Genomic DNA, 72,089 nt, shown 5'->3' on the forward strand with positions numbered 1-72,089 from the left:
TTTTTTTAATTATTTATTTATTTGACAGGCAGAGATTACAAGTAGGCAGAGAGGCAGGCAGAGAGAGAAGAGGAAACAGGCTCCCCGCTGAGCAGAGAGCCTGATGCGGGGCTCGATCCCAGGACTCTGGGACCATGACCTGAGCCGAAGGCAGAGGCCCCAACCAACTGAGCCACCCAGGCGCCCCATAGTCTGCCTGTTTTCTTAACTGATGGACTTTACCAGTTTAAAAGACAGGTTCAGGTTCTCAGCAAAACTGCGGGGAGACACCTTACTCATCCTAACAACCATCTCACCTTCCTATCTCTAGACCTACAAGCAGAATTGGACTCCAGCAGGTCCCAAGTACCCAATGACAAGGTCAAAATAGGAAGGTCCAACTCACCAAGTGAGCAGAAACATTTGCTGCTTTATATAGAAAAAAAAATCAGGGAAATGTGGGAACCGATCCTGGAAGTTTTTGGCCAGAAGGAGGGTTGCAATCTCAGATTGGCTTGCATGTGCAATCAAGGTTCAATGGGCTAGCTAGGGAACTACGACGGATTCAGTGATCTCTGCTGCCCAAACAAAACCTGGAGACCACTGAAATCTGCACTACAGTAAGTGGAGCTTTCATACATCCCCTGGAATAACAAAAATGTAAGAAATTCCAATGGAGAGGTAGACGTGGAGGTGAGCAGGACATGAGCAGGTGAGCCTTATTATGTCACCTGCTCACTCACCCAACAGACAGTCAGGGGAGGATCAGGAAGATACACCCCTTTGACACATGCAGAGCTCAGACACCTTGGAAAAGCAGCATGGCTATTCTCTGAAGTTGGGATGCTGGTATGAGACCATAACTGAGCTCCCAGGGCCAACACAGGTATCAGGACCCAACAGCAGAGTACATGCAGCAAAGTTTTATTTCCATAGATTATGTATACAAGGTTCCTAAGACTTTCTGCAAGACTAGTGCAGTGAACTGGATGAGATGACCCACCGGGGTCTGGAGATCCCTCTGCCCCCCACCCCCAGGTATGGGAACAGAAGCCTCACTTGGGCTAGCTGATTGGTCACAGCCTCTCACTAAATTTCTAAACATCCATTAGTTCAACTAATGGGGCCCTAAACAGGAGGTAAGGCTGTCTTCCTTCTTCTCAGTCTCACCCAAAGAGCCACTGCCAATGGGATACTACTGCTGACCTTAAAACCACCAGTACTTTGCCCAATAAATGAGTTTATTTGGGAATAGCGGAGAACTACAATTCGGGATGTGCTCACTATAAAAAATCCACTGTGAAGTCCAACAAAGAAAGGAGTGTTATTTTATGAGGAAGCTAGAAGGGGCTGTCCTGAACCAAATTCCCCAGGGCAGGAGCTGGACTCCAGGGTGAGGGCCGTTCCTCACTGGCTAAGTTGTTGGGATAGTGAATTTCTTGTTGGAGATGCAGTCTCCATCCTTCCCTGTTGGGTCTGTAGTCATGATTTCTTCTTGAGGATATTTCTCCTGGGATTTGTGATGATGGTTCTTCCTGTAACAGACTCTGGGCGGCACAGTGCACAAGAGCTCCTTTTTCTGACCTCCTGACTCCATCTTAGTGAGCTCTCCCCATACTACTTTTCATTCTACCACAACATTTGGGATGGCCGGAACCTCAGTTACCACACAGAAAGGGTTCTGAATAGGGCAATCTTCATCCACTTCCCTCTGCCCCAGGAGAGTGGGATACATTTGAAACTGCCACCATTTGGTTCTGGAAATGTTTCTGACATTTGGTCCTTGGATGATTTCTCCCACGATGCTATACTCAGGTCTGCCACCCCTGAATCACACAACACCTGGCATTGTCTCTCAGGCCTCGGAGAGTCACCCTGTGATTTTTCTCACCTATTCTTCCCTATTGTCCACATGCCATTGTCCACTAATGCCCCTGAATGAATTGCTCCTGTTGCCTCCTGGGCCAAAACACATCGCATGCTGCCCTGCCCTGCACACCAAAAGCCCAGAAGCTCTGGGCCAGGAAGCGGCGTAACTGGCCAGGCCTGGGGAGGTCAAGAAGGTGATGGGGGCATTTTCAGGGTTGACACTTGGTGTTAGGTTCCATGACCCACAGGCAATTCAGAAGTATGTTTTCAAACTTCTAAACATGAAACTTTGGCAATCACCTCTTGACTCTAACAGCTAAACCCCGCTGCAGCCAGACAACACACCTGGTAGGATGCCGATTCCTTGAGACGGAAACCTTGATTCGTGGACCAGGCAGTCAGTTCTCGTTGCTGTCCCACATTTGGGTGGAGCACCAGCCCCTTGTTTCCAGACAGCACTCTGAGTCCTTAGATCAAGCTCACCAGCTCTCATCTAGATCTTCTGTATCCACTGGAGTTTTGCCTGGTGTTTTTCTGCCTAAGAGAGGCACCAGATATCCTCTGCTTTTGTCTGTGGACAGATTTCTCCTGGGAGACTTGCAGACCCATCACTGGGGGCATCAGAACCTCTGATGGAGGCATCAGAGCCCCTCCAATCTTCCGTGACCTATCTTATTCTCTGCAGTGCTGTTTATCCTCAAGACCACTCTGGCCAGTATGGCCATGCCAGACTTTGCATTATAGTCAATTTAACTGGAGCTCAGCCAAAACAGTTATGATTGGCTTTACTGAAGTATTACTCATGAGCCATGAACCCCTAAGGTCTTGTGCGTCTTCAGTGGTTCTGCTTCCCCACAGGGGTGTGTGGAATTCCACCGCCTCTATGGGCAGCATGCATCATCTCTCTGAGTCCTAGTTTCTAGACTTCCTTTTCCTCAGCCTTCTACTGGATGGACACCCTCCAGCCTGCCCCTTCTCCCCCTTCCTCCCAGCATAGTGCATGCTATGTTCGTCTTCCAGCCATGTTTCTTTCCCCACTGAAGATTTATTTTAGAGAAACAGCATGAGCAGGAAGAACAAAGGGAGAGCACGAGATAATTTCAAGCAGACTCCAAGCTAGTGGGGAAGCCTGATGTGGGTGTTGATCTGAGAACCCTGATGTCAGGACCTGAGGAGCCAAGACCAAGAGTGAAGAGCACTTGACTGATTGAGCCACCTAGGCACCCCCAACGGGCATGACAGCCTTAACACTTTCCATGTGAGTGTTTACCTCAAGCTCTAACTTTTGCTCCTCTTACAAAGAAACTCAGGATACTGCCCTCCCAGTCACACCCCACGTCGGTTTCACCCTCTGCCAGTCACGAGGCCAATGTCACCCTAGACTTGGGCTACAGAAGTTCTGAGTTTCCACCCTTCCAGGGGAGTTTTGGATGGGCATGGACAGTCCCAAAGGCCAAACTTCCCCCAGCTCATTTCAACACGGGAGGAAGGAGCCAGGGAAGTGCCCCTCAGCCCTCGCACCCTCCACACCTCCCTCACCCTACATAACTCCAGGAAGCTTTGTGGCCTCCCAAGAGAACACTGGAACCCCGACTCGGTCAGCCCCTTCCAGGCTCTGAAGGATCTAGGTCTCCATTTCAATAACTCATCCTTTCTCACCCCAGGGGGCGCTGAGCCCTCCCAACCAGCTTGTGGGGTGAGGCCATGGAGCCCCTTTCTGCTGAGGAGTGCAGACTGAGTTCCTGCTGCCATCAAATGAGGTGGGAGGGCAGCCCCCAGGCTGCAAGCCATCACAACAGGCCAGCCGGCTCCAGGTCCTGGGTCAGGATTTGGCCCTTCCTGCATGCCTTGTCCAGGCACAGTTCGGCTTGGGCCACCCTCTTCTAGCACAGGTTCTGCTGCCACCTGTCCTGCTGCCGCTGCATTTTCTCCAGTATGTGGGCCGTGCGCTTCTCCCACCTGCGCCGCCGCTGGGCACACCAAGTCCCCTTGTGCTTCGGGGCCTCCTGCAGCAGGTGCTCCTCACTGTGCATACACACACCCTCTGCCTTGTACAGAAGCTTAGTCCACTGCATGTTGCTCTCCAGCTCCTGTGCTTTCACCTTGCCCTGGCCCTGCAGCTCCTCCTCTGCCAAGCTTGCCATGCCTGCAGGCACTCCAGCAGCTGCCAGTAGTTCCTGCCCATCTGAGGCGCCAGGTTCCCCTTCAGCTTCCGCCTCTTCTCCTTCTGGTGCTAGCAAGACCTTGCTGGCTCCATCAGCACCCCTAACCCCAAAGTGTTGGGAGATCAGTGTGAGCTGTAAATTCCCTGATTTCTGGGAAAAGAAGGTGACTGCCTCACCCTTCTCTCTGACAGCCCTTCTCAGGGCCAGTGATCCCCACTCCACATGTACAAAAGGGGCCAGGAAATTCCAGCTCATAAACAGAGCTTCTAGAAGTCCCAGACCTAGACCTCAGCCTGAAGAGTCCTGCAGGATCCAGAGAGTCTACTGACTGGACTGTCTTCACAGCTCTTAGTGCCCCCCTCCTCCTCATCCCTGATTGTCATTGGCACCATTTAGCCAATCAGCTCATCCTCCTCTTCAGCATCCACCTCATCCCTGACTGCACACGTACCTGCCAACACTCTCTCTTGGTGGTCTGCAACCACAGCCCTTTGTTGCAGGTCTACACCAGTGCAGAGGCCACACAGCACCATTCACATCACCTGTGTTTGGACGACTGTAACGTATACAGGTGCATCCTGGTGAGCCCTGTGGATGGGGAGTCCTCACCCCCCCAAGTACAGAACTCTTTTTAAAGGCTCCTTGTGAATGAGCCCAATCAGGACTTCCTGGCAGCATGGCCATCCCTGGGAAGAGGGACACCACAGCCCCACACTCTACATAGAAGGAAAGTGTGGCAGGACTCGTCCAGTGCTAGAACCAGTGGCAGCACTAACAGCAGAGTTAGAGACAATGCTAGGTTCAGAAGACAAGTTTGCTATAGCCCTGGCTATAGCATGAACTCCTATGTTACAGCCTATGCCAAAAGGAGCCTTGCACCAGCTCTGGAGGCCGGGTCTCTCTGGGACAAGCTCCCCATTGGGGGATAAAGCTCCAGAAGGAGCTCTTGTTCCAAAATTGGAGGCAGGAAACACTAGTCTCAGTTCAAACACAAATGCCAGAAAGGCTGTTCTACCACCAGCTCCTGGGACAACTCCAGAGATGCTTCTACAACCAGACACAGAGCTAGAATGAGGTCAAGTTGAAGACAGATCCAGAACTAGCCTTGGCACACCAGTTCTGAGCTGGAGCCTGGCCAGCTCCAGAGTCAACACTGGCTGCAACTGGGGCTCTAGTTCCTACACACGAGTGACCAGTAGCTCAAGCACCACCAGTGGCAGCTCTCCAGAGAGGCTGCTCTGTCACCAGCTCCAGGGATAGAGCCAGCACATGGCTCAGATCTACCCAGGCTCCACCCAGCTCCAGCATCACCCCCACCCCATGTAGAACCAGCGCTGGCTCCCGCCATAGGGCTGGAGCTGGTGGGCTATGCACAGTGAGACCAGACCCAGTCCCAGCTCCTCGGACAGAGCCCGTGCCAGCCGCACTGCCCACTCCTGCTGCTGAGCCACCCGAGCACCAGTTCCAGGACCAGAGTCTTCCTGTCCTCTCTGGGAAAGACACTCCTTTTATTTCAGGGTTTTTTGTTTGTTTGTTTGTTTGTTTTGTTTTGTTTTGTTCTGTTCTGTTTTGTTTTGTTTTGTTTTTCTCTTTTCATGATTCCAGGTATGTTCTGTTTCAAATTTAATATAAAACAAACTGTTTCTTTTTAAACATGTCCAAGTGTGCAATTCACTGACATTAACTACCTTTCCCAGGCTGTGCACCATCTCCACCATCTAGTCCCTGAACATTTAATGCCCTGGAGGAAAACCCCTAAGCCCAAGGAGCAGTCCTTCACTGGCCATCCCCAGGCCTGCTCTGTCCCTGGCAAACACAAATATGGCACCTGTCCCACTTATTTTCCTATGATGAATTTTTCATACACATGAGATCAGACCCTATATAGTATTTTGTGTCCAGTGTCTTCCACTGAGTATAATGTTTTCCAAATGACAGCAAGTACCAATACTTCATTCTTGCTCTGGCTGAATGAACCCCATTGTAGGAACACACCATGTTGCATTTATCCACTCAACTGTCGACATACATGGGGGTGATTTCACTCTTAAGGGTCTTGTCAGTAGGGCCTCTAGGAATATTTCTGTGCAGGCTTTTATTTGAATGCCTGTATTCAATTATTTTGTTTCCACAATGAGTGTAATGGGGTCAAATGTTAACAACATATTTACCATTTTGTGGACTTGCCACCCCTTGGCCACCATGGCTCCACCCTTTTACATCTTTCCAAGGAATGGATGAGGGTTCCTGATTCCCAGACTCCTCTGCAACACTGGTTATTCCTTCTTGGTCAGGATTACCCCTCCTGGGTGGGGAAATGTGTATCACTGTGATGTCCACTTGCATTTCCCCACCATCTAATGAGGGTCCCCTTCCCGTGTGCCTATAGGGCTGTCTGGCTGTCTTCTTTGGGGAAGTGTCTATTATTTTCAGTGCGGTTATTTATGTTCTTAAATTGTAGGAATTCTTCTTTTAAAAAATTATTTATTTATTTGACAGAGAGAGCTCACAAGTAGACAGAGAGGCAGGCAGAGAGAGAGGGAGGAAGCAGGCTCCCTGCTGAGCAGACAGCCCGATATGGGGCTTGATCCCAGAACCCTGGGATCATGACCTGAGCCAAAGGCAGAGGCTTCAACCCACTGACCACCCAGGCTCCCCTGTTTGATCTATTTTTAAAGTTTCATTTTAAAAGAGTATTAATCATGGGTATATCCCAGTCAGAAAAAGCATAATAACCCATCACCTGATATTGTCCTTTTTTTGGTTTTCTATTTACTCCTTTCCTTGACACACAAGCAACATTTCCACTGACTGTCAGACATTGCTTGAGAAAACTTGTTGGGTATAGATCATGCTATCTTATTCCAGAAAGAGGGCTGTTCCTTCCTATGATAGTGGGGAGAAGGCAGCCAAACTTCTTTATACATTCTAGACACAAAGCCCTTAGATTTATGGTTTGCCAATATTCCTATCACTCTTTGGGTTTCTTTACATTCCCATGAGAACATCCTTTCATTCACAAACATTTTTAACAATAATGAAGTACAATGTATCTGTTTTCTCTGTCTTTCATGCTTCGGATGCCATATTAGAGAAACCATCACCAAATCCAAAGGGATGAAGATTTGCCCCAAAGTGCTCATAGTTTACTTCTGAAGTGTTAAGAGTTTTTGCTCTTATATTTAGTTTTTTGATCCATTTGGAGTTAACATTTTTACATGTGTGAGGTAATGCTCTGACTTCACTCTTTTGTATGTGGACATCTGATTTCTTCACACTCATTGTTGCAAACACTGTTTTTGCCTCCTTGAATGATCTTGGTATCCATGTTCGAAAACAACTGGCTATAGATGTATGTATTCCTTGATTCTCAATGGTCTTCCATTGATCTATATGTGTTGGTCTTCTCTGTTCACACCTTTTTGGAAAATGTTATAATCTCACATAGAGGGTTTTTTGTTTTGTTTTGTTTTTTATTCTTAGGAGTTTTTGCATATAAGCTTATGTCATATATAAATAAACATTTTTTCTTCCTTTCCATTTTAATTATTCATCATGTATAATTTCTCAGACAAAATTTCAATGACCATATTGAAATGAAGTGGTGGAAATGGGCATAGTTGATTAATTTTGGATCTTAAGGAGAAAACTTTCAACCTTTCACCACTGAGAATAATATATGTATGATCTTTTTAAATAAATATCCTTTATCATAATTTAAAAGACTATTTATTTGAGAGATTGAGGAAGAGGGAGAAGAGAGAAGAGAGAAAGAGAGAGAGTGTGCTTGTGAAAGAAGAGAGGGGGAGAGCAAGAGAATCTCCAGTTGATTCCCTGCTAAGGGCAGAACTGCCATTGTCTGGATCTCATGACCTGAGCCCAAACCAAAAATCAGACACTCAACCCATGGAACCCCTTCTTTATCACAATGTAATCTTCTTTTTTTTTAAGATTTTATTTATTTATTTGACAGAGAGAAATCACAAGTAGTCGGAGAGGCAGGCAGAGAGAGAGAGAGAGAAGGAAGCAGGCTCCCTGCTGAGCAGAGAGCCCTATGCGGGACTCGATCCCAGGACCCTGAGATCATGACCTGAGCCGAAGGCAGTGGCTTAACCCACTGAGCCGCCCAGGCGCCCCACAATGTAATCTTCTAATTCTATTTTACTGTGAGCACTTACCATGAAAAGGTTTGGATTTTGTCAAAGCTTATCCTATATTAATCGAGATGATCGTGTTTCTTATTGATGTGATATAGGACAATAATTAGCTACATTGAACAGCCTTTGCACTCCAGGTGTGTATCACACTTGGTCATGATGTATCATCCTTAGGATGTGTTGCTAGATTCTGTGTGCTGGAATTCTACTGAGGATTTCTTTATCTCTCTTCATAATGGACTTTGCCCAGCAGTTGTCTCTGCTTGTAACTTCTTTGTCGGTCTTTTGAAAAAGGATGATTTTGGCATTCTAGGGTCACACGGGAAGTGTTCCCTTCTCTTGTAGGGTTTTTTTTTTTTTCAGTTTCAGAAATATTGGTATAATCTCTTCTTTAAATACATGGACAAATCACCTATGAAAGCCTCAGGTTCTGGATTTTTATTGTTGTAAAGTTTTCATTACTGCTGCAGGCAATTTACTTACTAGAGGTCTACTTGGGGTTTCCATTTCCTCTGGAGTCACTTTGGTAGTTTGTGTACCTCATAATTACCTGTTTTATCTCAGTGGCCCAATATGTTGGTATAAAATAGTTCCATTTTGGTCCCTTTTGTGAATTTGTAAATATCTAAAAGAGAACTATTTTTTCATTGATTTTCCTGAGTGCTCTTCTCTTCCTATTATCTCTGCTCTAATCTTCATTTTTTTTGGCTCTACTAACATTAGGTTTCCTTTCATCTTCTTCTTCTACTGACCCAGAGGAATCTTATAACTGTTATAAATATAAGCCAGCCACAGGGCCACTATCCAGGTTTGGGTTGTTGGGTAGAGAAGCAATTACAAACTGCAGTGGATCAGGGTACCTGGGCAATTTCTACCCCAACTGGCATTTAAGGCCACCCCCAGACTGTCATGTCAGCCTGAACTGCTCCTACTGTCAGGTATGATGCCCAGAAACAGACTGCCCTGCTTCCCATGAACCACACATGACCTTAGGCACCTTCTGTGCTCTGCAAATGAGAAGGTTGGCTGAATTTTTCCAAGCAGCACTGCCCATGGGCAGGAAGCCCTGCACAGCCCAGGGCACTGTCTTCTGTGCACTTCCCTCACACCTTCCCATCTGTGGGCCACTGCCACCTTTGCCCATGGACACTCAAGAGCACCCATTCACCCAGGGTGTCTGCTCAATGCAATGTCAGCCCTTCATCTCCACCACCAGATCCCCAACACAGCACCCAAAACTAAAAGGAGCCCACACTCCAAGTCCTGTGAGCAGCTCAGACACAGCCCCTACCAACACAGCAGGGACACTGCCTCCCTGCTTGCATTCACTCAGCCAGCTCTCCAGTCCAATGTGGATGTGGAGGAGATCAACATAGGCTCTTTCCCAGAGTCCCTGATGGCCAGGAAAAGAAGGTGACTCTCCCACTCTTTCTCCCTAGAAGATCCCTTCCTGGAGCCTGGGTCCCTACTGCACACTCACAAGGAGCCAAGAAGCCTCAGTCTCTAGAAGCCTCTGAGCTAGGTGCTGGCATGGAGTTCCATGCACAATCCAGTGTTTCTGACAATCTTTTAACCCCTCTCATTCTGGAGTTGACCTCCCAGTCGTCCCTGGAGACCTCAGGCACCATCGCAGCATCAGGCAGCACTTCACCCTCTTCAGCCTCCCCCAAATCTGTGGCAGCCTTGGGCTCACACGAGCTCTGTGGCTCAGGGTCTGCAACCACAGCTCCTCAGTGCCACTCTCCATCTAGCAAGTGGGTGAAGCTATTTCCCATCAGCCTGGACGGGAAGACTTGCACCACGTACAAGAGTATCCTGCTGAACTGGGCCAAAGGGGTGTCCCTTTGGTCCTCTCACTCAGACCTCTTTTGCTACTGGCCACACTGTAACAGCTACTGACCAGAAGCCATCTCTGGACCTTCCAGGCAGCACGCCCAGGACTGGAGGAGGCAGATGACCACCACTACCTCACTCTACACAAAAGGAAATGGAGGCAGCCTCCTCACCCTTGGCTGGTGCTTAGTCATCCACACTTGAGTGGGAGCAATAACGTGCCCACCAAGCTCCCTTCAAATCTTGGATGATTAACTATGATTAGACTGCCCATATTGTGTCCCTTGAATCCCACACCCTGCAGTGACCCCAACTCCTTGCCCAACATCCAGAGAGCCCAGCATGATTAGGTCCAGATTCCCTCCCCAGTGTGCACCCCTCACTCCACTCCAGCCTTTGTAGGGCATTCCCCCCAGGAAGAATATCAGGCATTTGCCACCCAGAGCCTCCTTCCACCCCTCCCCACCACCTCCATCCCACATGGCCTTACCTCCAAGCCTGGACTCAGAGGTTTCTTCTTCCGGCTCTTCTCTAAACTCAGGCTTTGGCTCAGATTGATCTGGGTTCAAACCCCCAGCAGAGTCATTCCACAGCTCTGCACCAGGCAAGCTCCTCCAGTAACATTTGGGACCTCAGTTTCTACTCTGAAAACGGGGTCAGGGATTCCCACCTCAGGAGGGTGTGTTGGAGATTAAGGCAGGGAGATGAAGGTTTTTGGAGTGATGGATCTTGGGGAGAAGGGGGTTCTGCCAGGAAGACAGGCAAAGGGGATGTAGATGAGGAAAAGTCGGCCTGACCTCCTCCCTGCCCAGACGGGTCCTCCTCCAGCTCTCCCTCACCTGACTCAGCACTGCACTGAGAAGAACACTGAAGAGGAACATGGGGTCAGGACGGCAGGGTGATAGGTATGTCTCATTTCTCTCTAGCCCCCCAGGTCTCCAGGTCCACTCAGTCATCGCCCCCCCCCCCCGCCCCCGCCTAAGAGACCGGGAGGGTCCAGGAGCAGGCAGTGGAGATGCGGACTCAGGGACCCAACTCCGTAGGAGCCCCTTGGCGTTGCGCATACCCTCAGCGAGCCCCGGTCTAGCGCATGCGCTGTCTGTAGGTCCCTGCGCGAGCCTGCAAAGTTCCACCTGCCACCACCAACAACCGTTGGCGGGTCACCTCGCCCACTCCAAGTGCTCCTGTGCTGCACCCCAAGGTGGGAGTATTCGTCCCCGCTGAGCCCCACTCATGATGTTACCCGTCCAACTCCTCCTAGGACAGTGGGTAGACTGAGGGAAAGGAGCGGCAGGGAATGGCCCGGACCAGTCAGGTAAGCAGAGGATCGAGGAACAGGGAGGCTTCCAGCTCCGAGGCCGGGGCTGCACCTTTCCGTGATGTTTCTTGGAAAGCATGCCCCTGAGATCCTGGTGGACCTTGCCCACCATTCCTATGTGAGGCTGGCTCCTTTGGGCATCCTCTTGTGGGCACAGGTACACACAAGGCTCTGCATGCACACGTGCACACGCACACACACAGACTAACACCCTAGGTGGGTTCAAAGGGAGAGTGGACCCCAGAGATAACAAGGGGGAAAGAAGGAAGAGGTTGGAGGAGGCTGGGCCATGGGGTTTGTCCTGAGCCCTGTAGGTGTATCTGCCAGATGCAGGGCCATGATCTGGGAGCAGCAGGGGGACCGGGTAAAGGACAGCAGGGACAGCCGGGCAGGGCTATGCTGTCTCCCGGCCGGCGACCCTTTTCAGAGCCCCATGGGAGCTGTATTATTTTCTGCTCCTGCACCTGGCTCCTCACAAAGGGTGAACACGGCCTTCGGAGGTGTCTCCCTCCTTCCAGAGCTGCTGCTGAACTTGGAGCTGGCCTTAGCTCCTCAGATGGAGCAGCTCTGATAGGAGGAAGCTCACCTGCATGCCTGCTGCTCTACATGCCTTCTCACTGACAGGACCCAGCCTGGGGCCTCCCAGAGAATCCACAGCCAGGAAGGAACCCTAGCGGGATGTCTCCCCGACCAGCCGCAGTCCATCTCCTCAGTGCTCTGACCCCAGTCTTTCTCCTGGCCGCACCCCAGCCTGTGGAGGCTCCTCCCTGTGGGGCCCAGCACCGACCCATCCCCACAAACCCACAGGCACCCAGCCCCGCCCTTCTACCCTTGGGCTCAGCCTCCACAGTCTCCAGTTTCTGGACTGCTGTCCAACATTCTACCAGCAGGGACAGTGGCCTGAGCAGTGTCACAGGTCTTCCAAGCAGTCCCCAGCACCTGCTTCTGAAAAGACCTGTGTGCTCACTCCTTGCATCCGGGAGAAGGATCTGGTGTCCACCAGCCTCCTCCCAATCTTATCCGAGGACTTCTGCAAAGGCAGGGGCCAGCACGGAGACATCACGCAGTGCCATCAGCTCCCCAAGGGGCACCGAACAAAGGAAGGGGGGGTTGCACACTCTGTGGACCACGCATAGGACCTCCATCGTGCACCCAGCCATCCTCAGGAACCCAGCTGAACACACTTGAGTCCTGGCAACACTTGCCTTGGAGTCACCCACGCAAAGCTCCCTGACTGAGAAGGACAAACTGAGGCTACCTAGCCTCTGGCCACCTGTACACTAGAGATCCTCCTAGTTTTCAATGCAAAGGGAGTGAAAACAGAACCCAAACCCCTCAACGTCCTGACCTGGCCTAGGGAGGCCTCAGCCCATCGGCCTCATGGCCATTTTGCAGACCCCCTAGCCATCAGCTTGGCAAGACTCCCCTTCTCATATTTGGGGTGCTGAGCATGTTGCCAGGTTCTGGGGGTCTCTGGTCCATGGCCTGGCTGCCTCCAACCTCTTTCTTCTGTCCCCCTTGTCACCAGCCCATTATGCACTCCCCTTCTACTCCGTAGCTGGTCAGAGAGAGGGAGAGAGGAGGAGTGTGTGTTTGTCTGTGTGTGGTTTTTGGGTTTTCCTGCTGGGGTTGCCATGCTGGTACTGACCACCAGGAGTCAGGCTGTGCCCACTGTGCTCAGGGAAGCCACCAGAGCAGGGAGGGGACACCCAGGGGTCATGCTGGGTGTCCCCTGCCTCTCCCCAAAATGGCTCCTCAGATTAGGAGCCTCCACATCCACTATGTGAGCTACTCAGAGGCAGGAGGGACTCTGAGACCCTCTCATGGACTCATTCAGCTACCTTGCCCCTCACACTCACCCTGAGCAGGGGCTGTGCTAGGCCAGGGGCTGGGGCTGGAAGGTCCCCAGGAAGGTTCCTGTCCTCCAGGAGGTCCCAGCCCAGACAGGGAGATGGACCAAAGCACCAGATCAAATCCAGGTGAAAGGGAGGAGCAGGGGCTGCAGAGACGTGAGGCGGGGGGGGGGGGGTGGCAAGAGTCCAAGAGTCTCTCAGTCCCCAGGGTGAGCCTGATGCCTGGAGCAGAGTGGGAGGAGCAGTCCTACACGTGTCTGCAAGCAGTGTGCTGAGGAGGAAGGCCAAGCTTTAGAGCCTCGGGGCAGAGACGATTTGGCCAAGAGGAGCTGAGAGAGAGATGGACAGAGCTCTGGACAGAGGGGCCAGGGCCAGACCCCAGCCTGGAAGGAAGGGCTCCTGGCTGCCTATGCCTTGGGCCACACAGGCCTCCCAGAGACCTGCTCACAATCCGAGAGCCAGAATCCCAACTCAGCTCGACGGGGAGCCCCTGAATTCTGGTCTCCGCAGGAGCCAGGGCTGCAGTCCTGGCTCAGGCCCAACTGGGGCGGATTCCATCTCCAGGACCATTCTCAGGGTGTTGGCGGGAACAGGTTCAGAGTGGGGGGGTCTCAGGATTTCCCTGCTGGTCATCCTGGTCCCTTGGTAGTTTCTCTGGACTGGGTTCTCCCAGGGCAGCTCAACAATCTGGACTTGCTTCTCCAAAGCCCTGGATCAGAGAGAGACACATGGACAGACAGAGAACAGAGATACAAAGCCACACACAGAGAAGGGATCTATGAGAGGGAACCAGGAGAAATCTCAGACTTCCCTCCATCAACTTGGAAATGACGTTCCATTGTTTTGCCCCATTCTCTTCCCGAGTGCACAATCACAGGGGCCATCCAGCCTCCGGGGAGGGATTCCACAGCAATGTGTGATTCAGGAATGCCAGGGAACCACTGTTGGGATGGCCTAGCACATGGGCGCAGATGTATCCCTGGCACCTGGGCCTAAACCTACTGGGAGCCCCCGGAAGTCTGTGTCACCAGGGGACAAGATCAGAAAGTAAATTGCTGAGTAAATTGCTACCAAGGAGGAGGCCCAGAGGCTGGTATGGAGGCAGCACGGGCAGACTGGCAGATATCTGGCCTGGGGACCAGCAGCCCTGGGGAGAACATGAGGACACAGAGGTCCAGTCAAGTCCCCCAGAAAGAAGGGTGATGGGCACCCCTCTCTGTGACAACAGTGAGCAGCACCCATTCCAGGCCACAGGGGCGCCCATCACCTAGCAGTGCTCCTCCTGGGACACACCTCAGAAACTCTGGTGAGGTTTTTCACAGATGTATTGTCAGGGGTGCTCAGCCCAATGGTGGTGGAGAGAGCATTGAGTGGAACAGTGCTAATGCCCAAGGAGATAGATGTGATCCACTGCAGCCTCTTGAACACAGCCGCCCCCCTCCACATTCTTTTTTTCTGGGAGCCACACCCTTAAGGACAGCCTCTGGCCAGAAGGTCCTCCATCTGTCCTGATGATAGGTGGAGGACACCTGTCCTCCCATATCCTCCTCCCAGCGCTGTGAGAACAGGTGTCACCGGACATGGGCTTGTGGAGATGGACTGTGTCTGCTGGTGCCCAAGACATCCTTCTATCCTTAGATCCCTGGAAAAAACCACTCCTTGTCAATGGGACTGTCTCCTTTTCTTCTGTCTCTTGGCTCATTTGGCCTTTGGGAGTCACTGTGCACGCAGCCCCTTCTAAGAAGAAGGCAGAGATGCCTCAGGGTCCGCAGGGGGCTTTGGGTCCCTCGCTGCTTCTGCAGCCACATCTGCCTGGGAGTGTTTACCAGCCCTGGGCCAGTGGATAGTTCTGCATCTTGAGATGGTGCCAAAGGAGAGAAGATCACCAGCCTGACCGCCTGTCCCTGTGCCTTCTCGAAGGGAACAGCTCACGGCCTTCCAGAATGGTATTGAGTCAGCTCGAGAACCATTTCCTGCTCTCAGGCTCTGAACTGGGTGCCAGTGCCGGACTGGCTGCAAAAATAGGTGTGCAGCTTGCTTTCCTCAAGAATTAATGCTGGTGCTCGTCTTCTCTCTGGGGTGTCTGCAGGAAGGATCCAGAGAGGCTGTAGTCTGTGGGGACCCCGGCTCAGCCTCTAGAGCTGCTTCCATGGCTGGCTCAAATTCTGCACTGGGGCAAATTCTAGGGCATTAGATGGTTTTAGAACTCAACTGCTGACAGACCCAGCTCTACTCCATGGCCTGGGTCTCGAGCATCTTGCTGAAGATGCTCGAGCTCTGTGTTCCCTATTTGCGGACCGCTGGCAGGTGGCTGCCCCACGGGGTAAGCTGGGAGCTTCGAGGGCCTAGAGGGTATCTGGGGTTCACTCTGCACCCCAACAAACGGACATGCTGCCAATCCCGTGCAAGTGGCTGATAACGTGAACATGACACTCTGTGGCCCCCACATCACGGGGCTCCTGAGGGAGCCCACAGATTTGTGAACACGTGATGTGTTTTAGGGGTTATGGATAGAGCATTTAGGAGGCATGGCCCCTGCTCACCTCAGGCTGGCTGGAGCAGAGGTCCAGTGAAGAGTTCAGGTCCCAGGCAAGGGTCTCCGCTCAGCTGGGAACAGCATCCAGGATCAGCGGGTCAGGCAAATACTCATGTCTAGTGGCTCAGGATCGACCCACGTGGGGCCTGTGGTGAAGGAGATGCAGGATCCTTGGTCTGAGTCGCCCCATAGCCATTTTCCCCACGTGGCCATTCCTATCACTGTCCCTGGTTTTGTCATCCATGAAATGAGTGTGGCAGGAGAGCCAGTTATGGGTTTAGGAGCCACATCAAAGCACAGAACCAGGTCAAGATCAGGTCTGGAGGGGCCTTCTGCTCTAGCACCTGCCCCAGAGCAAGAGCTGGGAATGGTGGTGATGCGGCCACTGCTCTGGAGATCAGGGAGTCACAGCTCCAGCTCTCACTCCAGCTCTGGGGTCAGAGCCCTGCTCTGAGCTAGAGCTGCCCCAGCACCAGCTATGGACCCTGCCCCCCAAGAGCAGCACCTTTACATCACAGACTCGCCATCATGCTTGTGGTCAAGAGTGGGGATGGGGCATCAGATGGCTCCTGCTGGGAAGGTTACCCCAGGTGTCTTCGTCACTCCACTCAGACATCCCCCTCCCGACTCCTCCCGGAGGTCACTGCCCCAGGAGTCCACACCCCTACTTTCCAAACAAGGCCCAAAGTGGACACAGAGGCCTGGGATGTTGGATGTTGAGCTTATACATTAAACACTGTGTAAATGTCAACCCAGATCCTCCAGTTTATGGATTCTGAAGCAAATAGAGACATGAGTGTACCTTGGTGTTCCTTTCAGCAAGATGGGAGTGAGCTGCCCGCTCTGGGTGAGGGGTGCCCCTGTGGCCTGGGTTGGGTGCTGCTCCCTGTTCTCCCAGATAGCAGTGCCTGTCACCCTTCTCTCCAGGGGACCTGCAAGGGACCCCCACGTCATCCAGCACCTGCCTGAGGGACACCTGGCCCAAGAATTCACTTTTTCCAGCAGAGGACAGATGGGACTTCTTTCTCTGGCCAGGAAAGGAAAAATCTCCTGGGACTCCTGCCCCAGCCAGGCAGCTGTGGCAACTGTGTATGTGACAGATCTAGAGCAGCTGGTCCTCAAAGGGAATGGGTGCCTTAAATCAGCCTTGTTTCTTGGGAAGCAGTGATGTATGAAAAACGAGGGAGGCTGGGTGTGGACTTTTTTAAGCCACACCACGGTCTCTCCCTTGGTCCTGAAATGAGCAGGAAGGGAGCTCTGAGGGAAGAGGCTCCAGAAGGATTCCCATCCAGGGAAAGGGGGCCTACTGGACGGCACTGAAGCTGCCATCCCTCCCTGCAACAGGATTTTTGCACAGGATCACCTCTGGCACTTCCTTAGCACATTGCCGTGTCCGTGTTTGGACAGTGATTGGCCCACTCAGAGCTGGTGCACTTCCAGAGACAGACTAGAAAACTCCCAGGGGCTGTTTGTGGGTCAGAGGACCCCATGCCCAGAAAAGCAAGGATGTCCCTCTTCCTCCAGCTCTAGGAAGGCAGCCACCATCCTGGGGCAGGACCTGGTTCAGGCGCATGTTCTTTCTGAAGCCCCATGTTCAGTTGGCATTGCTGTGCCTGAGAAAGGCCCCCTCAGCCCCAGAGTCAGGAACCGTGAGGGGCTGTCTGCCATCCTGGTCCAGGATCAGGAACCAAAACCATCCTGTCCTTGGGAGGCAGGTGTCCTTCAGGATCCACAGACAGGGCAGGCTCTCTCCCCTCCCCAGGTTCAGAGCACCTGGGATCCTGTGAGAGCTCTTCCTTCAGGGAGGACTTACGGAGAGCGTGTGTGTCTTGTCAGCCCAGCAAGTGAAAGAACCAAAGCCCAACACTCAGGTTCTAACAGAAGCAGCATTTCCATGCACTCTTCAGGTCCAGCCTCATTGTGGGCAGCAAGGACGTCTCCCACTGCTCCAGGGCTCTAAACCAGGGATCTGGAGGCTGCATGGAAGGGCTGGGGAGTGCTCATCGTTGACACTGTTCACCACCCCCTACTGCACTCTGCATTCAGGCTCTGTGCCCAGTTTAGGTCAATCACCCAACATGCTCCTGCCATGGGAGTGATCATTCAGCATCACCCACTGCATAAAGGCTGAGAGTGAGGCCCAGAGAAGGGAGTCAAATGGCTCCAGTCACAGGGCTGATCAATAGTCTGGAAGGCCAGCCCTCCCAAGCCCCTGTTCCCCCAGCCAGGGACTCCAGCCAGGTCTGCAGCCAGGGACAGGCTGGACCTCTGTCCCAGGGTCTTACCAGGAAGATGAGGCAGAAGGAGGAGAGGAGAAGGAGAATGGGGTGGATTGATATTCCCCCTATCCTGAGTCAGCCTCCACTGCTGCCTCCAGGTCCTCTGGCCCAGCCCTGCCCTTAGTGGGACCCTGGAAGGGAGTCTACATTCCCAGCCAGCTGGCTGGGGGAATATTCCATGACCTTGGTGTCCCTGGACATCCAAACCACCTGCCCTTGCACCCTGAGACTTGCTGCCCGGGCTGGATGTGGTTGTGAGACTCAGGGGACGTTGGGGTCACAGAGCAGTTGGCGGTTGTGAGGGAACATGGTAGACAGGTCAGTTGCAGAGGCATGGGCCTGGGACATGGTGCAGGTGCTGTTTGTGGGTCCCTTGTGCACACCTGGTCCTCTCAGGAGGGAGGCCTGTGTGCCTGGTGCACCTGTTCTCCACCTATCCCTGGAGGAACAGCCAAGTTCAAGCACTCCCATGCCCAACCCTCAGGGACATTTGGTAACCTGGGGTCTAGAGAGGCAGGGACTGGCCCAAGACAAATGAGGGGTACAGAGTCCACTCCTAGGCCAGCCCCAAACCTCCCATGAGGTCCGCTTTGGATGTGAGAGCCCCTCAGATCCTCAGGGGAAGATCCCCACCCTGTCCCATGTGGGGACATGACCTTGGGCATCTCAAGGCACGTAAAGGCATGTTCACCTATGCACAAATGCAAGTACGTGTGCACACGTGCACACACACACACACACACACACACACACATACCACTCTGACTGCCCAGCTGGGGGTCAGAAGTAGAGGACACCCTGGAGGGGGGTAGGTGACAAGGGGGAAAGAAGAAAGAGGTCAGAGACAGCTGGGCCATGGGGAAGGGACATCAGGACCCCTGGGAAGAACTCAGATCCATAGCATAGGGGAGCAGAGGCAGGCCAAGCTGATGGTCAGGGGCTCCCCAAGGGGCCTAAAGGAGTTTGCCAGAACTCTGGGAGAGGACAGGGTCTGGGGTCTGTGTGTCCATCCTGTGAACCTGGAAGTAGAAAGAGATACCCCTCAGTCTGAACGGGGCTAGAACACAAAAGGCCTCAGCTTTTTGTGTTCTAGGGGTGTCCCTAGGGTCCAACAGGCTTATGGAAGAGTCTGTTGGCCTTAGATCACCATCCCAGACCCACTGTGCTTCCAGGCCTGGGAAAATGCTTGGTACTCCCTTGTCCTTCTGAGCAGAAGGCAGCCTGGGGATTTGGGGGGCTGAGGACGTGGGCTTGTAGAACGTGACATGACACTGGATCATGGGTCTAGGACCAAGTTCAGGGCCACCTCCTCGCAGCTTCAGAGGCCCCATTTGGGAGGGGTTCCAGAGTCAGTACTCTGATCATGGTAAGGAGGCCTTGGGAGGGAACCAAGCACCAGGACAGGGGAGAGAAACTGGGGCAAAGGAGGCTTCTGAGGTTTCACATCACCCCCAGAGCCCCCATGTCCTGTTCCTGGGGAAGACACAGAGATACACAGAGAAAGAAACAAAAGACAGTGACTGAATACATGAGAGGGAACCAGGAGATGTCCCAGACTTTCCTCCATCAGCTTGGAAATGACATCACATCATTTCTCCCATTCTCTTCTTGAGAGAGCAGTCACAAGGGCATACAGCCTGGGGAGAGGGATTCCACAGGGATGTGGAACAGAATTCGGGAATACCCAGGAACCACTGTGGGGAAGACCCAGCACATGGGCACAGTTGAGGCCCTGGGACATGGGCCTACACCTAATGGGAGCCCCTAGAATTCTTTGTCACCAGGGACAATGTCAGAAAGTAAATTGCAGCCTTCCCCTGGGGGCTGGGACACGGGCAGCAGGGGAGTGGCTTTGCCTGAACCCCAGAGCAGTGTTCTGTACCCCGACCAGCTCCCCGTTTCACCTTGCATTGCCAAGTGTGTGCACCAGCCTCATGTGATAGCAGAGACTGAAAGAATGAAGAGGTGCTTCCCATGATGGCGTCCCTAGAAATAGAAACCAGATGACCTCACTTGACAGAGAGCCCAGGGAGGCCCTGAGAGTCACAGGGTCTGTCCGGGGTTACCACCCTGGACAGAAGCAGGAAACAGGACTGAACCCAACTATCTGTCCTCAAAGCAAGAAAAATGGTTGCACCCAGGCCTCATGGGGGTGTGGGTGGGCTGTGTTGGTGTCACTGTGTGGAGGGCGCATGGGGTGAGGGGTGAGTATTGAGAAGCTGGGGGAAGTGGCCCCCAAGGGCTCTGGTGTAAGGAGGAAGTCGGATAAGGAGTTACCAGTAAGTGGTGACCTCAGTTCCCTGACGATGGTGCCCAACAGAATTGGAACCCACGTAGCCAGGCACCCACATTCCAGGGACAGCCCCCTACCCATGTCATTTCTTTAGAGATCCTCAAATGTACAAAATGTCTGCGTGTTGCATCCCCAATTTGGGAAGCTGCAGGCAGAGGACATCATGCCTGGCAAACACATGCCCTTGCTCAGGACATTGTCTCAGGACAGTCTGAAGCATCTGGCTATTTGGTAGGAAGGAGTGAAACGTGACACTGGGAGGTCAGAGCCGGCCACCCAGCCCCACATGCTCTGATAAACCTGTGGAGCCCCAGGTCCCCTTCCCGTGTGTGTGTGTGTGTGTGTGTGTGCGCATGTGTGTGTGCATGCATATGTGCAGAAGGAGGGCTCATGTGGGGTGGGGCCTTCCTGAGCAGGAGCACATTGAGGAGAGGTCAGATGCCCAGTGGTCAGGTCACATTCAAGGTCAAGGCTGGCTGGGTGGGATGGCATGTGGGGGATGTGAGCTTCTGCCCAGTGTTGATCCTGAGAGCCCTGCAGGTGTGGGTCCCTTTGCTGGGTGCAGAGCTGTGCACACACAGGTCTGTGTCTGATTTGGAAGCAGCAGGGGGAATGGCCAGGAGGACAGTGGGATTGTCCAGGCAGGAGTGTGATGTTTGTGGGCCAGCTACCGGTCCCTGTCTTTGCAGAAGGCCACAGATGATGAGAGCAGGCTGGCAGAGTTGCTCTCCTCCTTGACACAGGAGTCCCCAGTCCCGGGAAAGCCTTCTACACTTCCCAGGCCACCAGTGGAAGCAGAGCCCGAGGGTGAGAAGCCTGGGCCTGGGTGCCTGTGGGTCTGTGAGGATGGTTGGGGCTGGGCCCCACAGGAAGGAGCCCCACGGGCTGGTGTGGGGCCAGGAGCAAGGACTGGGCTCAGAGCACCCAGTGGGTGGGCTGCACTCCTTCCTGGCTGCGGCTTCTCTGGGAGGCCCGGGCTGGGTCCTGTCTGCGCAAAGGCACACAGAGAGGCAAGCATGCATGTGACCTTTTCTCCTCTCACAGCTGCTCCATCCTAGGAGCTTGGGCTGGACCCAACATCAGCAGGAGCTGGGAAGTGAGGGAAGATGCCTGCGGAGACTTCAGCGGGAGATGAGCAATCAGCAGGTGGCCAGGAACCTGCCATGGAGAGCCACTGACCTCTGCTCTGTGGGGAGAGATCCCTGTACAATTGCCCTCAGTTCCATCCTCTGACCCCGCCTCCCTGTCAGACACAGACCTGTGTTCTTTTAATTGTGATAGTAGCTTTCCAAGTCCTGTATGCTGTCTACTATCTATTTTAAATAAAATTCGGGACGCCTGGGTGGCTCAGTTGGTTGGACGACTGCCTTTGGCTCAGGTCATGATCCCAGAGTCCCGGGATCGAGTCCCGCATCAGGCTCCCAGCTCCATGGGGAGTCTGCTTTGCTCTCTGACCTTCTCCTTGCTCATGCTCTCTCTCACTGTCTCTCTCTCAAATAAATAAAATCTTTAAAAAAAAAAAAAAATAAATAAATAAATAAATAAAATTCATTGTTTTCAGTTGAACTCATGCTGAGCACTAAGTCCATCCCTGGCGCCCTCCCCTCACAGCACAGAACATCACTGTGGATCATTTCCTTCCCCAGAGGAGACCCCAAGCCCAAGCCCTCCCTGTCCATTTCTCCCCCAGCCTTGCCCTTCCCAATACCTAAGCCACTTTCTCTTCTGTTCCTTCACCAGTTCTGGAGTTTTCTGTAAGTGGAATCATCCAGTGAGTGCCTTGATGTCTGCCCACCTATTTTCAAAAGGGACTGTTTTTTTTTTTTCCTGTATTTCTTTGACATGGAATTTCCTTTATGCCATACTGAAACCCCCTGATGGATTACAGTTGAGATGGAATCATAGAGGTCCCTGTAGTGGATATAGGCCCAATCTTGGGGCCGAGCCCCCTGTTCCTGCTGGAACACAACAGCCTGACCCCAGACAGGACACGGCTGCTTCCTCCTGTGGCCCGCACACACACCATGGGAATGCATAGAGCTGGAAGACACACCAAAGAGGGCAAACGCATCACTCTCAAATCAAGGCCAGAGACACTTTCTCCTGCCTCTGGTCCAAACCAGACTTCAAATCACAGGGGCCCACAAGGACATAGACTAAGAGCATGCAAGTCAAAGGAAGGGGGTTATGCAGGTGGGGAGTATGTGTCAGTGATGCAGAAGCTCCAGGGGAAGGACTCTGGCAAATGAAACCCTATGGAGGCAGAGTGGGTCATCCTCAGACCAGTAGGTGTCTGGCCTGGGGACCAGCATCCCTGGGGAGAACGTGAGGACACGGAGGTCCAGTGCTTGTTCCCTGGAGAGAAGGATGATGGGCACCCCAGTCTGGGACAACCGTGGCAACACCCATCCCAGGCCACAGGGGCACCCATCACCTAGCTGTGCTCATCCTGGGACACACCCTGGAAACTCTGGCGCGGTGTTTCACAAATGGATTGTCAGGAGTGCTCAGCACAGTGGTGGTGGGGAGAGTAGGGAATGGAACAGTACTAATGCCCAAGGAGTTGGATGCAATCCTTGGTCCCAATCCTCATGAGACAATATCCTGCATCTACTTTCCCAGTCTCATCTGGGGCACAGGATTCGGGAAGCTCCTCCTGAGACGCCCTCCTGCCACCGTGTTCCTGGGAACATTCAGAATTGTTTGAGGAAGAGGCGGAGAGGATCCAGGATGACAGAGGGCCCTAGAGAAGGAAAGTTGGTACAGGGAGGACAGAAGGATGTGTCCTGAGCCAACATCCAAGGGACGCCCTCGGACCTCCCTCCAACTAATCACTCCTGAAGGATAGGCCAGACTTCTCTAATTTCATACCCTCCCTCCCACATTCCTTCAGTCCCTCAGTCATTCACTGTCGCCCTCCCTTCCTCTGCATCTATACCTTCCTCTTCTTTTCCTCCAACCTTTCCTCCCTCTCCCACAACCTGACTCTCTCCTCTCCTCCCTCTTCCAGCAAAGGATCTGGGGTCCCAGCTGGGAACTGAGCACTGGGGCTTCATCCGTGAGCACCTGCAACCATGTGGTCCCTGTCCACATGGCACTCATGGCCACAGTGGGTGCTGATGGGGGGCAGTCCTCAGGATAAGCAGTGGGATGGGCACTGGGAATATGCTCCTGAAAATGGGGGCTGATTGCACAAAGAATGGAGAGACTCATGCTTAGCACTTCCTTGAGAAAAATCAAGTCCTCAAAAGGGAAGAAAATTCAGAATATCTGAATTTGACACAGTGTGACTTGACACAGTATGAGTTCTAATGGCCCACCAGCCCTGTTCCCTAGAAGCAACAAAGAGTAGATCATGCAGTGTTGACTGGGGGTTTGTGATACAACTGTTTGGATCCAGTGAATGTCTGTCCTGTTGTCCATTTACCAGCCCTAGGCCAAAGCCCAGTGTCAATTCTTCACCTGTTCATTGCTTCTTCATCTAAAAGGTAAACACCTCTCTTGGTCTCCATGGTCTTGGGAGTGAGGCTCCCACAAATAAATCAGGACACTTTGCCTGCTTTTTACCTGTTCACCTGTCTTTGTCCATTTCTAGACCCAGAGAGCGGTCTTAAAGAGGGTGGAGAAAACTTTCTCCTCTCCTGCAGCACTGGTGCAGAGCCAGGTGGGGGACTCAGGAAAACCCACCCCACCTTCCTGGCCTTGCTTAAAACTAACCTCTGCTGGGATGCAGCACAGGACAGTGCACAGCTGGGGGAGCCACAGAGAGGCAGGAAGAACACATAGGAGCGTTCTGACCCTCAGGCATGGGAGGTGACTCCAGTGACAAGTCCAGGGTACGATGATGAATATTATAATGGAAGCATCATGAAATCAGACCTTCCCCACACCAGGCTTCATGATTGCTGCTCCTTGTCATTGCCACTCTTGACTTAGTGGCTTTTCTGAACTAAATTTTTCATGTCTGTGTTCTCATGTGTGGCCCCTGAGGTCCCTGTGTCATTAACTTAGTGGTCAGCCAGTGGCCGGGCAGAGAGGCCACCCATGTTCCTGATCTATAGGCCACAGATTGGGGGTCCCCACAACCTCCCCCTCAGGTTCGAATGATCTGCAGGAGTGGCTCATGTTACTCACTAGATGACCAGTTCATTCAAAGGACAGAAGTTAGGACCAGGCAGCTGGAAGTGATGAGCAGGACAAGGCACGCATCAGAGGCTGAGAGGCCCCTCTGCTCTCGGAGTGAAAAAGGGCTTTACCCACCTTCACTCTGACCTTCATCTGTACTTCCTAACTGATGACATCCTCCCTTCAGGCTCAGCTGTTAACTCAAATCAATGATCTGACAGGCACCAAAATGACCCCTCAAGCAATAAACACTGACTGATGCCAGCAAGATCCCGTGAGATGGACCCCAAGACAATGATTGACTGGAAACTTACTGATCCCTGCATGACCTTTGTCCTAGATTTTCCTCATATAAAAGCCCAGGAGTGTTTTCAGCACCTTGAAGTCATGTCAGTCCTTGGGCTTCCAGTGTCTGCTGCACTGAAATAAATTCCTTTCCTGTGTCACCAGTACTCATCTCTCTGCCTTTGGATATGGGATGGTGTGAATAGTGCAGTGCAGCAAGTCAAACACCAATTCTTCTCCTCCCCGGGGTTCACTGTTGCTTCCCCTCTCACTACAGTTCTACTGGGGGCTTAGTGACTTTTCTCAACTAATTTTGTCAAATCTGTATTCCTTGTCCTGTATGGCCACAGAAGTGTCTGGTCTGTGAACACTGTAGTCTTCTGTCCTTCGGGCAAGATATCCTTGAACATCTGGTAACCACCCCCTGATGAAAGCAGCTTCCAGTTTGGCAGATGGGGAGTGGGGCACTGGATGTGTGTCAGGATCCACCTTCGGCAGCAGCCAGACCATGTAAGACTCTGCCTTGGCCTTCCCTCCTACTTGCAGAGCCTGACAATCACCTGAGGGGCGAACCTAGGGCCTTCCCATTGGGCCCTGTGCAGGCACCCAGCCCATACACTCAGCATTGTAGGGGTTCAGGATTAGGTGAGGACTTCCAGGTCCTTCTTCCCTAAAGCTCCTCATCACTCAGCCTTTCTTTCAGTGATTCTGCTTGTTTTCTATTTGCCCCAACTGTTATCTGTTGCTCTAGGAGCAGAGACTCCCATATGCCTTTAAATGGTTTAGACATCGAATGTCCTTCAGCAGCCACCTCACTACTGGGACAGTCTGTGCCAAGCAAGAAGTCACAGAGGATTCCAAAGGTCTGGTGTTTTCATCTTCTGAGATGGGGAGCAGGTGGCCAGCTGGTGGGAAGAGTAGGCACCTGACATGGACGCATGGGGTGGGTGAGGCCCGTGGCTGCCAGAGGGGTGTGTTGGCATTGGGATGGAACTGGTCTTTCAAGGTGAAGATTGCTAGGATCATTGAGCCTCTAGGGACAGTGCCTGGGGACACATTGGGCTGAGGAGAAAGATGAGGAGAGCAGCGGGTACTGAGGAAATTTGGCTTAGATAGGGGAGGGCAAGCTGAGCCACACTCTGGGGCACAAGTGGGTCAGGTCCAGGCTAATGGGGACAGGTCTTGAGGCCATTGTGCTCCACGGAAATAAGTCAGTCCCTAAAGGACCGATACCGCAGGACCCCACTTGCAGGACTGAGAGCCCTCAACTCTTAGAGGTAAAAGGAACTGGTGGGTCCCGGGGCCGAGGGATGGATTGGTGGGTTAGTGTCTCATGGGGAGAGGTTCAGTTTTGATGACAAAGTTGTAGTGATCGATGCAGCTGGCAGGTGCAGAATGGTAAACGTACCTGACACCACTGACTTAGACTTGTCATCAAGCTAAGTGCATCAGGGGTATGTGTATTTCCTTACTGCAATAAGGAAAACAGTGAGTCAGGAGGATGGGGCCATCCCGGGTTCCAGGAGGGCCTGGGGTAGGGATCCTTTATCTCAGTTCTCACCCTCATGCTCCGGCCCTTGTTGGAGACTGAGCTCACAGTAGGCACTCAGCGATTGCTTGCTAAGATGCAGTGTGTGCAGATGAGGGCACGAGTGCAGACCCACTTGTAGGCACCAAGGGATCCCAACGGGATGCACATCCAGACGTACCCAGTGCCCACATTTCACAAACACCGGCACAGAAATAGGCATTGAAAAACAAGGCAGGGAGCACCTGGGGGGCCCTGTTGTTGAAGTTTCTGCCTTCAGCTCAGGTCAGGATCCCAGGGTGTCAGGATCGAGTCCTGCATTGGGCTCCCTGAGGAGGGAGCCTGCTTCTCCCACTACTGCCAACCCCCTGCTTGTATTCTTTCTCTCTGTCAAATAAAGAAATAAATCTTTTTAAAAAATTAAAATATTTGCCCATCACTGACACAGAAAAACACCTGGCATGAAGTTGGAACCCTTCACAGCCTCGAATGACCCAGAAGTGATCAAAATGGAGTGACCACAAAGAAAGGCCCTTGGGCATCCAGGCAGGTCTCCTCTGTGCAGGCGTGGGGGGCGGGTTCTGGATGTGGCTGAGTGGGCAGTGCTCCACAGTTTCTCCAGAAGGGACAGGGAAAGGAACATGCTCTGACAGCTCTGCCAACGGCAGTCCCCTGCTGGAAGCGGGTGCAACCCCTCATGAGTCCTGGATGTCCTGGTGATTATTGGGCACAGCCACAAATTTCAGCTTCTTCATGACCTGGGGCCGGCCCAGCCATAGCAGGTCCCACAGGTACTCCGGGGAAAGCACCTTGGTGGGCTTATGTTCCAGCAGGTACCTCTTCAGGTAGCTCTCATTGTGCCACACGTCCTCGACCCCAGTGGCCTGATAGACCACCATCACCTGGTGATAGGCGGAGGTCAGCTGGAGAACCTCAACTACCGACCCCCCCCCCCCCAAAAGCCTCCTGTGTAGTAGAAATCACTCTCGTCTCTGGCAATGTAGGCCCAGGAATGCGGCCGGTGCTCCTAGGTGAAGAAATTGTGGGCTACCCTGAAGAAACCAGGGTGCAGGGTACCAAGAGGGGGGACAGGAACTCCATGCCCACGTGGTAGCTGAACTTCATGGCCATGTTCACACACACCAAGTAGTCTACCTCGTAGAGGAAGTACTGCTGCGAGAAGTTCCTGATAATCTCCATGGGCTGCATGGACACATCCTGCCAGCACGGGCTGAGGGATCCTTGAGATGACCCATGAGTACGCTGGGCATGACTACAGGCAAGTGGCCTGGCCCCTCAGAGCCTCTGGAAGGTGGGCTGGTGATAGCATTGACTTTCAGGATTGACACAGAGTGGGGGGCATGAGAGTCTGAGGGTTGCAGGACACACAAGTGTGTGGTCCTACTGGGGGGACACATGTGGCATGGCCACTGGCTGGTCTGTGAGGACATAGTAGGTTGAACCTGTGTCCCACTATGAAGTGCTTCTCCGCTGTCTACAGGAACAGTTCCAGGAAGACCACCTATCTACAGGGACAGGGGACAGGATGGGATGGGTCACTGCCATGAGGCTGGTGGCAGGACCCCTCAGCTGTTCTAACTAACGTACTACTCTTTTGTTACAGTATGGAGGTGGGGATATTAGTGGAGGTTCTATTGTGTAGGGACTGGGGGGCATATGAGAAATCTCCATCTTCCCCTCAGCTCTGGTGTGATTCTTACATTACTCTAAAAACAAATCTTATAAAAAAAAAAAAGGCATGGAAAAGGTAAATAGCAGAACAACAACAAATTATAAATGATTTTTTTTTGCTGTAAGAAATGACAAAAATTTGTTTATATGTTTAGAACTCAATATGCATGGGGTATGAAAATACTGTCAAATTATGATAAGATGCAAAACATTGACCAGTCAGCCTCAAATGGAAAACACACACACACACACACACACACACACACACACACACACCTGCCCAGTTAATTGTTGCCAATGAGGATGCACAGATTTTTAAAATGTCCACACATTAACTGATTTCATGAAACTTAAGTCTTAAAGGGACTGATTTCATAATCAGGGAGACTACATATGTGTGACGACTTTTGAAATTATTTCTCTATTTCAAACATATTTTGGAAGAAAACCTACTACAAACGTTGGTTTAGTATTTGAGCTAGTGCATGGACATGAGTGTGGGAAACAGTGCAAGCCAGAGGCAAAGAAACGGGGGGGAAGGGATTTATCTCAAAGCAGGAATGTAGGGGGCAGTTTGTGAAAGGAACTTAATGACTGCTTTGCTTTTGATTCCCTGTGTTATGTCTGGTAAAATTAAAAGTTCATCACATTTTAGTTCTTTACATTTTCTTACTTTTCTTAGAACTCACCATATTTCATTCCCATTGAATCATCTGTACATTTGCCATACAGTTTCAAGTAAAAAAAAATATCTTCATTTAGGCCCTTGTTATGTTCTAGACCATGTGCTAAACAGTTAACATGCAAGGCTCTGTTAATTTTCATGAACATGTTGCAAAAGCAGTATTATTAAACTAATTTTAGATGGAGAAACTCAAGCTGAATCTGCATGTGAATCTTACCTATTGGACTCAGAGTTCATTTTACCTTAATAATTGGTCTTTGCGAAGGCATTTTCCCCAAGTAGTGTGTTCTTCAGAAGATAAGGCCCAAGATAAAAACACTCTATGGTCAAATCAGTATGAGAACCATAGTGCACTTTATCTCCTGAAGACTCCCAGTGGCTTAGGATATCAAAGTCCCTGTGAAGTTCTGAAATAAAGAAATCCATTTCATGTTGTTTTTCCGAGTACTTCACAAACTTAAGTCGCTGTCAAAGAAGTGTGTGTGTGTGTGTGTGTGTGTGTGTGTAACATTTAACATTCCAGGACATACTTTGAGAAACTTTGTCTTAGAGTATACTGAGAGAGCCTTATTAATCTGAACTCAACTCATTTAGAATCCAGAAATATAAAGCTTCTTATAAGAGCTCAAATCTATGTTTGTCACAATGAGGGTCATGACTCACTGGGTCACGAAAGCAACAAAGTCGATTCCGACCAGTACTCGAGCGGGGGACCCAGAAAACAATTAAGATAGAAAATACCAGAATTGTTGTGTGTAGCACGTACTGAATCATGAAAATTTTACTGGGTCACAATGCAAAGTACATTTCTCTCTGTGGTCATGGCCCCAAATGTCCGAAGCCACTGTTCTCATGAAAGTCATATGAATTGCTTGTTGCACCATTTGTGATGACAGATGCTGGCACTTTGTAAAATTTAACACAAAAAGGACTAGTGTAATGCCATGGTTAAAGACAGTATTTGTTATTACTTCAAATCAGAATTTTTAGAGCTGAAATATCTCGTGGGGGAAAACCAAAATAGTTTGGTGGCTTGTCAAGTTCAAACAGACCAAGCTGGGCCTAGAACCCTGGTTTTCTGACTTGTACTTCCCTATCCTTTTATTTGTCAGTGTAAATTGATGTAGGTTTTACTCATAGAACATGAGGATTCTCTTTCTTTCTTTTTTCTTTTCTTTTTCTTTTTTTCTTTCTTTCTTTTTCCTTTTTTTTTTTTAGATTTTATTTATTTGTCAGAGAGAAAGAGAGAGAAAGGCAGAGGAAGATGCAGGCTGCACTTAGCAAGGAGCAATGCAGGACTCACGGAAGGACCCCGGAATCCTGACCTGAGCCACCCAAGCATCCCAAAGATTATTATTACTTTTTTTTAAATGAATAAGAAAACTGGGTATAAAATTCAGCAGATCATTCCCGGATAGAAAGTCAAGGACTGGTTACAAACATGCTGAAGGGAAAAAGTAACTTAGCAGATTTCAGGGTTGGGGTCTAATTACAATTCCACCCCAAACTAACCTAATACCCTATTGGGGGTCTTTAGGTTATCTGGCCATTCCGGTATCTGGTTTCTGGATTGTACATATAAGCATCCCCTACACATGATTTTGAAAAGACTTAGCAGATAACACACCGGTGACCACAGAATCTTGCTAGGTGTAAGTTAAAGAGGCAACCCTTGAATAATGAATCAAAGATTAAGAAACCTCCAGATTCTGTGCCATTTTTAAAGAAGAAAAGGAACTATGATTTACCGAAAAATCCCTTAGCAAAATACTATCTTCTACACATTTTATCCTAGGTGGACCTTCTCAAGCCTCCAGCTGAAGCTCTGAGGATTAGATGAGAAGTTGTGCCTGATCGCCCCCATTTCATAGTCCGCTGTGGGGAGGGAGGACCAGAAACTGGTCAGAGGAGGGTGGAAATACTTTCCTTTCCAGTCCTTGGCTCCCAGCCTCTGTCTCCCTCAGGAAGTGACCTGGGATTGGATTCCTTCAGTGTCTTCGCATCTTCTGGGCTCTGGAAACCCAGGTTGGTGTCCTCTCCCGTCAGGAAGCTTCAGCCCCAGGGGGCAGAAATCATTTGATAACCTTATCTTGGAGGGAGGAAGAGACGCTGAGGCCTATGTACTCCAGTAATAAACGGAAGCATTAGGGCGAGTCAAGAACAGACGTGGTATCTTTCCAGATTAATACAAACGAGGGAAGCATACCCAAGAACTGGAAGCGGACATGGACCACCCCCACAAAACGTGGTGGGCGTCTGGGGGGCCTCTCAGGGTCCTGGGGCTCCCTCTGGGGAATCTCTTCCCGGGCTGGAAGGACGCTGGAGGTCCAAGGAGGTGAATGTCCTAAAGTCCAGGAGCGGCCCGTGGACCCTCCCCTTCCTATAATTAACTCAACGCGGGTCCCCCCCGGAGGGACCCGTGGCTTCCCTGGACCGCCCCCCTCCCCTAAGCCCGTCTGGTGGGGGCAGGAGAGGACCTCGGAGCGGGGCCCCTCCGCTACAGGAGCTCCCACCTAGGCCGTTTCAAATCCCGACCCGCCCTGGGGCCAACAGCCCGCGGGATCATCCGCTCCTCCCCACTCCCCGCCGTCCTCCTGCGCTGGCCGCGCCCGCCCCGGCCATTCGGGCGGGCCAGGTGGGCGCGGGCGCGGTCCCGGCGTGACGTGGGCGCCGTGGTGGGAGGGGCCGCCCGGGGGGTTCCGGCCGCCTTATTAGCGCCGGGCGGGTCGCTCCGACCCGCTCCTCTCGCCTCCTCCACCAGCCTTCTCCTCGGCGGAGTCGCCCTCTCGCTGCCTCTTTCCTTGGCTCCCGCTCGCTCCTCTCGCTCGCCGCGACTTCCCCCTTCTGTGCTCCCCGGGCGCCCAAGCATTCTCTGCGCGAACCTCAGGAACCCGTGGTGTTTGAAAAGCCCAGGGAAAGCCGCCTCGGGTAGAGATAGTCGGAAGCGCGGGGTCCCTTCCCCCTCTCCCGGTTTGGGAGGACGAGGTGAGAAGGTGAAGTGGGAAGGACGCCGAGCCGAGGGGCCAGTCTCAGAGCTCAAATTTCATTTTCACTGAAGCAAATCACAGTTGTGTGTGTGTGTGTGTGTGTGTGTGTTTTGAGATTCTGCATTTTTTTTCCTTCCTTCCTTCCTTTCTTTCTTTCTTTTTTTTTTTTTTTAAAGAAACTTATTTTGGGGGGTTTGCTCTGGGCATTGGCTTCGCCCAGTTGTTGAAAACTGAACTCGACTCGTGATGGTTCTCCCGTCACTCTGGTTGATAGCAGCCGCTCTGGTAGAGGTTAGGACTTCAGCTGATGCACAAGTAAGTGGAAAATAATAACAATAAAAACTCAAACCCAACCTTTTCCCAAAAAAGTTCCTCCCCTCTTTCCCCTCCTCTCTTCCCTCCTCCCCCCTCCCACCCTTCCCCGTTATCCTGCGCCTTCCCGAGCAGCGTCGGAGGGCTGGACGCCGCCTGCGGGGTGTTCTGGGGGCGGGGGGTGGGATTGCAGGGGTGGGTCGCGACTCCCACGCCGGGAGCCCCGGCTCGTCCCACCTAGCGCCCCCCCGCCTCCCGCCGTTGCGGCATTCGTCACGATTCCTGACGACAAAATGCAGCCAATTCGCATCCTCGCCGGACGGTCTGGGTTTCCCGGTTCCGGAGGGCGGTCTGGGCGCTTGAATCCGGACGCTGCGTCCGGGATCCCCGCGCTGCGGCTGCGGCCGCCCGCCTCGGGTTCGCGGCGCTTCCTCTCCTCCGCACTGACGCACCGCGTTTTCGGGCAGCGGGAGGCGGGGGTTTCGGGAAGTCCCCCGGCCCGCAGGGCGCGATCCGGCAGACACGCGCTGGGAGCACCGCGGCCGGGCTGGGGTTTGACCGTTGGGGCTGGGGGCTGGGGTCGCTTCCTGCCCTGCGTTTTCTTGGGCAAAGGCTGGCGGCGCCGCCGCGTTCCTCCCTTCCCCTTCCGCACGGCTCCTCCTCCTTGAAAGCGAAGTCAGGCGCGGCTCCTCGGCTCCGCGGCCCAGCCCCACGCTTTGGAGACTCCAGGTGAAGCCCGATGCTCTCGGAAGAGTCCTGGAGAAGGCTCGCGGGCCCGGCCCCGCCGTCTGTTGTAAATCACATCCGCTCAGGGCCGGTGGGACTTGGGGCACTGACTTTTCCTGTGAGTTGTTGTAGCTTCTCTGGTCTGCCCGGTTCTGACCGTAGGTTAAAAAGTAGAAGATTGCCTGGTCTATTCTTGACCTCAAATCTGATCTATCAGGCCCCCTTTTAGGTTTCTTTTTCACGCCTATGAATACAGAGGCTTTCTTGGCTAATCCGCACCCAGTATCTGAGTTTTAAGAAAAGAATACTGAATGCATTTATTTTTGCTGGCTTTATAAATATTAAAATTAAAACGGCGAAACAATTCCCCGTTCCAAACTGTTATTAATTGGCTCATTCTCTTACTGCAAGAACCTACAAACCAAGGCGCAGCCTTTAGGCACCAGTCCCCATCTCCGGCATCTCCTGATTAGCTCCTGAAAAGCGTTAATGGTAGAAATAAAACGTACAAGGTGATAAGATGAAACCTAGTAACTGTTTCTTTTTACTTTCCCCCTCCTTTACAGGCTGGTAATGAAGAAATGGTGCAAATAGGTAAGCCTTGTTCTCAGATATCTTTCTTATCTTGGTAGAAAGTAGAGAATGAGGTAAGCTAATTAAAATAATGTTTCTGAAATTTCTCCCATTGGTGGTTTAAAAATAAATGTAGTTTAGGATCATCGCTGTTCTCCTCGTCTTTACGGAGGAGGGTCCTAGTTTTCTCAGAGTTAAAGGGAATAAAAATTCTGCCATTGGACTTGTAATGCGACAGTATTTTACTGTCCCTGGACAAGCCACTGGTAGGTAGTTGGAGGATGATGTAGAGTTTGGAAGAAGACATGGAGATACCTCAAATCAAATCACCTCGTGTTGCATAAGGACAAGCACATCTGATTAGAATGGGAGGCAAAGTGTAAGAATGCTATAAAGGAGGGAAAAATGAAAGAGGATAAAAATTTTTCTTTCAAAAGTTTTCCTGCTTTGTATTAGCTTTTTTATGACTTCTCTTATTCTGTATGCTTTCCAGTAACTATCTGCTAAGGTGCAAGATATTGGTATTTTGCACATAATGTTCAAAACTGCAGGATGTGGGAATTATTCCCGTTTTATGGATGAGAAGACTGAGGCTCAGAGAGGATAAGTGGCTTGGAACAGGTCACTCCAAAGTCCACATGATCTTTTTGTTTTTTTTTTTTTGGAAGCTCTTTATAATAATATTTGTTCTGAGTTCAGCAACTGAAAGTCATCTGGCCAGAAGTGAAGCTCCATTCAGAGTTTTTTTATACACATTTAACTTGGATTACTTTAAAGATACATTTTTGTTTTGGCAGAGTATTAGTCTAAATGCTGTATTTGTCAGATGATATTGTGAGGTCACCTTTGAAATGAAAAAGTTTTGAATACCACAAGCATAGATACCTGTCATTGCTTGTGTGTGGTGCATGGGGCACCGTGTTAATTGCTTTGTGCCCATTGTGTCATCTACCTCTCACAAGCACACAGGAGGTAGAGACCCGGTTGTGTCTGTTTCAGATTTGGAAAAATGAGGCTTGGGAGGTTCTTCAGCTCCCAACTAGAGTGCATAGTGGAGAGCTGGGAGGATTCCATACTTGTAAACTAATGGAGGGACCCCAAGACCCAGGCCCAGAGCTGTCCATATGTAGCTGCCTCTAGTCTCTGTCAATGTGCTCCATTCCTGTGCAGTGTTTGGCATTGTTTGAACTCTTCTCCAAGTTTAGGCCTCCTTAGTAAGGTAGGACAGAGGGGAGTACAGAGGGGACTGACCGAGAACTGCATAAAAGATGCAGTGTCTGCGAAGAGACATTTGTTATTTGTAGCTGATAACATTCAGTCATGAATATATATCTTTTAAAAGAAGTATTTTTTAAAAAATCGTCAAACAAGTAGAAAAGAAAACTCTCTTCTTTTTTTATTGGTTAAGCATTTGATTACTTAAACATCCCACCTTTTTGATTTGTAAGTTAAAAAACTGTGTTAAGAGGGCCCACCCTAGGGGCGCCTGGGTGGCTTTGTTGGTTAAGTGTCTAACTCTTGATCTCAGCTCAGGTTTTGATCTCTGGGTTGTGAGTTAGAGGCCTGCAAAAAAAAAAAAAAAGAATAAAGATTACCTATTCTTTCAAAGATTATCCGTTCTATAAAAAAGATTACCCATTATATCAAAGGAATAAAATATGTGCTTTGATTAAATTTTCCGATATTATCATCATGCTCTCCTGTAAGAGGCCCTGAGTTAGACTTTGGTCCAGTCCTTTTGTTAATATAAATACTTCAGTTGCATGTTTCTACAGAGAAGGAGGTGGTACAGGTGTGCTTAAATTTGATAGAGGAAGATGACCAGCAGTGTCGAAGACAGGATAGCAGGGGACTCTTAGATTGTGTTGCTGGAGATTTTCTTCCTCCCAAGTCCCTCTGCTATATAGGGTTTCTCTCTTTTATTACGGTCATTTTTATTTACCATTTTTCAAGTTGGGTGAAGAGAAGAAATAAAGATAAAAATAGGTTTGACATATGAGAATTGTGATAGTGAACATGTAGCTATCATTCGGCTTTGGGAATATAATCATTTATGTAGCTCTTAAGAGGGATTTAAAAATACATTTTAAGAAATCTGTGTATAGGAATGAGATTTCTTTCCCTTGTCCCTACATGTAAAGGTGTTGTTAACCTGAAAGTTGGGTAAAATGTCCTCTTCTATATATAATTAAGTAATTTTTTCCCAAGAATTAATTGAAAAGTGGTTTTATGTAGCTACTTGGAGGTCCTATTTGATTAATGGTACGATAAGGAAAGATTAATAAGGCTTAATTATTTTTATTGGTCTCCAAATTGGATAGAGAGGAGTGCATGGTTCTGAATGACTTCTATAAAATCTCATGTCTTGGGAAGAGACAACTGTAGATTAGTGACAAACTGAAAATTATTAAGAAGCTGAGTTTAAAAAATTAGTTTGCACTGAGGTATACTATGCATGCAGGGTGGTGTGTGTAAGTACACACCTTGCTGACCCTTCAGGAAGGGAACACGCTAGTGAGTGTGACTAGCGTCTTGATCAAAAAGTACAACTTTTTACACCTTCTTAGCACTATCCCCACATGATGGGTAAACCACTCTCCTGACTTCTGACAGGACAGGTTACTTTTGCCAGTTTTGAAGTGTTTTTAATAATATAGTCACACAATATGTGCTTCAGAAAGCAATAAAAAAAATATGTCTAATATGCTTCAGGCCCTAAAGTAGGAAGGCTTTTATTTAGGTAGAGAGAAGGCGGTTGTGATGAGGGCAGGTGAGAATGTATATAGAAATATCACCTATGTAGTGTGTGGATGGGCCTTTTCTTCTTTCCTTCTCTCTATACCGAGTGGAAAAATGCCTTCTTAGTATGTGGGAAAGTATGATTCACCCCAGAGAAAAGGGGCAAATAGGCTTTGAACTCTGACCTACTTCTCTGCTGCTTGGTCAACCAAAGAGGAGCTCCTTACCTCCTACCTGTCTGCACCCACACATACCTACACTCACACATGTATACAGACGTGCACATATGTACATAGAGCTACGTGTGTGTGTATGCATTGTGCATATATGTATATGCATATAAACACACATAAGTGTGTTTCCTGACACACTTGCTTAACGTACTTCTGTGGAGTATCAGAGCATTTTCATTCTGACTCAGAGTATGGCCTTGGGAAGTTGCCTAGGGTAATTGTGGGCAGCTGCCTGGCTGGTCTCATTGGGTAAGGAGTCTTGCTCTGTGACACATTTGGCTCAGGAAATAATCATGGTTCTGTAGAAACTGGAGATGTGTAGAATCTGCGGAAGAATTCTCTGAGCCCTTTGTTGCTAAGCTGCCACTCGGATACTGCATGAGGATCATTAGAAGAAGAATCACTATGACCCTGCCATTGCACTACTGGGTATTTACTCCAAAGATACGGATGTAGTGAAAAGAAGGGCCATTTGTACCCCAATGTTTATAGCAGCAATGGCCACGGTCGCCAAACTGTGGAAAGAACCAAGATGCCCTTCAACGGACGAATGGATAAGGAGCATGTGGTCCATATACACTATGGAGTATTATGCCTCCATCAGAAAGGATGAATACCCAACTTTTGTAGCAACATGGACAGGACTGGAAGAGATTATGCTGAGTGAAACAAGTCAAGCAGAGAGATTCAATTATCATATGGTTTCACTTATTTGTGGAGCATAACAAATAGCATGGAGGACATGGGGAGATGGAGAGGAGAAAGGACTTGAGGGAAATTGGAAGGGGTGGTGAACCATGAGAGAATATGGACTCTGAAAAACAATCTGAGGGTTTTGAAGGTGGGGGTGGGAGGTTGGGGGAACCAGGTGGTGGGTATTAGAGAGGGCACGGATTGCATGGAGCACTGGATGTGGTGCAAAAACAATGAATACTGTTATGCTGAAAAAAATAAATAAATTTAAAAAAAGAAGAAGAAGAAGAAGAATCACTGTGAGGCTTTGGTGTTGGGCTGAGTTCCCTCACTTATCTCTTGGAATCAGGGCATATCTATCTTTCTCTGCCCTATTTTTGTTTCCATGTTTCAAATTCCATTAATTTTTATTCTTAACAAAATAAAGTCACTAATCTTGTTCTCTCAAATATCTAGTTTACTGAGAAATATTGTTTCATCCTTTGCAGGTCTTTATTTGCTTTTCGAGGTTTAGTGTGAGTAACTTCACCATGTCCTTGGCTTATAGTAGGCATATCTATTGGTGTAGACCTTATGAGAGCCAACACTTTGTTGTGATGATTGCTGTATCCCCAGTATATAAAACTGGGCTTGGTACCTCGTGGGACCTCAAATATTTGTTATTCAGTGCATAGATCAAGTAAGCAGGTATTAGATTGGGATTCACCTGTGTTCTGTCTTTTCTTAAATGCTCTTGGTCTGTGACCCTCCCCAGGTTTAATTAGTGCCTAAGAAAATAAGGTAATGGCTCTACAATTAATTATTCAGTCTTATCAAGGCTCCTTGTGACTTCTCTTTTCATTCCACAAAGCGCAGGGAGATAGGTTTATTGGTTTCTTACACTGTTCTGTTTCTGTTCAACAAGATTTGGTAAATTGAACAGAATTACGTGCAGGATACAGAACACCCACTAATTTTGCGCTAATGTCTGCTTGAGATCATTTGCTCTGTTTCAGGCATCAGGGGAATTAAGATAATTTAAGATTAAAATCTCCCTACCCAATTTGCCAGGAACAATAGAAAAGTGTGATTTAAAGGGGTTTAAAGGATTTAAAATTTAGAATTTTAACTACCTATATAACCATTGTTCTTTCTTGTACCTAAAGATCATGCATTTGACGTCATTGATTTAGTTTCTATCCCTCCACTGGGCATCATAATGGCTAATATTAAATGCTTTAAGCTTTGTAGATGAAGATATTATTTAGTGTAACATGTTAATCTATTACTAGCAATTTATTATTACTGTCTAGCTGAAATATTTCTTCCTTATACATTCATTGTTTTTTCTTGCCATTGTACCAAATCATTATAATGTTGCTCAGAAATGTTAAGAAATCCCCATGGTCACTTCTGGTTCCAGAATGATTTTCTCTAAGCATTCTTTGCTTGTGGGTAGCCAAGCCAGATCACCTTGGAAAGCCATTAGGGACAATTCCAAATTGCTTGGTAAAATCATGAATGGTTTCAATATGAAGGATTTGGTTATGCTACTTGGACTGGATATATTGACAGTGATGACTTAGATGGAACTCTCATGCCAGAATTTTGGGAACCTTCCCTTTGTGTTGCTCCAATAGACATCAGCTTTTGCTCCTGAACTGTGATATGTGTATTATTAGGAATTTTTGGATTAATTCTTTTTAATTAGTTTTTCTTCTGAATATAGACGTTTTACATGTGCCCATTATAATTGTCTTCTTTAGTTTTTCTGTATTCCCCAGATTTTTGACAATCTTCTTAAGTACCAAACTGTTACAACTTAGCATATTCTTATTCAATCATCTTTCAGTACCCAGTTTGTGTGGATTATTTTTGTATACCTGTTTTTGTTTTGTTTCCTATTTTAGTATAGTTTTCCATAACATTACACAGTCCTTATAATCTCATTATCCTGATAAACCGTAATGTATGTGCTTATTTCCCTAATGATACATATTTTCTCATGGCAATGAACGTTGCCCCCCAGTGTTGTATATAGATAGCTGCCTGCTTTTCAAATGACTGCTTTAGGAGAAGGCCCTAGAAGCTGATTGCTGAGACAGATGGCTTTTAAAGAAGTTCGTATGATCTGAACTTTTACTAGTGGTATAGGGAAGTGTTGATTTTTAAAAATTTCAGTCTTAATGTAGTTTTATCTCTGCTCTCCCTAAATCTGAGTATAATTTTTAAATATTTGATTTTGCAGCCTTTGAAATATGTAATGAATTAATCATTTTTCTAGTTATCAATCATTAGTTTTCAAATACCCAAAAGTATAATCAATTACAAAATATTCTTGTAAATTTTAGTAGTGCTATGAGAAGATTCATCCATCTCATAGAATTTGAGAGTTATATTGTTCTTTCAAATGGATAGTAAAGCCTGGGAAGAGTTTCCTAGTTTAGGAATCTCTGTTCCACAGGTAATTTATCCATCCTGATTTTCCAAATATGTTTACATGATTTTGCTGAATAACTGTAAATCCTTAGGAGAGATTTTGTGGTCATGTCAGTCTCTTGTTTATCAAAATGATAGCACGATGAATCTTCATGGAATTTAGAATAAATTGTCACCAGCATGAAACAGTCTACCTTGTTTTTGAAGTGACTGAAAAAACAAAACAAAACAAAACATTTAGGAAACTCGTGGGAAGTAAGATAGGATTAAACATATGAATATTCAAATACTGGGATCTTAGATGTTAAATCACATTTCCTACAATCTTTCTTCATATTCAGTATTTGTATTTTTCTATGTGTATATGCACATAAATTAAAAAAATGATTGAAATCATTCTTCAAATGAGCTTGAGTTCTTTTATATGTAAAAATCTTTATTTTACATTTCTTAATCTAAAACATAACCAGCCTATCCAACAGATGACCTATTAATATTCATTGCCATTCTTCCTTTATATGGTCAGGGGCACAGAATCTTGTTCACCGTGTAGTTTACTACTTTCTAGCTGACTTTAACCTCTCAAAGCATCCCTTTCTTCTCTGTAAACATAGACATACTACTACTGCTTAGTTCATAGAACTGTAAAGGATTCACAGAGTGCTGGCACATGGGAGGCAAGCTAGGCTAATGGATAGTAGCTATTATTAGTAGTATATCTTAGTCTTGTTCTTTTTAAAAAGCACTTTCACTTAGTGAGAGCCACCTCATTCTAATCCGTACATTTTTGGTAGGTCTGCCTACCACCATGAATTTCCAGGAACCTTAATTTACTGTGTCAAGGACTTGTAAACTCTCCAGCCACTTAGCTTGCCATGTGACAGCTCTTCGAGAGGTCTATTTTCATGTATTATCTTAATGTTGAGATCTCAGTATAGTATTGCTTAACTCATTGGAATATGGCAGTACAGGGGGCAGTTGGGTAAGGAATGAACTGTGCAGAACAATTACTGCATACAGACTCCATGCAACTTTATTTCTTGTATACTGGACAGAATTCTTTGTTCTTTTCATCTGGTTTATGGAAAGTCCTTTTCAGTTCATTGGGAGAAAGTTCCTGTATTGATCATGACTCCTTTGGATGCAAAGAACGGGAACCTAGTTGATACTTGTTAAGGACAACAAAATTGATCAGGCAATCAGAGTCAGGTATAGCTGAACCAACATCAGAACCAACATCAGGCTCAAGCAACATCAGAAATCCTTCCCTTTCCTCCCCCAACTCTTCTTTCCTTCTCATTTTCCTGCATTCGTTCTATTTCTTTATCAGGATATGATTGGTGGCCCCTCAGGCTGTGGCTGGTATTGTCACCAGCATCTCTAGGCTTTCATTCTGCCTTTCACCCCACTAGACAGAGCACTTGTTTTTTGACAGCCGCTACCCCCACCTTGGGGAGCGAGGTTGATTGGCTACTTGGCTTGAGTCATAAGCTTATCCGGGAAATATTCGCTGTGGTCAGGGGATGCAGTGCTCTGAGTGGCCTGTATTGAGATATTTCACTCTTGATTTACGGGGACTGAGAATAAGGCAGGATGGTTAATCTGAGGGCACACTGGGATGCAGTTAAGGAAAAAGGAGGACATACGCCAGGGAACACACTTGTACTAATGCTGTGGCCTGAGGGCTCCCCAGCACGCTGCTTGGGAATGGGCAGCTGTGGTGGGTAGAATAATCCCCCCCCACCCCAAGGGGTCTGCATCCGAAAAGTCATTCTCCTGCCCTCAGCAAAGGATTTGGAACTATTGTTGGTCTGCTTCCTTAGCAGATCTTGAAAATGCTTATTTGCTTTCCTTCTTGTGGCCAGATTGTTGCATACTGAGAATTTGTACCTGAAAAGGGAAATTGCCTGTGTAAACTCTCTCTTTATAGTCATCAACCAATTCTTGGGAGAGAATCTCCGTGTCTGGGTCGGGTAACAGAGTATGGGTTGTTACAGCTAGCCCGGCCTTCAGGCCCTCGGTTGGCATGGAACCGAAGATCCCTTCTGGTCAGAAACACCAGACTGGGGTGGGAATGGAGATGGGAGAGGCCTGAGAGGTGCTGGAAGGAATCTGAAGCTCACTTCAGTTCTAACTGGATGGGAATGGTCAAGGTGATAATAACCTCGGCTAATTTTTCTTTTATTATATTGTTACAAGATGTACTAAGTCTTTTATGTCCCTTACCTTGTTTGAATCCATTATTATCCTCATTTTACAACCTCTCTGAGCCTTAATTTTGATAATATGCTTGCAGAAACCAAAATGTGCATCACCTCGAAATCAGAATTTAAAGGCAGTACTGACTCCAGATCTTTGGTAATCAGCTGTCATACCCCACCTTCTCCCTTCCTTGCTTGGGAACTCAAACCCTATTGCATTAATCACAAGTGTTCCAATATCTTATGTGCCAGGAATAGCTTTGGGATTCATTAGATCTACTAACAATTGCTGTGATATGTGTGAGCTTTGTACTGTAATCACTTGAAGTCTTAGTGATTCTATTCTCTTGCTATTCTATAGTGTGGTCTTTGTAACATGTTGGGGACATCTGATAACCTCTGGGAGACATTTGGGTATCACTGCACAGCATACTAGATGGATACCAAGCTGCCTGTCCCAGTTGTGAGCTTTTGACATTGAATGTGTGAAGGAATTAAGATGATCTCAGAGTTTGGGCCACAGTGGCATACTATGAAAACATTCTCCCAAGAACCCCACTTCCAAAAACTGCCATTGATTTTTCCCCCCAAAGACTGCTGTATGCAGGGAACACTTAAACATAGTTAAGATACCACACCTTCATCTCAAAGAGCTTAAAATCTCTGAAAGGACAGATGCAAGCATATAACTTTTCTCCCATAGAGATTTTTAGAACTTAATACAGATAGTGCATGATGGCAAGATCTAAGAAGCTTAGACCAGCAGGTGTGTACTCTAGACAAGGTAGCAGGGAAGGTTTCTTGGGAGAGATGGGGCTTGAGATAGGCCGCATAGGCCAGGTTGGAATTGTACAGATGGAGAGAAAGCAGCAGTTCTTTCCCTGGGGGTGAATAGTAGGGTAGGACTTGGAGGACAGACATGATTAAGGTGGGTCTAGGCAGCCCATTAGAATGTTCCAGTAGGCCAAAATGAGAAATGATGTTGCAAAGAAGGTAGCTGACAGAGCGTGGAGGGCCTTAAATGACAGTTTAGTTTTGATTTGGGTTCAGTTATCTGGTCTGCGAGTTTCAGCTTGTTATTTGTGAAGAGAGAGGATTTGATTAGTAGAGGTCTTTAAGGCGATTTCCATGTCTAATGTGGAAAAAACCTGTCAGTTTTCTGAGTCTATTTTATCCTGAAGTGATGATGGGCCACTGAAACTATTCAGAGAGAATAACCTAGTAATATCAACACCTAACATTTATCGAACCCTTCCAATGTGCCAAATAGTGTCCTGAACATTTGGATTAGGTCAGTTAATTTTTACAAGTCTGTGAGTTAAATACTATTACCCTCGTTTTACAGATGAGTACTGACATGGAAGTCTTAAGTGACCAAAATCACAGAGGTAGCAAGTGGCAGAATTAAGGCATTTTACATGTGGGACTTTGAAACAGTTTTCCTGGCAGTAATTCAGATAATATTTTTGGTACAATTTATACAATATTCGGATTTGGTAGTGAGAAATGATGTTGGGGAATTTGGACTTGGCACTTTGAGGTTTGTGGTGTGTGGTGACGAAGACTTGAAGCAATAGAAAGAAATGGGATTAATTTGACAGAAGTTTATAAGGAGAAAACAGTAGGACTTGAATGATATTAAATGGGGGGGGGGATGGATATAAGGTTAGTTTTCTAGCCTGGGGGTTTTGGGAGAATCAGCACATCATGAACAGAAATGGTGAGGTCAGGAAAGCAAGATGAATATTTAGGTGAAAATTAGAGTTTTGGTTTAGATATTTTAAGGGTGAAGAGAATGTATGGCACATTATTCTAGGCAAAGAATTGCCATGTTCAAATTTCAGTGTGAGGGAAGTTCCTTCTTTTCTTTCAACCTGTATTTAGAGAGTGCCTGTTATGTGCAAGTACACCGACATGTGCAAAAGGGCCCAAAGTCTCAGAAATGGTTACAATTTTGAAACTGTGATAAAACTCTAATGCAGCATTAAAATGCAAAGTCTGATCAGCTACAAGGTCTTGACGTATATGGAAACATAGAACATTGCCTCCTCAAATACTTAGATGTAGATTATTTTTAATATTAGTATGTATATATACAGATGTATACACATCTGTCACAAACACACACACACACTCTTTCTCTCTTTCTCCCTCTCTCACAAGAATGTGTGTCTTTGATTCAACCCAAGGAGGAAGAAGCTTTAAGTTAAACTCTCAAATGAGGACTCTAGAGAATTCTCTGACAAGGAGACTTGTTAGTATTGTCATCCAGTGGAGATACGACAATACTTTTCCTTAAATGTAGTTCGAGTTTCTGAGGAGATCCTGAATGAAAACATAGCCCTCTCACTTGCTTGAGGGAACAAGTTAGAAATAGCAGATATAAAGATGTAGTAAGCATATCCTTTACAAACAAGGCCAGGCTCTCACTTTGATAGGAAGTAAGTACTCCAGGCAGCATGTGTCAGGCCCTGCTGGGCTAGGTCAGGGCTTTTGCCCTGTGATGTGAAGGACAACCTGTGCTCCTTTTCAGGATCCTTCCGAGGAAGAAGAGTGGGGAGGGAGGTGCTGAGCTTTGAAAACTTCTTATTTTTTCTACACTTAGCAATCATAGACATCACTCTTTTTTAACTGGGAAAAGGGTGAGCTAAGAAATGGAGGGTCCTAGGAGAGTCAGAGAAAAATCTTTCTTCACAGAGAGCAAGAGCAGGTTAAAGGCTTTCCTCCTCTAACTTTAAAAAAAAAAAAAACTACTTGAGATGACTTCATTGTAAGAAAGAGGCAAAGATTAGATGGCTTTCAAGGTCATTTTTATTTTTGACCTTTATGGATATTCTTTGAATATCTAAAGGAATAGCAGAATGGGGCTGATTTCCTGTTACTTTTTTCCTGCGTATGAGGGGCTCTGTGTCTGCACTCCAGGGGATCTGTTTTAATGACCAGATCCACTTTCTGGTTCTTAGTAGCCTAAATCTAAGACCTAGATACACTGAAATTTTTGATTTACTGGTCAGCGAGAGCTGTGAGAAGTAGAAACAACTTTTGCAAGCACAATTCTGGTTGTAGAGGTATAGACAACTTGTCTAGTTAGCGGTCTTTGATTGCTTGGTGATAAATTGTTATTTGGGGAAAGATGGTGCATTATAATTTTATTTATTTATTTGTTTGTTCATTTGATAGACAGAGGTCACAAGTAGGCAGAGGCAGGCAGAGGGAGAGAATGGGGGAAGCAGGCTCCCCGCTGAGCAGAGAGCCAGATGTGGGGCTCGATCCCAAGACCCTGAAATCAGGATCTGAGCTGAAGGCAGAGGCTTCACCCACTGAGCCACCCAGGCCCCCACATTCTAATAAATACACCCTTGGGCTCAGTCTGCTCTCATCCATTCATTCCTTCAGGTTCTATTTTAGGCATTGGGGAGCAGTAGAAAGAGAATGGATAAAAATCTGTGCCCTCCTGGAGCTTATACACTAGTGGAAGGAACAATAAGTACACATAAGTATAATTTATGGCATGTCAGAGTGAGTGATAAGTTTTGGGTAAAAAATAAAATGCGGAAAGAGGATAGAGTGATGAGATGGATACTGGTCAGGATAGAGCTCAATGAGAGAGGCTCATATTAAAGCAAAACCTGAAGGAACTGAAGAGGAGATCCCAGAGGAAAGCCATCCCAGCGGCCTGGAGATGTGAGAATTCTCAGTACCAGGCTGTGGGACAGAGCAAATCCATTTTACTCTAGGATTGGTTTTGAGGAGAACAAGGAGTTGACCTGTCACTTTAACTACTCTGGCCCTATTTTGAGGATGATGTATAAAGGTGAGGAGCAGAATCAAGAACAGGTATGGGGCTCATTGAAAACTGGGACCCGTGGTTTGGACAAGGGTAGTGGCTGGGCTGGTGGTGAGCTGAGGTCACTGTTTGGAAGGCTGAGTCAGTAGAATTTATTGGAAGATTTGATTTGTGATGTGACAAGAGTTAAGGGTAGTTTAGCCAGGTTTTGGATCTGAGTAGCTGGGAGGATAGCATTGCCAATTACTGACTTTAGAGCGGGGAGATAGGATGTTTACTTCTGGAAATGTTAAGTTGGAGGGCTTAGAGAACGTCCACCTGGGAAGGCAATGGAGTTGACAAGAGAGGAGCCCATGGAGGAAGCTGGGGCCAGAGATAAAGGATTGAAAAGACACTCAAACTCATGGGATGAACTTATCATGCTTCAGAGGGTAGATGCAGAAGAGAGGAGTCCATGGACCAGGTCCTGTGGCTCTGCCGTGTATGCAAGTTACAGAAATCAAGGGATGTAAGAAGGGAGCATGAGGAGGGGAGACCACGGAGGAAAGAGGAGAGCCAGAAGAGAAAGGTGTCCTGGAAGCTAACTAAAGAACTTATTTCAAGAAGGAAGGAGAAATAAGCTGGGTCAGTATCTGCTGAAGCAGCAAGGAAGGAGTGGGCATCTTGACCATTGGTTTCAGCAACATGGGGTCTCTAGTGACCTCAAGAGCCTGATTGGATCAGGCTTGAGAAGGAACAAGAATACGAAGAGAGGAATTGGAGACATCTCTTGTAGTCAACCTTTCGGAGAATTTTGCTATAAAGGGTAATGAAGTGATGGGGTATTAGCCAGAGTGGCATGTGGCATCAGAGGATTTTTATTAAGGATGGGAGATAAGAATGCAGGTTATTTGTTTGCTGGTGGGAATGATCTAGTGATGTGGGGAAACTGATCCAGAAAGAGGAGAGGACAGTTGCAGAGGCAGTTCTTGCAGAGGAGAGAGGGGTTAGGATAAGGTGCACGAGTGGAGAGTTTGCTCCTAGGTAAGACCACAGGCAGCTTCTCCGTAGCGCCTGGAGGAAGATGGACCACGTGTGCACAGATGCCAGTTGGGGGGTGGGAGGTTCACTGCATGTGAGTCCTGTTCAGGTGACTCAGTGACCGCAGTGTGGCTTTATGGTGGCTCCAGCCATTTGTGCTTGTAGAATTTATGGCCCACGAAAACCTTTATATATGAATTGCGGTGGCCCTTCAGCCATCTCTGCTGGTGGTTATATAGTTTCAAATCTTAAAATTGCACATTGGCCGTATTTGAATGAGTAGCTAACTTGCATTTAAGGTTTCAATAACTCACATTTATTGCATCCTCTGCATAATCTCATTTAAACCTTTCACTAGACCTATGAAGTGGGAAGTATTTCTAGCCTCCGGTTAACAATTGACACTGAGCCTAAGAGAAACTGAAGAACTTGGTCAGGGCCACGCACTAACCTAACTTGCTGACTCCTAATGGTGCAGTTCCTTCCTTATCCACCGTCTGTCCTGCTTTGTGAAAGGATTTGGACCTGTGAGGTTTGTAATGTCTGAATACAGTAACTTACCACTGGTAAAATTGAATTTGCTTGTATGATTGTAATCTGAGATGAAAGTACTTTTGATGGCGTTGAACTTTCCCTGCCACCCCCTCCCACATTTTTTTTTTTTTTTTGCTTTCCAAAGAGCAAATTTAAGAGCCTTTCCAATTTAAGAGCGTTTTACAGAAATTTTTGAAACTGCGCTGGAGGCAAAATTGGTTGTCTGGCTGTGGGTAGACAGAACATGGTCATTTTTGTGGTAGTTTTCCTTTATAAGTCAGATCTTAAATTATAAATCGACAGCAAGATGTTCCATCTATTCTGAAGTGAATAAGAGTAGCATGGTCCTCAGTGTCAAAATGATCAAAATTGAATTTTCCTCTTGGCTTCTTGCTTGCAGTGTGTCAGGCCTCCTAGGCCTGCCTTTTCATTGATAAACTAGGGATAATAACACCCACCTGCTGCGATTGCTGTGAGAATTAGAGATGGTATATATATATATATAGAGAGAGAGAGAGAGTTAGAGAACACAAGCAGGGGGGACAGGAGAAAGGGAGGGAGGAGTTAGGCTTCCTGGTAGCAGGGTGCCAGACTCGGGGTTTGATCCCAGGACCCTGGGATCATGACCCGAGCCAAAGGCAGACACTTAAATGTCTGGGCTACCCGGGTGCTATAGAGATGGTATATTCTTGATCACAAAGCACAGTGTCCAGCATTTATACTGCCAATAAGTGACAGGTGGCCTGGTAGCTCATTTGTCAGTTCTGCTAACTACTGTCCAGGGGGTTGGCAGCCTGAGAGGTTACTAACTGCATCTTTTCCTTTGGTTACAGTAATTCCTAATTGGAAAATCATTCATTCTGGGTTTGGTTTCAGCAATGTTATGTTAAATGTTATGTGTACATTTTAGGAAGGACTTACTATTTAGCATTAGTGAAGATAAAGCTGTGTAGAAATATGCCATCTTTATTTTGAATAAAAATGCAGAACATACTCTGAGAGTGGAAAAATGGAACTGTCCCAGAGAATCTAGGATGCACATTGTGCTGTAAGCATGAGGCTCTGGGTGTCCTCCTGGGTGTGGAGGAGTCTGCTTGCATTCTTCCTGAATTTTCTAGTTCTCTAGTAACTTAATCCAGGCATCAGTATATTGTCTAGACTTTGGGTGTGTGAATTTTCATTGGTGGAGATGGGAAATCTCCTTCCTTTGAAACAGTGAATGAATTGTTAGAGAAAGAGTTATAAGTGGGATTACTGGTGCAGCCAGACACCCTTGACCCTCTGGTAGGATATCTTGTAAGTCAGTGTGCAGCATGGGCAAAGCGAAGATTCTCCGGTTACCTGCATTACTAACTTAAACAAATCCTACTAACAAGAGAACATGGCGTGTACAAAATCTTGTATTAGAGGATATTGGAAATACCAAGCTGAATGCGGGAGTTTCTTGTCTGTAAGGAGTTTGTACTTAGTTGGGGTTAGGCTTTGTCAGTCCACATCCAAGAGCCTGATTCAACCTTTGCTGTGGAGACCTTCCATCACTCTGCTCCTGCAACACTCAAGATCATGCCTTAAAATTTTGAGTTCTTTCTATAATCCAGAAGCTACAAAAGTACTCCCCAGGGATTAAGATGTAAGAGAGACTACATCTTTGCATCTGTGCTTAATGCTGATGCCTAGTGTGTGTCCTTGACTCTGGTCCAGAGAACCCACAAAGAAGTGCTCTGCTTCTCCTCCCAGGGTTGGAGCTGGGCTTTTCTTTACTCTGTGAGGCGACAGTCCTCACTCCTCTGTCTAGTAAGTATTTACAGTGGCATTATTTGATCTGTGCATTTAATAAAGAAGGGTATTTTGTTTAAATACATTGGCCATTTTAAATGGCATAATGGTAACAAGCATGTACTCAGAGAACTTCCAAGTTGTAAAATGCCTTCCTTTGTCTTCTGATATTTTATACACTGTTTGAAGTATTTAAAAAGCAGGAAAAGAATGAACATATTCTATAAGGTTACTTTAAGATCAGCAATGCTATAGTTCAGTTATGAGTCTTACACTTTGATTTGTTGGATGACATACATGTGATTGTTCTAGGTGAGAAATATTTGTAGGTCATAGAATTATTTTTAGGGTCCTTACATACTGCAGGACTAGTCTTAGACTAGAATCATGAAGGTGGGGGATTTTTTAATTTCTGTTATCAGATTTTGCTTGTGTCCTTTTCTCCTCCTTCTCCTCATGTCCTTTTCCAGGATCCACTGTCTTGCTTCCAAATTATTTCTAATAGGGGATAATTGGTTTATTCAATGAGTTATCTTTCCCCAGGGTGTTTGCATTTTAATAGACATAATACATTTGGCTAAACGAGGGGGATTAATTGTGGCATTGAGTTTAACCTGTAGCTGGCCATGCATCATGCAAGGTGGACTCCAAGCAGTCATTCATATTAAAATGAGAATCTATGACATGTGTGGAATTTGTTGCAAAATGTTGCCATTTGCTCTTAACTGACCAACATCTACATATTTATAGATTATGATTTCTACTTTTCTTTTACCCATTCTCCTTGTTTTCTGCAAATGTTCTGTGATTTCTGGGACACAACTCAGTGGAGTACAAGGAGTGTATGGGCTTTGGAGTATAACTTGGATTCATATCTAAGCTTCATAGTTACATGATCTTGGGCACATACTTGCTGAATCTCAGCTTCCTTACCTGTGAAGTGTGATTGTTAGGTTTGTTATGATGGAAAATTTATGTATAAACTACAGTACCATAAACTACAGTGTATAAAATTATAGACAACCATAAATGCAACATAAAGTGCCTATTATAATGAGTATAAATTATAGGATTTTTACATGGAAAAAATTAAACAATCAAAAAAATTCCTTTTACATATTAACTTTGTTAAAAAATTGTAGCAGGTGTCAATTATGCCCGTAATAAATGAGTTGGGATCATGTCTTGATTATAAGCAAACCAGATATCATTTATGGAAACTTATTATATTCATAGTCTCAAACATATAAATGAGATAGGAATATTCACATTGTAGTACATTTTTTTTAATCAAGTGAATTTAATCATCATCAATTATAATAACTTTTTGGTTGACTTGTTTTTTTACATTTCATTCCTTGTTTAATACAAATAAATCACTCTGTACCCTCCTCAGAAGGGTATCTTTCAAAACCTTTTAACTGAGATTTTCCCACTGGCCCGTGCTGGGAGTGCCTGGTCTTTCTGGGTCTAAGAGCACCCAGTTTGCACGCAACTCTTTCAGGGGAGGCTGTGGGTCCCGCGTGGGTCTCAGGCTCTGAGAACAGGGCACAGGTCCTAAAGCACCAGGCTGGGTCTTTGTGCACCTCTCTGTGGGGGTTCTGGGGTGCGCCGGTGGCTTAGGGACCAAGACCTGGTTTCTCCACCACACTCTCTCTGGCTCAGCGCCAGGGGAGGCTGTCCTGGGACCAGGGACTTAAGCCCCTGTCCCTAGCCACCCTGATTCCCACAGTTCCCCCCTCCCCCCGCAAACCTTTGCTCTTTTGGAGTTCTTTCAACCAGTTTCCACGTTAATGCTGGTCCCCAGGCGCAGGGCACTCTCGCTCGTATTGGGGTATTACTTTCCAACTGGTCACCTGTGGTGGCTCCTTCCCCCTTTTGTTTATCTTCTGATATTAGTCCGCTTTACCTGCCCACTGGTGTCTTATGCCCCTGTAGAGATCCAGATGTGTATAACTCTGATCTCAGGCTGATTTAATGGGTGATCAGAGTTCTTTGGTAAGTAATCAGCTCACTTTAGGGTACAGGTTGAAAAGGTGCCTCCTCCCACTTCCCCGCCATCTTGTCCCACCCAAGCCTTACTATATTTGAAGTTCAGGAAGGAGCTTGAGAAAGGATTTTACTGTCAAAGATGTGTGCTTTGGCTTCATTTTGCCACAAAGACAGCATTATTCTGAGAAGCAAAAAATACCTATTTAGAATTTTTTGCTTACCTTATCACTTGTGTTACATTGTGGAATTTCATTTCCTTATATCTTTCAAAGCATTCTGAAAATTTTTAAAGAATTGTAGATTCCTCCAAAGTGATAGTATTTCACTTCTTGTGTGGAAACCTTGGATATCTTCTTAAAGAAAGTATTTTGAATGCATTCTTTTGCTTCCCCACAGAATGCTAAAATGGGAAATAAGCAGATCCTTTGTCAGAATTCGTTCAAATAGCATTACTTTACAAACTCGAGATGTAGTTCCCTTTGCATTGTGGCTTTGAGTCAGTTTTTTTCTTTAGTTTGAACTAAAGTACCCATATATTGCTCTTCTGTTTTGTTGTTGAGGCCAGTAGTAACTGACCTTTCTTTACACACTCTGCAGATGTGAAATATTTTTATTTGTTTTGTCTCCCCAGATGTTACTTGAAAAGTGTGTCAATGTTTATGCCTCTTCCATACACAGTTGACTTTGTTCAAAAAAGCTACCATTTTTTTTTTTCCCGATGGTTGCCAAGCTGCTGTTTCTTGGGAGTTCAGAGCTTTTCCCTTTGTTGTGCCACTCTTCTGGGAGTTCTCAAATATTCCTTATGTTCCTGCTTATAATTACCCTACCTTAGCTGGTTCTACAACAAAACCATGATTTTTTTGCTATTGTTCTCTGCATAGGCCCAACCCAGAGGTTGTTTGGCACATATGTTTTACCAAATGTTGGTAAAAAATTTTACCAAATGTTGTTTTAGTTTTTCTTTTTGCAGTCATGTCCTGCCTCTTGATGTTCTGTAGGGTTTTAAAAGCCAGTGCAGAGGACATGCAGCAGAACATATGTAGGTTCTAGTGTTCAAGTTGGACTTTATTAGATTAGGTCTCTACACTCCACATTTAGTGCTAGACCATATTCTAGGGTTTGAAGACATAAGGAATCACTCACATTTTTCTCACTTTGTACAAAGGTTGAATAGAGGTGAATTAATTCAGTCATTGAATAGGAAATAAAAAAGAAAGAACTTTCTAGAAGATGAGGTTTCAAGTATTCATTGAGAGAAATTGATTCAGTACTCTGAAGATAGAAAAGAACATAAATCATACAAAAGGTACCCCTTTATAATACTTTTAAGTAAAATACATTGAGTATAAAACTTAATCCAGTGTTACTTTTTGGTTTGAAAGCATAAAATATTATGTACTTTTTATTTTCTCAGTTAAGATTTGAAATGTGGGATACTGGCTGGTAAATCAGTTTAAGAAAGGTAAAAGGCAAGGAACTTATTTTAATGCATCATCACAGGGATTTTTACATCTCACTTAGCGACCAGTATTTCTCTTACTGTACATGTCTAATTATCTAGTCATAGATATGAGAAATCTGGGCACATAACAAGTTCTTATAAGGAAGAGGAAAATAGTTACAAAGTCTGAATGACTTAATTATTAGGACTCTCTAATTTCTCATTTTTCAAATAACGGTGTTAGCATCACATGTAAATTGATATTGAGTGTGTGTGTGTGTGTCATACTACCACTGCACACTATAAGTATTCATTTGTTCCAGTCTTTGATCCATTATTTAGTTAATTAAAGTGTTTCTAGGAGCCGGTAATGGGCCAAGTGCTATTCTAGGCTCTGAAATGGCAAAAGAAGTAGTAGTTACCATCTTCATGCAGCTCAAAGATGTTAAATTTGTCATGGGATTTAAGTGTCAAAATATCTGGCGTGTGTGTGTGTGTGTGTGTGTGTGTGTGTGTATTAGAATCACATTTAACTTGGAAAATTGTAGTTTTCTAGAGAAATATGTTCAGAGATATGAACAGGACAGAGTTTTTAACCAGAGATAATTGGCTGAGGCCTTCAGCTCAGTCCAGGAAAAGGTGGGTCTGGACTGCAGAGAAGGCAGTGCTGCCCTGTGGGTATGCGGGGTGAAGCCTTTTCTGGAGCTTCCAGCTCACAGGAGCCCTGTGCCTGGAGGAAGCATGGTGATGACAATAGGAAGAATAGCAAGCAGGGCTATGGGGAGCGAATCCACAAACCCATGGGATAACAGTAGGACCACTTCATTAAGCTGGGAACAAGTTCTTAAAATTGCAGATTCGCTTTGCTTGGGATAAGCCCCTAGCAGAGATGAAATAGGAAGTTTAATTGTAGGGAATGGAAATAAACTTGGCTGGTTGCTGCTTCCTAAACCCTTTTTTCTCTTTAACTGACTATATAGGGATTTAACCTTAACCTTCTTGACCTTAGAAAGGTCTTAAAAAAGATTTTTTTTAATTTAATAGAGAGAGAGTGAGCACAAGCAGGGGGATGGGAGAGGGAGAAGCAGGCTCCCCTCTGAGAAGGGATCCTGAGTCGGGATCTCTGGATCACAGGACCTTGTGGTTATGACCTAAGCCAAAGGCAGACACTTAACTGACTGAGCCACCCAGGTGCCCCCGTTTTATCATTTTTAAAATGAATGAGTGAATAAATGAACGAATTTAAAGATTTTTTTATTTGCAAGAGAGAGAGAGAACATGCATGCAGGGGCGGGGGAAGGAGAGGGAGAGAGAGAAAAATCCTTTAGCAGACTTTCTGTTGAGTAGGGATACTGAAGCGGGGCTCGATCCCAGGACCGTGAGATCATGACCTGAGCCAAAATCAAGAGCCCAACGCTTAACCTAGTCACCCAGGTGCCCTCATATTATTTTTATTTTTCTTCTGTTTTAGAGGACTTTGTTTGGGAGAGAGGGAGAGCATGAGCTGGGGGAGGAGCCTAGGGGGAGGGACAAGCTGACTCCCTGTTGAGTGTGGAGGCTGAGGGGTGTGGGGCTTAATTTCAGGAGTCTGAGATCAGGGCCCAAGTTGAAACCAAGAGTTGGAGAAGAGTTGGCTTAACCAACGGTGCCACCCAGGCATGCCTCTGGTAATTAATTTCTGTTGTATTTTACAAAATAGTCCAAGACCAGTTGGGGGAAAAGAAAACATTTTCTTCAGCACAGATAATTTGAAAAGCAACGACACCTAAGTTGTCTTTACCTCTCTGGAATCAGACACTTGACTGAACTAGTAAGGTAGAGTCCACCTGTCCCAGGTGACTGTATGAAATGGCCAAAGGAAAGGTGCTTTAATAAAGGCATGATTGAAGAGGACCTAAGATGCTTTGAGTGAAATATCAGAAGCCAATGTCTAGAATATGATCTAGACATTGATATGCATCATAACTAAATTATTCTCTGGGTTTCTGAAATCAACATCCAAGTCTTCACAAAGGAAGTGACAGTGATTCTTACCCAGCGTGGCCAAAAATAACTAATATATTTCTGTCTAGCATGACCTTTCCCTGTTCTCTGCAAGATGATCATTTATGAGTGACTGCTAATTCTTTCCCATTTTCAGCTCTATTCTTGCTTTAGTCTATCCTACCTCTAGGTAAGAACTACCGAGGTGTTCAGGCATTAAATCGTCCCTGCTTTTCGATAGCATCCAATCTAGAACAAAGCCCGGCTTCTCTGGACCGTCCCCCAAATTACCCAGCTGAAGCCCAAGTCCCATGAATAGGTTCTTTCTCATTTTTTTTTAACTGAAGTGCTGATGCTTCCCTCTGGTGTGCATTCTCCCTCCGTGCAACATGGAGTAAACCCAGCTCATCCACGGGAGATGTGCTGCAGGTGGTCTCCGGCTGGACGGCCTCAACATTCGACATTTCTGAAATTTCACACGCTTCTTAATGGGAAGACACTTCTGGCTGAGAATCCCAGCTGAAAATAGATTTCTGTATTCCACAGAGCCCTGACATTTACTCTGTAACACCATTAAATCTCCCCTGCGAGCAGTGGCAGCTCACAATCATAGTTTGTGGTCTACAAATGTGCCAAAATAAAGGGTTGTTTGGTTAGTAAGCTTTATTTCATGTATTTCATAACGAAAGGAAACTGAATTTCATTGGACTTGCTGGAACAATATTGCTCTGTTAATTCCCCTGGATTAGCATCAGAGGGAACTGGTAAAGAGTAGAAGAGCTGACTGCTAATGGCTTTCCTGGGTTATCCAGCTCAGTGATTTCCTTTTGGGCTGATTTTATGATCAAGGGAGTCTATCTAGGACAGAAATTTTCAGCATTTTTTTTAACATTTGGAATTCTTCCTTCAGATGAAATCACTAGGGGTTACCTAATAAAGTAGTATACGGCATGGATAAATTCAGGAAGGGCCTTCCTACAACACAGGTGGGAGAGGCTCTTTCTCCTGAAGTCTCTACTTCCTGTCCCATTCTCACTTTAGACCAACTTTTAGGCTCCCCGAGGCCTCTGTCAGTGATCCTCACTGTTAGGGCAAGGGGTCTTGGAAGCTTGAGGTGAACAGTTTGGAAACCACAAATAGCACCTCTTTTTTGAAATATCTGATGATCATATCTGGTTAATATGGGAGGTATTTTTATCTTTCTTAGATTTGGAGCATGGCCCAATGAAGTCTTGGTGGATAATTGCAAATCTGTAAAGGAAACAGCCTTAGGATCCCCCTGCCTTGAGACTTTTTTGCTTTGGGATTTGGGCCCCTCAACAGCATGTTCTTGTCATGCCTATTTCTGTAAGTCTAGCTGCAGAGGCAGTTTTAAAAAGTCTGTCTAAAAAGTATTATGAGCCAGTGTATGTGAGATTAAGAATGTTTGACCTGTGATTGTAAATACAGCTCAATCTAGTGAAAGAAATGTTTGATACTGAAAATGGATACAAGTCTGCCGCTATTTATATAGTGGATTTGGGAAAGAAAGTTTGGGAAGGCCGATCTTTAGATGTTGACATTTGAACATCTGCTTTTTTGAGAGGAGCCAGATTTGCTGAAGGCCCATTACCTCCCCTGGAACAAGTCTATGAAAGGTGTTCTGTGTTTTATTGTTGGAACCTGGGGGATGAGAGTAGGGGTAGGGGGTAGGGGAGAGATCTTTGTGTTTATGATTTATATGCTGATTTCAGAGACATTAGAAGGTTTTAGGAACAAAGGGCTGAAAAGTGGTTTTACCTCTGGGCACCTACCTACACAGATTATTTTAGCAATGCAGGGTTAGAAGGAGCTGAAAGCCCCTAAACTCTTTAATTTCCAGGAGTAGAAGGAAAAAAAAAGCAGCAGGTACACACACTCCCGCTTTGTTTTAAATTTTATTTTGTTTCAGTGTTCCAAGATGCATTGTTTATGCACCACACCCAGTGCTTCATCAATACTTGCCTTCCTTAATGCCCACCACCAGGCTCACCCAACCCCCCCACCCTCCTCCTATCCAAAACCCTCAGTTTGTTTCTCAAAGTCCACAGTCTCTCATGCTTTGTCTCCCCCTCCGATTTCCCTTTCATTTTCCTAATGTTCTCCATGTTATCCCTTATGTACTGGCCACTTTTAAAATGAAGAATGGTTGGAAGTTCTCTAGTTCAGTTATTCTGGGAGATCCAGTACCATGGTGAGCCTCATTGCTGCTTTGCTGAGATTCAGTCAAGCTGTGGCCCCTTGGAAGATGTCAGCATTTACCTCATTGTGCATCTCCCTGGTTGGGTACATCTCCCACTCTTCCCCCTTTCTCAAATATAAAGGCAGCAGAAATGTGCTTATCTGGGGGAAAGAGGCAAGGTTTAGCATAGTCCTTGATCATTTTCACATTTTGTATCTGATTTGCCTAAGTCGAGAATCATACATATGTCAAGTCTTTCCCATTTTTTTTTTGGCTCTATTTCTTTTTTATTTATTTTTATTTATTTAATTTTCTAATTTTTTTAAATTTTTTTTATTTGACAGAGAGAAATCACAAGTAGACGGAGAGGCAGGCAGAGAAAGAGAGAGAGGGAAGCAGGCTCCCTGCTGAGCAGAGAGCCCGACGCGGGACTCGATCCCAGGACCCCGAGATCATGACCCGAGCCGAAGGCAGCGGCCCAACCCACTGAGCCACCCAGGCGTCCCTTTGGCTCTATTTCTATTGTGTGATTTGGTTGATCTTATATGAAGAATATCCAAGGACATAGAGTAGGAAGTGGAAAAAAAAGAAAACCCTTACCAGAAGTGTTTTTGAATTTTGCTAATATTTCTTTATAATATTTTGTAGTTAAGCTAAATTATTCATGTTTGTTTATGAATATCACCTGTAGAGTGCTTATTATTTGATTTATATCATTTTGATGATGATTTGTTTCCATCATCTCCCTTAACTTTAGTGTAGTAAATTTCTTAAAAATTAAATTTAAAGATGAGTTAAAAATTGGGGAAAACTTAAATATGAGGCTGCAAATCTTCCTTTGTACAGACATGGAAAATAAAATTAAAGGGGCAACAGAAATACTCTTTCTTTATGATGTCAGCACAGCAAGTAATGCTTCTTCTTCCCAATGCCTTGACAGCCATTACTTCATTACTCTAATATGGATTTTTCAAGATACTCAAGACCTACTTTAAGAACTGTGAAAATAGTGCTGACCCCATCTTAAAATGCCTCCTTCTTAGTAAACATCATAAAACAAGAACAAGAGGACAGCTCAGTGTTGATAGGATGCCCTTGCACATAAACAGGTTTTGAGGTCACAGAGTTCTTGTAAACTCAGTCCAGTCTCAAAGTTTTCAACTGTGGAAACTGTGTTCTTTGACTTAATCTTTGCCTCCAGAAATAAGGATCCAAGTTAAAGCATTTTGAAGCACTGGGCTCTGTGAAGTGCTATTCAGATTGCTGTGATAAATACTGAAGGTAAGTCACGCATAACCTCAGTCTTCAAGGGCACTGGAGAGGTGATGGGCATTAGGAGACCGGAAGTACAAGGAAGAATGTTTTCTATGTTGTAAGCCTAGACTGCATGAGATGTGAGAGCCCGGAGAGTGGAAAGATGTTTCCTGCCTGGAAGATGGTAGAGGCTTCCTCGAGGAAGCAATATTTGTGGTACAGGAGATTTGAAAAGATAAACATTTACATTAAAGAATCCCTGATGACAGTGGGGATGGGGTGGGTGGGAGGAGGGACTTCTGAAGAAAGTAGGAGTCTTGTTGGAGGCCTGCCTGTGATGGCCCTGAGAATGGAGGGAGGATGCAGATGTTGATCTCATGGACTTTGTGATGAATTGTAAGGACCTATTTTACTGTCCCTGCTCCCCTTCCCCCAGGGGACTTAAAAACAAGTCCCAGAAACCAGCTCCAGTTATGGAGGCCAAGAAAAACAAGGCTGTACCCTCCTCAAGTCTAGCCCTGACATAAATACAGTCATCTTGGCAAAGCAGAAGCTGGCACCTTGCACTGTAAGAGTGGGTTAGCATAAGAATGGCCATCTTGAAGGCTGGGAAGCCATTTTACTGAGCATCTCTAACTAGCCCACAGGCGTATGTAACTTGAAATAAGAAAAAGTAGCTAAAACCTGAAAAAACAACTTAATCATATACCACCGGGGTGGTTAGGCGATGGTGCCACAGGGACCAGATGTTAAAGAAAAACAAATAGTTAACTTGCAGAGATCACAATCCTGCAAGTCCGGAATCTCCCTTGGTTTGCACATGTCCTGGTGAAATGGCCCAATTTCCAGAGACAAATGGCTCAGTACCTGGAGGCCTAAGGTCGCCCTCCCCACCATAAAACTGAAGGAGGCTGAGGCAGAAGAAAATGTAAATAAAGTTAAATTTCTTCTAAACCTAAATCTCACTTAACCAACCAGGATGGCTCCAGAGTGATTCTGGGGTGGCAAAAGGTTATACAAAGTTAAATTGTCAAAGTGGAGCACAAGATATGTATGTAGCTATGAAAAAGTGCCTAGAAAATGCTATATAAACCCTGGCTTTGCGTGCTTGGGGTCTTGTTGAAACTCGCTGTGCTAGGCAGATATTTGGAACCCAGCTAGCTGGAAATAAACCTCGCTGTGTGACTTGCATCATCGGGAGTGTTCTCTAATTGAGGGGTGGTTGGCTCCATACACTAACAGTATATAACAAACACACAGGAGGACCAGTGTTTATCTGAATATAGGACGAAATATGATACAAAAGGGAGAGAGAATGAGAGAGAAAGGAGCATAAATCAGTGACTCTGTGGTTGATGTTAATAGGACTTGCATGGACATTCAGGATGGGAGGACTGTGTGGATTCCTGCTCCTTAATGATGTTGCTTTTCTTTCTGCCATGGGTAAAGTTTCTCTGGGGGCACCTGCGTGGCTCACATGGTTAAGCGGCTGCCTTCAGCTCAGGTCATGATCCCGGGATCTTGGAATTGGCCCCTGCATGGGGCTCCCTGCTCAGTGGGGAGCCTGCTTCCCCTTTTTCCCCTCCTGCTCCCCTTGCTTGTGCTCTCTCTCAAATAAATAAAATCTTAAAAAAGAAAAAAGGAAAAGAGCATTTCTCTGAAGTCATGGGTCCTTTTCCTCTGGAGTTTAGGGATATTTTTTCATAGTAACTTTTTTCTAGAGTTTGTTCCCCAAGTTCTATCTCAGAGGGTTATGAAGGTTGACTTTGAAAAATCTGACTTTTTCCATCCTTTAGGTTCTTTAACCTTTCAAGTTTGATAATTGATTGTGCCATTAGTAAATCTCCCGCTATGACTCTTATTTCTTCCACTTGAAGTGTTTTCCTCATTTTCTTATATTTACTCTATGTTCATATCTCTTACTTCTTGCCATTCCCCAAGGAGTATTGCTGATATCATTTTAGTGATATTTGTTTACAGAGCATTACTCTAAAGAAAGTTAGAAGCATTTTAATCAGGAACAGATGCTGGATTTAGTCAAATGCTTTTTCTGCATAAATTGAGAGGACCATGTGGTTCTTCTCTCTTCTCTTATTAATTTGTTCTATCACATAGATTGAATTGCGAATGTTGAACCATCCTTGTAGCCCAGGGATAAATCCCACCTGGTCATGGTGGATAATCTTTTTAATGTGCTGTTGGATCCTATTGGCTAGGATCTTGTTGAGAATCTTAGCATCCATATTCATCAGTGATACTGGTCTGAAATTCTCCTTTTTGGTAGGGTCTTTGCCTGGTTGGGGGATCAAGGTAATGCTGGCTTCATAGAAAGCATCTGGAAGATTTCCTTCTGCTTCAATTTTTGGAAACAGCTTCAGGAGAATAGGTGCCATTTCTTCTTTGAAAGTTTGGTAGAATTCCCCAGGGAATCCATCAGATCCTGGGCTCTTGTTTTTTGGGAGGTGTTTGATCACCGCTTCAATCTCGTTACTAGATATTGGTCTATTCAGGTTGTCAATTTCTTCCTGATTCAATTTATGGGGTTTATAGTTTTCCAGGAATGCATCCATTTCATCTAGGTTACTTAGCTTATTGGCATATAACTGTTGATAATCACTTCTGATGATTGTTTCTACTTCCTTGGTGTTCCTTGTGATCTCTCCCTTTTCATTCATAATTTTATGTATTTGAGCTTTCTCTCTTTCTTTTGGATTAGTGTGGCCAATGGTTTATCGATCTTATTGATTATTTCAAAAAACCAACTTCTAGTTTCATTGATACATTCTACTCTACCTCTGGTTTCTACCTCATCGATCTCAGCTCTAATCTTATTTCCCTTCTTATGTATGGAGTTGGTTTGATTTGCTGTTGATTCTCCAGTTCTTTAAGGTGTAGAGACAGCTGGTGTATTCTGGATTTTTCAGTTTTTTTGTGGGAGGCTTGGATGGCTATATATTTCCCCCTTAGGACCGCCTTTGCTGTATCCCATAGGTTTTGGATCAAAGTGTCTTCATTGTCATTGGTTTCCATGAATTGTTTCAGTTCTTCCTGGATCTCCTGGTTGATCCAAGCATTCTTAAGCAAGGTGGTCTTTAGCTTCCAGGTGTTTGAGTTCCTACGGAACTTTTCCTTGTGATTGTACTCCAGTTTCAAAGCATTGTGATCTGAGAATGAGCAGGGAATAATCTCAGTCTTTTAGTACCGGTTGAGTCCTGATTTGTGACCCAGTATGTGGTCTATTCTGGAGAAAGTTCCATGTGCACTTGAGAAGAATGAGTATTGTGTTGTTTTAGGGTGGAATGTTCTGTATATATCTATGAGGTGCATCTGGTCCAATGTGTCATTCAATGCTCTTGTTTCTCTATTTATTTTCTGCTTCGATGATCTGTCTATTTCTGAGAGAGGGGTGTTAAGATCTCCAATGATTAGTGTATTCATATCAATATGATGCTTTATCTTGATTAACAGTTTTCTTATGTAATTGGATGCTCCCTTATTGGGGGCATAGATATTTAAATTGTTAGATCAACTTGGTGGATAGTCCCTTTAAGAATGATGTAGTGTCCTTCTGTGTCTCTGACTACAGTGTTTAGTTTAAAATCTAACTTATCTGATATGAGAATCGCTACCCTAACCTTCTTTTGAGGCCCACTGGCATGAAAGATGCTTCTCCATCCCTTCACTTTCAGTCTGGGTGTATCTTTAGGTTCAAAATGGTTCTCCTGTAGACAACATATGGATGGGTCCTGTCATTTTATCCAGTCTGCAACCCTGTGCCCTATTATGGGTGCATTTAGGCCATTCACATTGAGGGTGATTATTGATAGATACCTTTTTATTGACATTGTATTACCTTTGAAGTCTTTCTTTCTGTAGATTGTCTCTATATTTCTGTTCAATGCTATTCTTGGGCTTTTTCCTCCTTGAAGAAGCCCCCTTAATATTTCCTGCAGTATCGGCTTGGTGGTTGCATAGTCTTTTAAGCCTTGCTGGTCCTGGAAACTCTTTATCTCTCCATTTTGAATGTCAGTCTTGCTGGATAAAGTATTCTTGGCTGCATGTTCTTTTTATTCAGTGCCCTGAATATATCTTGCCTGCCCTTTCTGGTTTGCCAGGTCTCTGTGACCAGGTATGACGTTATTCTGATGGGCTTTCCTCTGTACGTAAGGAGCTTCTTTGTCCTAGCTGCATCAAGAGGTTCTGCCTACAATTATAATTCTTCATTCTTACTATTAGGTGTCTCGAGGACTTTCGAGAATCTGTAATTTTGGGGGGAAACCTTTCGGCCTCTAGTACATGAACACTGGTTCCATTCACGAGATTCGGAAAATTTTCATGAAGAACTTGCTCCACTATATCTTCTAGAGTTCTTTCTTTCTTCTCCCCTTCAGGGATTCCAATCATTCTGATGTTGGAATGTTTCATGGCATCATTTATTTCCATGATTCTGTTTTCGTGGCTTCCAAGCTGTTTGTTTCAGGCTTCCTCCTTATCCTTTCTCTCTGTCCTCCAGATCACTAATTCTATCTTCTGTCTCTGTTACTATAGCGTTGAGAGAATTTAGATTAGATTGGAACTCATTGAGAGCATTGTGAAGCTCATCCCTGGTAGCTTTCAGCTCTTCCCTAATATTGAAAACATGATCTCTGGTCGTTTTCAGTTCGGCCCTAATCAATTCCGTTTGGTCACCCATGGCTTTCTCCAACCTAGCTATTGCTTGGATAATTGTTAGCCTGAGTTCTCTTTCCGACATATTGTCTATGTTGATAACCATTAGCTCTGTTGCAGAAGGTCCATCTTCTGTATTTTTCTTCTGTTGGGCATTCCTCCTCCTAGTCATTTTGGTGAGAGATGGCTGAATGGTGTAGCTGGGTGTATCGACTGTGGTGCAGTCCAGGTGCACCCTGGAATGCTTCTGAGCAATCAGGGTTCCCCACCCAAATTAGAGGAAAAAGAAAAGAAAACAAAAAGGGCGAGAGACAGGAAAGAAAGGTGAGATAAAAGAGAAGGTTCAGCCCAAATGGAGCCCAAGGTAAGATTTATGAGGTGTACAAACAGACAGACAAACAAAAAGAGTGATAAAAGTATATGACAAGAGAAAAAATATATATATCTTTGCATATATATATGCAAATAAAGGAAGACCCTCGTCAAAATGAACCCGAGTATAAGATTTATATACTATCCGGACAAACACAAAAACACAGAAATAATGGTGGAAGATAAAGATGGGAGAGTGGTTGTAAATTCTCAGTGTGGGTGAGGAAGGTTGTTTTGATTCTTCCCGGATGTATCTTGATATTTTTGTTAAAGGACTCAACTTTCCTGAGATAAGAGGGGATTAGGAATTGGTTTACCTATAGGGGTGGCCTTGATTGGGGAAAGGGGATTACATTGAAGTTTAACTCTATACGAATATTAGAAAATAAAAATTAAAAAAGGAATAAACTAGACTAGTTTAAACTAAAATTAAAAAAAAATTTAAAAAATAGAAATGCAAAAGGAAAACACAGGTGTATGTATCAAAAATTTCAGGTTAGAAGATTATTATGGAATTTGATGTACTGGACATCTCACTGTGACGGTAAATAGGTTAAAAAATTATATAATAATAAGAAATTAGCTATATATAAAAAATTACCCAGAATAGGAGGATTGATTTAATAATAAAAATTGTCCTATGAAGTAGTGGTGGTTGTTCTCCTGTCCTCTCTCTTTTTTTTTTTTCCTTTCCTGGTTGGTTTTCTGGGGGAGGGTCCTGCCATGTGAGTTTTCAGTCAATGATGTTCTCTCAGTTAAGTCCCCAGCCCCCTCAAGGGGGTGGGCTCTGAGAAAACTGTTTTTTTTTTTTTTCAGGCTTTTATTCTCTGGGTTTTTTAAAAATATTTGTTCACTTTTGTTTTTCTCTCTTGCCTTGACTGCTTTTGATGTTTTTTGTAGTTTTAGAGGAAAGCAAACTGCAGCCTGACCTCCCTCTCAGAGAGAAGCCTCAGTCTGGCTGTAGAGCCCAAATAAATCCCCCCTTGGCCTCTGGCAGAGCAGGTTCCCAGTTGTGGTCCCTGGGGACTCAGGATTTTTTGCTTGTACCCAAAACCAAGGCAGCAGCAGCTGTCTGGGCAGCTCCACACTGCCTGAGAAGTTCCAAGCAGTAATTGCACACTGAGATTTTCCTGCTGGCCCAGGCTGGGAGTGCCTGGTCTTTCTGGTCCTAGAGCACCTGGCTGGCACCTGTGTGCACCTCCCTCAGGGGAGGTCACAGGGCAGGACTCAGGGCACTCGTGTGGGGACTGCAAAAAGGCTGTGGGGAGCCTCCCAGCCCCTCACGTGAGCAGGGCGCCATGCACTCTCAGGCATGCTGGTGGTTCAGGCACTGAGACCTGGTTTCTCTTCTGCACTCTCTCTGGCTCTGCACCAAGGGTGGCTGCCTGGATCTGGGGACTTAAGTCCGGACTCTAACACCGGATTCCTGCAATTTTCCCCCGGTGATCCTTTGCTCTTTTTAAGTGCTTTCTACCAGACTCCCGAGTTAATGCTTGTCCCCCAGGTGCAGGGTACTCAGGTATTGGGATATTACTTTCCAATGGGTCGCCTCTGTTGGCTCCCTCCCCCTTTTGTTTATCTTCCGAAATCAGTCGGACTTTCCCATTCTGCTTTACCTGCCCACTGGCGTCTTCTGCTCCAGTAGAGATACAGACGTGTATAATTCTGATCTCAGGCTGATATTGTGGGTGATCGCGGAGTTCTTTATAAGGTAATCAGCTCACTTTAGGGTACAGGTTAAAAGGGTACCTCCTCCTACTTCCCTGCCATCTTGTCTCTCCTATTCTCCTTTTAATATCAATGGGATCAGTATTCATGTCCCCTCTTTCATTTCTGATATTAATCAACTGTGCCTTCTCCCTCTCTTATTATTTCATTAGCCTGATTAGAGTTTTATCAGTTTCATTAATCATTTTATAAGGATTTATTTAAATTCCACTTAGTTAAGATACAGGATAGTATTAGTTTCAGGTGTATAATATAGTGATTCAATACTTTTATACATCACCTAGTGCTCATCACCAAACAAGTGCATTTTTTAATCCAGTCACCTATTTTTGCATTACTGTTTTCTTTTTCTTGATTTTTCTCTATTGATTTAACTGATTTTTCTCTAGTAATTATTATTCCTATCATTTATTTTTCTTTTTTGTTACAATGTCATTAATTTAGTTTTTGTTACATTGTATTTATTGATCTAGTATTTATAATTCCTGAGAAATGAATGTAAATAATTGATATTTGACTTTTCTTTCTTAAAATATGCATTCAACATAACACATTCCATGTAAGCTGTATGTCTACACATTCAATAAAATTCACTAAGTTTTTTTTTCTTTTTTATGTATTTCAACAGTTGAGGGGAGACTGGTTGGCTCTCTTAGAAGAGCAGGTGGCTTTTGACATTAGGTTCATGAGTTCAATCCCTTATCTGGTGTAGAGATTATAAGTAAGTAAACTTTTTAAAAACACAATTTTCTTGAGATTTATGTGTTTGTCTATGTTATTTAAATGTGTGTTGTTTAATCCTTACATGTTGAAATGTCCACTTTAGGTTTCAACATTGATTTCTTTTTTTACATTTTTGTTTATTTTTTAAAATTTCTTTGCAGTGAATTCATTGTTTTTGCACCACACCCAGTACACCATTTATAGTTGTATTGCACTATATTCTGAGAATAGACATTATATGCCTTCTATTAACATTTGTAAAGGTGTATTTTGCAGCTCAGAATGTGATCTATTTCGTTGTATAGTCCATATAAGTATGAAATAATATGTGTGCTAATGATATTGGAATATGTCTATACATGTTCATTCTGTGGAACTTTATTATTCCAAATATCTATTTAAATTCTAGTTAGGTAATATATATGGTGAAATTGATTTCAGGTGTAAAATTTAATGATTTATCACTTACACATATCATCCAGAGCTCATCGCAGCACATATATTCCTTAACACCCATTACCCACATAACACATCCCCCTCAAACTTGCTCCATCAACCCTCACTCTTTTCTACATTTGAGAGTTACTTATGACTTGCTTCCCTTTTGTTGTTGTTGGTGGTGTTTAATATCCTTATTTTTATCTGTTTTGTTTTTAAACTCCACATATGAGTGACATCATATGGTACTTGCTTTTCTGGGACTACAAAATTTCATTATCATAACAAACACTTGCTGTGTCAATGTCATGGGAAATGGCAAAATTTCATTCTTTTGGGTGGGTGTGGAATATATGTGTGTGTGTGTGTGTGTGTTTATATTACACACACATATGTCTTTTTCTATAATTTCACTACTGTTGATAATGCTACTATAAACATTGAGATGTATTTACCCCTATGAACCAGTATTTTTCTGCCCTTCAGGTAAATACCTAGCACTGTGATTGCTGTGTCATTGGGTAGTTCAATTTTTAACTGTGGTCAAACATCCATACTCTTTTCAAGAGTGATTGTACAAGTTTGCATAACCACAAAACATGACAGAGGCTTCTTGTAGCTCCACATCATCACTGAAATTTTTCATTTTCTGTTTTGTTAATTTTAGCATTCTGATAGTTGTGAGGTGGTATATTATCCTGGTGTTTATTTGCATTTAAATGATGTTGAATGATGTTGAGAATATTTTCCTCTGTCTTTTAGTCTTCTGTATGTATTCCTTGGGAAAAACAAACAAACAAACAAATGTCTGTTCATATCTTCTGCCCATTTCTTAAATGGAATATTAAATTTTGGCATGCTGAGTTTGATACATTCTTTATGGAATTTGAGAATTATTTTGACTATCAGTGTCTTTTGTAGTTCTTTAAAAAGTTTAGAATCCAGTTCTTCTCAAAGTGCTGGTGGTTTTTTATATGTACTGCATGAAATGGATAGATTGGTTTTGTAAGTATAAACATTTTAACAATATGTATTCTTCCCATCCATTAGCATGGAGTGTTTTTCCATTTCTTTGTGTATACTCTACAATTTCTTTATGTGTCTATAGTTTTCAATGTGGAGACATTTACCTATTTCATTAGGTTTATTCTTAGGTATCTTGTGTTTGGTTCCATTGTGAATGAGACTGACTCCCTGATTTCCCTTTCTGCTGCTTCATTGTTGGAAATGCAACAGATGTCTGTATGCTGATTTTATATCCTGCAGCACTTCTGAATACACATATCAGTCCAGTAATTTGATGGTGGAATGTTTTCTCCTTAGAGTATTTTGATGGTGGATGTTTTCTCCTTAGAGTATCATGTCATCTGCATACACTGAAGTTTGGACTTGGTCCTTGTCAATTTGCATGTCTTATTTTGTACTTTTTCTTTTCTTTTTGTTCCTGACTTCTAAGTCTGGGACTTCCAGTACTATGTTAAATAACATTTATGACAGAGTCTTATTCCTGTCTGTAATGGTGAAGCAGTTTTTCTGCTTTGAAGATTATATTGACTGTGGGTCTTTACATATGCCTTTTATCATGTTGGTTTATATTCTTTCTATAACAACATTGTTGAGGGGTTTTTATTTAATTTATATTTTTAATAACTATTATGTATTATTTGTTTCAGGGGTATAGGTCTTTGATTCATCAGTCTTACACAATTCACAGCACTCTCCATAGCATATACCCTCCACACTGTCCATCATCCAGTCATCTCACCCTTCACTCTTCTAAGACACTCACTTTTATCATGTTGTTTTTACTGAGTTTCTTTATGTGACTTATTGCTTATATATCTGGCTGTTTACATGTTTGTAGCAAAAAATATTTACAGTTGTCAGATCTTCTTGTTGGAGAGACTCCTTAATTAGGAAATAGTGTCCTCATTCATCTTTCATTACAATCCTTGGTTTAAAATATATTTATTCTGATATAAATATGGTTAATTTTCTTTTCACATTCATTATTATGGTGGATTTTCTCTATCCAGTCACTTTCAATCTGGTGGTGTCTTTACATCTAAAATGAGTCTCTTATAAGAACTATATAGGTTTAACTTATTTGTGGAGCATAACAAATAGCATGGAGGACAAGGCAAGATGGAGAGGAGAAGGCATTTGAGGGAAATTGGAAGGTAAGGTGAACCATGAGAGACTATGGACTCTGAAAAACAATCTTAGGGTTTTGAAGGGGCGGGGGGGTGAGAGGTTGGGGGAATCAGGTGGTGGGTATTAGAAAGGGCATGGATTGCATGGAGCACTGGGTGCAGTGCAAAAACAATGAATACTGTTATGCTGAAAAGAAATAAAAAGTTAAAAAAAGAAGTATATAGGTCTTTTTAAAAAATCCATTCTGATACCAGTGCCTTTTTATTGTAACATTTATTCCATTTACATTCAGAGGAATATTTGATATATAAGAATTTCATGCTGGTGGTTGGGTGCCCTGGGTGGCTCAGTCAGTTAAGTGTCTGACTTTAGCTCAGGTCATGATTTCAGGGTCCTGAGATTGAGCCCCACATTGGGCTCTCTGTTCAGCACAGAGTCTGCTTCTTCCTTTCTCTCTCCCCTCCCCTTGTTCCTACAGTCTCTCTCAAATAAATTAATAAAATTTAAAAATACAAGAAATCAATGTCATTGCATTGTTTCTAATTTAGTGCTTCTGGGGATTTTCTCTGTTCCTTTTCTAGTGTTCTTGGTCTTCCCCTCTCAAAGAGTCCCCCATATTATCTCTTTCAGGGCTACAGTATTCATGAACTTCTTTAATTTTGTTTTGTGGGACTTTTTTTGTTTGTTCTATTCTACATGACACCTTTGCCAGATAAAGTATTCTTGGCTGAATAGTGTTCCCATTCTGCATTTTTAATACATCATGTCACTTTCTTCTGACCTATCATATTTCCATGGACATCTCTTCTATAGACCTGGTTTGGTTGTCCTTGTAGAATTTTTGTTTGTTTGTATGCACTTGCTACTTTCAGGATTCCTTCCTTATTTGTGCCACTTGGATTTTGATGTTTATGTCTTCCCAAGATTGAGAACGTTTCCAGCTACAATTTGATCAAATATAAACCTTCTGTCCCTTTCTTCATATTCTTGGATTCCTATGAAATGAATGTTCTTGTGTTTTGTGAATTGCCCGAGTTTCCTAAGTCTACATCGGTGAGCCAATACTTTACTTTCCCTCTTCTTTTCAGCTTCCTTATTTTCCATAATGTTATCTTCATGTCAATGATTCATTCCTTCATTGTCATTACATCCAGTTGGTTTTGTGTCTTAATTATAAAATTCTTTTTCATTTTATCATGACTTTTACTTATTTCATTGATCTCTTCAGTAAGGGATTATTTAGGTCTTATTAGCATTTTCTTAAGCCCAGCTAGTATCCTTAAAATTGTTGATTTAGGGGCGCTGGGTTGCTCAGTGGTAAAGCCTCTGCCTTCAGCTTAGGTCATGATCTCAGGAACCTGGGATCAAGCTCTGCATTGGGCTTTCTCTCAGCAGGGAGCCTGCTTTCCCCACTCTCACTGCCTGCTTCTCTGCATACTTGTGATGTCCCTCTCTCTGTCAAATAAATAGATAAAATCTTTTAAAAATTGTTGTTCTAGGGGTGCCTGGGTGGCTCAGTGGGTTAAGCCACTGCCTTTGTCTCGGGTCATGATCCCAGGGTCCTGGGATTGAGCCCCGCATCGGGCTCTCTGCTCAGCAGGGAGCCTGATTCCTCCGCTCTCTGCCTGCCTTTCTGTCTGCTTGTCATCTCTCTCTGTCAAATAAATAAAAAATCTTTAAAAAAATTGTTCTAAATTCTGATTCATGCATCTTACTGATTTCTGTTTAATAGCCATGGTTATTTCTCCTCCTTCTCCTCCTCCTCCTCCTCCTCCTCCTTCTTCTTCTTTTACCTTTTTGGTTATATCCCTCCAACTTTCCTTTCCCCACCCAAGGTCTTGTGTGATTTTGTTGTGTGTGTTCATTTGTGTGTTATGAAAGACTGCTAAATCTTCTGCTCCTGAGAATAATGACTGTATAAGAATAGGTCCTATATATTCCAGGGAATGGCCCTTCAGAAAGTGTTTCAGAGTGTCCATTCTCCTATTGTTTTTCAGCAGTTCTTTCCCTCAAGTCAGTTCTCTATAGAATTTCTCCTTTCTGGAGAGGCATGATAATTTCCAACTGCCAAAAGGGGAAAAAAAATCTACAGCCAAGAATACTCTATCCAGCAAGTCATTCATTTAGAATAGATGGAGATATAGATTTTCACAGAAAAACAATGTTAAAAGCAAAACCAGCCACATCCCTGTCACCCACCATGAAGCCATCTGCCTGTGGGTCCAAAATTCACAGTCCAGCTACCCTCCTGCCAAAGTGGGCCTGCATGGCCTGCCAATTGCTCAATGCCAAGTCAGCACACCTTTCTCTTAGATTTCCAAGGATGCAAACTGACACTCTTCTCCTCAAATTCAGTTTGTGTACAAAAGTGGGCATAATTATGGAAGCAGAATGAAGCAGCCCATACAGTGACACTAATGTTGTGGAATATAGTATGGGTAAAAGCAGAATGCTTGGATGAGAACATCTCCAACAGACACATAAGAACAATACATACAGAATGATTCTGTATGAAAGAAACAAACCGAGGAAAAATAAAACAAGAAATCAGAGAGAGAGAGAGAGAGAGAGACAAACCATAAGAGACTCTTAATCAAAGGAAAAAAATTAAGGGTTACTGAAGGGGAGGGAAGTATGGGTCTGGGGTAACTGGGTAATGGGCATTAAGTGGGCTACTTGATGGAATAAGCACTGGGTGTTATTTGCAACTGATAACTCACAGAGCTCTATCTCTGAAACTAATAATACACTGTAGGTTTGTTAATTAAATCTGAATGGAAAATGTAACCCCCCCCCAAAAAAAAGAATCTCTCCTTCCCTGCAGTAGGGAATGTATGGATCTTGACCATGTGTAGTGTTTTTTTTTTTTTTTTTTTCCCGGGGGGGTGTTATTTTTAAAAATTTTTCTTTTTTATTTTCGGCATAACAGTATTCATTATTTTTTCACCACACCCAGTGCTCCATGCAATCCGTGCCCTCTATAATACCCACCACCTGGTACCCCAACCTCCCACCCACCCGTCAATTCAAACCCCTCAGATTGTTTTTTAGAGTCCATAAGTTTCACTTATTTGTGGAGCATAACAAATATCATGGAGGACAAGGGGTGTTAGAGAGGAGAAGGGAGTTGGGGTAAATTGGAAGGGGAGGTGAATCATGAGAGACTATGGACTCATGTGTAGTGTTTTAATTAGGTCTGCTTCTGAAAATAATCCTATTTCCACTAGACCTGAAGCTTTGCAACAGTCAAGATCAGTAGACTTGGTTACTGATGGTGGTGTGGTGGTGGTCTTGTCTCTGAGAGAGGGGCCCATTGCACTGAATTCTTAGGCTGAATTGAACTAGTAAGTCAAGGCACCTGAAGGCCACAGTGGGGCTGGGGTTGGTTTAAGTGGCTGCTGTACTGCTCACTGAATTCTTTGTTGATGGGCAGGATGAAAAATAGCATTACTCCATTCTTTTGTCCCTGGAGTGGGGAGATCCCAGCACTTCTTTTCAGAAAGCCCTCATAAAGAGGAAACAATCCCCCTTCTTTTGTCCTATACTTCTGTCAGAACCCAGCTTTCACCTTCTCTGTGCATGAACGATCTGCCTGGCTGGTGGTGTCATAACCATCTGCTTTATATCAGATATTTGGCTGGGATTAAAAAAAAATACTTGACAATAGGGAACTGATATGGAGTAGATGCACACTGATACCCTGGGGAAGGGTCTTGCTATGCTATGGTTGGTGATGTCTGTCTCAGAAAAGCAGTTTCCTGGCCAAACAGGGGCTCAGAGTTTATTTTGAAGCTCACCCTAAAGCTGGCCTCCAGTTTAGCTGCCTTCAGCAGGTGCTTCTGCTGCTATGTTAGTGAAACCAAGAATGAGACATTTAAATTACTGTGCCACCCAATTACTCCTCTTCTAGGATTTTTATAGTTTCAGGTCTCACATATAAGGCTTTAGTCCCTTTGAACTTATGGCTGTGTATGACATAAATGAGGGGTACATATTCTTTAAAATGCAGCTTAACAGTTTTCCTAGCACCATTTGATGGAGAGATATTTTTCCCCTTGGATATTCTTTCCTGCTTTGGTCTTTTTCCAAGTGCAAATGACCATATAATTATGAATTAATTTCTGGGTTTTCAATCGATTCCATTCATCTATGTATCCATTTTTGTGCCAGAACCATACTGTTTTGTTTATGACAGCTTTGCAACATAACTTGGTGTCTGTTATTCTCATATATTTAGCTTTTCCAGTGTCAAAAATGCTTAGGCTTTTAAGGGTCTTTTATAATTCTATACAAATTTTGTGATTGCTTCTTCCATTTCTGTGATGTTGGTATTTTGCTAGGTATTGCATCAACTTTGTATATCATTTTAAGAAGTATAGATATTTTAATATTTGTTCTTCCAGTCCATGAGCATGAAATACCTTTGCATTTCTTTTTGTCATTTTCAATTTCCTTTTTCAGTTTTTTATAGTTTTCAGAGTACAGGTCATTCAGCTATATTATTAGTTTTTAACCAGTCATATCAAACATAGAAAAGACC

The 72,089-nt window shown here is 45.3% G+C and overlaps 1 pseudogene; it reads right to left on the minus strand.

Annotated features, from left to right (window-relative positions):
* Nucleotides 1-26,915: 26,915 nt before the first annotated feature.
* LOC116585763 lies at nucleotides 26,916-31,466 on the minus strand (annotated as a pseudogene).
* Between the last annotated feature and the right edge of the window lie 40,623 nt (nucleotides 31,467-72,089).

The sequence above is a fragment of the Mustela erminea genome, chromosome 3 (assembly GCF_009829155.1).
Source record: "Mustela erminea isolate mMusErm1 chromosome 3, mMusErm1.Pri, whole genome shotgun sequence".
Taxonomy (NCBI): Eukaryota; Metazoa; Chordata; class Mammalia; order Carnivora; family Mustelidae; genus Mustela; species Mustela erminea.